General features: G+C 36.2%; 5 protein-coding genes across 6 annotated transcripts; 3 read left to right on the forward strand and 2 right to left on the reverse strand.

Moving 5' to 3' along the window:
• Window positions 1-385: 385 nt before the first annotated feature.
• On the forward strand, window positions 386-10,183 carry LOC306854543 (protein NLRC3-like). The gene is made up of 7 exons (XM_079392669.1): window positions 386-522; window positions 631-717; window positions 4,068-4,178; window positions 5,015-5,155; window positions 5,229-5,523; window positions 6,291-6,537; window positions 7,326-10,183. The coding sequence occupies exons 2-7, from the start codon at window positions 677-679 to the stop codon at window positions 8,909-8,911; spliced, it is 2,421 nt and encodes an 806-aa protein (XP_079248795.1). The 5' UTR covers window positions 386-522; window positions 631-676; the 3' UTR covers window positions 8,912-10,183.
• A 491-nt stretch (window positions 10,184-10,674) lies between these two features.
• Window positions 10,675-17,221, forward strand: chordc1a (cysteine and histidine-rich domain (CHORD) containing 1a). The gene is made up of 11 exons (XM_079392778.1): window positions 10,675-11,252; window positions 11,551-11,600; window positions 11,845-11,901; window positions 12,202-12,362; window positions 12,591-12,694; window positions 13,547-13,605; window positions 14,427-14,497; window positions 14,582-14,684; window positions 14,767-14,886; window positions 14,996-15,058; window positions 16,140-17,221. The coding sequence occupies exons 1-11, from the start codon at window positions 11,189-11,191 to the stop codon at window positions 16,308-16,310; spliced, it is 1,023 nt and encodes a 340-aa protein (XP_079248904.1). The 5' UTR covers window positions 10,675-11,188; the 3' UTR covers window positions 16,311-17,221.
• Window positions 17,222-20,549: 3,328 nt separating this feature from the next.
• Window positions 20,550-32,162, reverse strand: LOC306853965 (glutamate carboxypeptidase 2-like). The gene is made up of 19 exons (XM_079391692.1): window positions 31,970-32,162; window positions 31,163-31,265; window positions 30,194-30,380; window positions 29,021-29,122; window positions 28,260-28,385; window positions 27,975-28,161; window positions 27,390-27,483; window positions 26,696-26,791; window positions 25,003-25,088; window positions 24,791-24,910; window positions 24,632-24,714; window positions 23,665-23,728; window positions 23,427-23,494; window positions 23,262-23,350; window positions 23,060-23,150; window positions 22,683-22,947; window positions 22,236-22,317; window positions 22,003-22,095; window positions 20,550-20,981 (listed from the first exon to the last, which is right to left on the reverse strand). The coding sequence occupies exons 1-19, from the start codon at window positions 32,049-32,051 to the stop codon at window positions 20,789-20,791; spliced, it is 2,211 nt and encodes a 736-aa protein (XP_079247818.1). The 5' UTR covers window positions 32,052-32,162; the 3' UTR covers window positions 20,550-20,788.
• Window positions 32,163-43,201: 11,039 nt separating this feature from the next.
• LOC306853962 (NADPH oxidase 4-like) lies at window positions 43,202-60,824 on the forward strand. 2 transcript variants are annotated; one of them, XR_013782792.1, is made up of 19 exons: window positions 43,202-43,440; window positions 43,552-43,647; window positions 45,148-45,258; window positions 45,435-45,519; window positions 47,584-47,681; window positions 49,887-49,914; window positions 50,666-50,738; window positions 50,970-51,050; window positions 51,584-51,755; window positions 51,864-52,031; window positions 53,690-53,752; window positions 54,402-54,462; window positions 55,435-55,513; window positions 56,762-56,881; window positions 57,220-57,328; window positions 58,498-58,566; window positions 58,748-58,848; window positions 58,953-59,420; window positions 59,975-60,824. XR_013782792.1 is itself a non-coding variant. In XM_079391689.1 (18 exons), exons 1-18 carry the CDS (start codon window positions 43,384-43,386, stop codon window positions 59,071-59,073), a joined length of 1,692 nt encoding a protein of 563 aa, XP_079247815.1. In that variant the 5' UTR covers window positions 43,202-43,383; the 3' UTR covers window positions 59,074-60,788. The 2 variants fall into 2 exon arrangements, 1 of the variants encoding a protein (XP_079247815.1); XM_079391689.1 differs by having other exon boundaries at window positions 58,953-60,788.
• Window positions 60,617-67,586, reverse strand: LOC306853963 (tyrosinase-like). The gene is made up of 5 exons (XM_079391690.1): window positions 66,690-67,586; window positions 63,597-63,813; window positions 63,353-63,500; window positions 62,144-62,325; window positions 60,617-62,064 (listed from the first exon to the last, which is right to left on the reverse strand). Exons 1-5 carry the CDS (start codon window positions 67,527-67,529, stop codon window positions 61,832-61,834), a joined length of 1,620 nt encoding a protein of 539 aa, XP_079247816.1. The 5' UTR covers window positions 67,530-67,586; the 3' UTR covers window positions 60,617-61,831.
• Window positions 67,587-71,490: the final 3,904 nt, after the last annotated feature.

The following is a 71,490-nucleotide window of genomic DNA, read 5'->3' on the forward strand; positions in this document are numbered from 1 at the left end:
CTGGTTTTGTGCTCCATTTATTTATACCTTTAGCGTGCATTTTCATGCATACTTGTACATTGCAAACAATTTTATTTCCACAATAAGGTTGTTCACTCTATCATGCTGAAAAATCGCATTTATCAGAATCAGACTTAGCTTTATTGCCAGGTATGTTTGCACATACAGTAGCTCCACAGTGTGACAGGACACAGATAATAAAAAAAAATAATATACAAATATACAAAATAGATAATTCAGTAAACCAGAAATTATAACATTTTCTATTTATTTGCCAATCCTCGGATTAAAAAAACAACAACAAAAAAAAAACGTATTGCAGGAATAAGATGCTTTGCTATTTTGCCTCGTCTTTTCCCATTTGTTGCAGAAACCGAAAGTAAACATGACGTCACCGGAAGGAGACGCGTCACGCGGAAGTGCAGTCAGGCGGAGGCTTCAATGGAAGACGGTTTAGGCTTTTTTTGAAAGGACAAATTCATCCAACTTTTTTATCGCTAGAGCACTTCCTAAATGTTTTGGGTAAGTCTTTGTCGCTTTAATTCGCGCTTAAGTTACTGATACAGCTCAAGTATTTTCCAGGCCACGAATTTCCGATAAAAGCTAATCGATATTTTTTCTGTTTCTTAGGTAGCAGCAGGTGTAATTGGTTGATAAGGAGTTTATAACCATCATCATGAGTAATACCGGGGCCGATAGTGATTCTGAAGTGGGTCGGTAAGTGTTTTGACGGTTGGTTCTGGTTTAATCGGCCTGTTTTCCTCAGTTCGGTCAAACCGGTGTCGTGTAAAACTGTTCCAGTGGGAGGAGTTAACATGAATATTCATGAGTTCTCCTGTTGTGGGCGTGTCCTCCAAACAACGCGCAAATGAATGGAGCTGAAAATATTAATGCATGCTCCTCAAATCACTACGTGTTTAATGGATTATTTCGAAAAGATAATGAAGTATCAATGTTCAGCATTAAAGCATAAACTGCAACAGTGTCAAAACAATACATAGTTTGTGTAATAATATGATTAATATTTTGATTGATTACAGGAATACAGCAAAACAAACCATAAGTGAATAACTCATGCTAACCTAGGCTAATATAGTTTTTGTTTTTGACACGTTTAGCGTTTATACATTTAATTTGTGGGGCTTTAATTAATTTATTTGAATAGATTAGTCCTCAGTCATTGTGTGCAGTGTATAGCTACAACCATGCCTGAAACAAACCTTTACAAAAGTATCTGCAGCCTAATAAAATGTATATAAACTAGTCTGGTTTGAGTTTCCTGTGTCATTCATAAACCCTTGTTTATTTTGTATATAGCCAGTGTTTCTGTTACCTACATAAGCTACATGAGAAATTTTTCTTGTAGTTAAAATGCTAATATTGTAATCATTATAATTTGTAATTGTAATTGATTATATAATACAGTGCATAAACCTTAACGCATTATTCTGATGGCACAGTCTTCTTGGACATCAAGACACCTGTAGGTCAGCAGCTACTCCAGAATATTATTTTTAAATTTGGATAAGAACTTATACATATGTCATCATCAATAGTGTCATAATGTGGCCTTGATTTGCTTTTGTGATGTTTCCACATATATTCATCTTCATGTAAAGTCATTGTCTTGAGCTTAAGTCACAGGTAGCTGATCATTGTGTGAACTGAACATACACGGAGGCTGTTTCCATTGAGTTCCAAGGCCCTGTTTTAATAATTATCTCAGACACCGGACACTGACTTAATTTTGAAATGTTAACTTTAATCTCAAAAGATATAAATCTCAGGAGGAGACAGGAGAACAGATTGCATTTGGGTTTCATTGTTGTAAAATGTGATAAACACTTTTGAATAAGATTTTCAAATGTTAACATGATTCCTATGTATATCTGCACTATCATGTATGCTGCACTATCTGTACTTTCTTCTTGGAAGCTCCTGTCGCCAAGTTAAAATCCTTGTGTGTGTTAACATGGTAATAAAGCTCTTTGTGACTTCTGAGCACAACACTAGGATCATGCAATTGTGGATGTTTTCACACACCATTTTTAAACATATGACGTTAAAGAGATTGTTTTTCAGTGCAACATATGGTCAAAGAACAGACACGATGTATAATTATATATGATATTTATTATTATAATATTAGTAGTAGTTCTTTCTCAGTGTCTCTAAGCTGTTAAGTAATGCTCTATATTTGACTAAATACAATTAAGGAAAACATGACATGCTTTTGTAGGTCCATTTTAAAGGGACAAATCATTCAAAAAAAAAAAAATACTCATGTTTCAGTGTTGTATGACTAATTTTTCTGTAGAAGATACTTTGAAAAATGTGTCAGTGCTGTTTTGTTCACACTGTTTGAGTAAATGATGACAGAGTTTTCATTTCTGGGTGGACGTATACCTTTATATTATAATCTATTATAGGCTACCTGGAGATTGGTGATTCCCAAACAGGTGTATGTGGAAAGATTATTTATTTTTACTTAAAATAAAATTAATAATAGAAGAAAATATGTGACAGATAGAAGTAAATGTGCATTTACCTGTGTGACTTTAATGATAATTTACATTATATTATATGAGAAATTAATATTTGTAGTTTGGTGTTGATGATGATGGTGCTGTGGAGGCTGGGAAATACTGGCTATCAAAAATAAATAATAAAATGATGATGAAAGAAAGAAAGACACAGGATACTCCCACCAGACTAGCTTTTATACATTTTATTAGGCCACAGATACATTTGTAGAGGTTTGTTTCAGGCATTGTTGTTGCAGTACTAGTCACCAATGACAACTAGGTAGTCTAATCTATTAAAAAAATAAAAAATAAAGCCCCACAATTGAAATATATAAACGCTACACATAAAAAAGAAAACAACAGCAAAAACTATATTAGCCTAGGTTAGCATGAGTTATTCACTTATGGTTTGTTTTGCTGTATTCCTGTAATCAATCAAAATATTTATCATATTATTACACAAACTATGTATTGTTTTGACGCTGTTGCAGTTTATGCTTTAATGCTGAACATTGATACTTCATTATCTTTTCGAAATAATCCATTAAACACGTAGTGATTTGAGGAGCATGCACTAATCTGCACAGTTTTGTTTTATTTAACTGGTTTGCACTCTGTATCTATTCTGCCATGTGCCTTATGCCACTTTATTTATCTCCTTTTTTACTTTTCTACAATGTCCTCAGACTGATAAGCTCCTCTTGCACTATATATATATTCACTCTATACATATACACATATTACACATCACCAGGTTTAGTTTGAGACTCCAGCCAGAGCTAATCAAAGAAACTAAGAATGTCCTAAAATCATAATAATGAAAGACAAAACAACCAGTAGAAAGAATACAATAATTCAGGTTTGCATCTGAAAACACCATAAAACCAATGTAGAGATGTTCAAGGTCATCTCAGGACTAGTCGATTTACTACTAATATACTGTTTTTTGTTTCTGTGTTCCTGAAGAATATCATTCAACATCGTTCTCACGTTCTAGAATCATTTTGGTGCAGGTTTAGTTTGTATAATTACTTTTCAAACCAGTAAACGTACCTGTTCCTCTGTTTTTGGGAGCTGGAAATATGAGAAGATGCTCTTTCTCAGTTTATTATTGTGAGGAGACACATAATCTGACTGATCAAATATCAAGCCACTTTATCAAAAGACATTCTTTCTGTCAGCGAAATCATTTGTTTTTTCAGATTGAAATACAATATGCATTTAAAGGAGCAGAGTCTTTGCTGGTTTAGACATTTGATGACCTGCTCAGGTTGGTGCAAGCTTGCATGAACACTCGTGGTATGAATATAAAGATTTTGCTTAGATTTTTAAGCATATTATTATTATTCATCCAGTGGAGCATGTTGAGCTGTGCTCTTTGAATTTTGGCTTCAGTGTTACAGGTGTTGGTTAGCAATGCGAATACGTCTGTTTTTGAGTTTTGTGCAGGGACTGCTCGGACGAGTTTCCTTTTGTTGAAAGGTCTTCAAAGTTGACACATGCTTGTTTCCGATTTAATGTCGCTGTTAACGTTATTTTAAGGATCATGACGGACCGGCCGCCCAGCAGTTACGGATCCATGCATAGTGATGATCATGAAGATGAAGAAGATGATGAATTTGAAGAACCTCCGCTCAAACTTCCAGCAACAGGGTATGGTAATATACAACTACACACACAAAAAAGCATTGAAGTCGCACTCTATTAATAATAATGATAAATCTGTTTTATGGACCAGACTGGATATGACATGCTTGACAAATTGTCAAACATGACAAAACTACAAATTACTTGCATTAAGTGTGGACCTTTCCAATTTTTTAAACTTAGTACCTGAGAACTAATGTCGTCCCTTTTAATGCTTTTTTTTCTCTTCAAATTGATGGTTCTTTATTGTTTGATGTAAATAAATGATGTAAGAATTAATTTTAATGTCATTTCTTTTTGTTGTCTTTTATTCTTGCTGCATTTATTTAATCAAAAATATTATGGTAAATTTAAAAAATGTGAATTTAAAAACTTTCTATTTGAATATATTTTAAAATATAATTTATTCCTGTTATGCAGAGCTGATTTTTTTTTGCATCATCGCTCCAAACTTCAGTGTTGCATGAACCTTCAGAAATCATTCTTTTATATATATATATATATATATATATATATATATCAAAATATTAGAATGAGAGCTCAAAACGATCATAAAAATGCAATTAGCATTTGTTTTATTAATTATTATTCTATATTATATTAAAGATATATATATATATATATATATATATATATATATATATATAATAGAATAATTTTTAATAAAGCAAATGTTAATAGCATTTTTATGACAGTTAAAAACCTTCAAAAAAACATCACATTATTATTATTTTTTTTTAAGTTTTAATTGATTTCAGTGCACTTAATCAAATATTGTGGGCACAAAAGCAACTCACTTCATGGTTCATTTATGGATTTACATCACGCATGTGTATTTTCAGGGTCAGGCTTCACCGCTCAGATTCGCCAGAGACTGCGATTACTGAACATACGAACACAAACCAGTCCAGCGTATACATAGATGGACTGGTCCTGAGACCGCAGCCGTTCATGCACACAGCAGAATCTCATTCCCGGCACAGGTAACTACGTCCACAACACACACACATGCATCTTAATGTAATGAGGATATTTTTCACATTTCCTGTCATTCAGCATTAACAGAGAGCCGTCGAGCGTGGAGCCGTCTGAGCTTCAGAGTGACATAAGGACAGAAGCAGCGATGGATGAAGAGCTGAACGACAGAGACGCGGAGATAAATGAGAGAGACACGCAGGAGCAACAGAATGAAGGCGCTGCGATGGAGCAGGAGGAGCAGGTGGAGGATGATTTTGATGAAATTGTTGTAGGTTTCGAAGAGGCGAACGATCCTCCTCCTCCTCCTCCGGAAGGCGTCGGCCTACAGTTTCAACACACGCACTACTCCCTCACCCTGCGCCATGTGCTAAGGGTCAGTAGATGTTTTGTGTTCCTGTTGAGAGCTTTAGAGGAACCTTTGAGAAACTTGAAGCCTGACATGAAATAATAGTCAGAAAAATTGCATTTTTTCAAATCTTTAATGGCTCATGTAATATGATAGTGAGGATATGGAGCTTATAATTGAGGATGGAAAAAAGCTCAATTTTTTATTTTTTTTTTGTACATTTTTTTATTTTAGGCTGATGTTTATATGTACAAAATGTAAGATCTTATTGATTTACAAGCTACCAGAACAGTATAGCAGACTACTTATATTAATATCAGTTGTCACTCTATATTTCCCAATAATATGTATTATAAGATATTTAAATGTTTAGCTTTATGATTTAAGGATCTGTTTAGTTTCAAAACACACGATGCAATGCAATACAATGATGATTGAGAGATGAACAAACAAATGTTCCTCAAAAGCCTAAAGACCATATTTGATACGCATAATTCAACAAGATTTTACAAAGTTATGTATGGATAATCAAGTAAACCGATTCAGTAAGTGTTCATCTTGAAATATGAATAACAATATTAAAGTTATTAACGTTTATTTCATAAAAATCATGATTTCTCAGCAAAAAGACAAGCTGAAAGTGGACATTTGTACTGTTAAACTAAGACTTTTACTAGCTAATAAAAAGTCTAAACAATCAGATGATAGAAGGTATGTAGTAGATTGTGTTGTTTCTAAATAAACCTGTATTTGATACAGGATCCTTCATGTTTCTTTGTCTTTCTCTCATGCAGCAAATGGTGGGGTGTCTTTCCCAGCTCCATCCGGGAGAGATCGCCTATTTTAAGCGCTCTCTGAGTAATCACTGCAGATTCAGGAAGAACTACTCAAGGATTGCGGATCTTAATGACCCGCTGGATCTGGCCGATAAAATGATCGAGGTCTGTGAGCTGGGAGAAGCTCTGCATCTCACCGTACGAGCCATCCAAAATGTTGGAAAGGACAATCTGGCCGACTACCTAAAGAAGACCTGCAGAAGAGGTACAGCAGCTTCACACGTCACAAAAAAGCCATCTTTGGGAGGTGTATTTTGACACGCATTAAATAATTCGATTATTAATGATTAATAATGGGATAAATGATAAATGTGTGTTTTATAATAATTTTTTGTTTGTTTTACTTTTTAACTGTTTTTTTTAGAAGATATGTAGAAGATTTTCTCATATTTAAAATGTTTGAATCGTTATAAAAGCTTAGTTTCAGCAAAAATTAAATGGTTTCTAGTCTCTTTTGCTCATCTAGGCTGGAATAAAATATAATTTCTAGATGATGCAAAGCCTTCAGTCTTCAGTGTCACATGATCCTTCAGAAATCATTATAATATACTGATTTGCTCCTCAGGAAACATTTTTAATTATTGTCAATATAGAAAACAGTTGTGCTGCTTCATATTTTTGTGAAGATGTTATTTTGTGAATTTTCTTTGAATAGAAAGTTCAAAACGAGCATTTATTTAAAATGGAAATCTCTCTCAAAAGTGAAGGTAAAAGACATTTTCAATTAAATGCATCATTGCTAAATAAAAGTTAATTTCTTTGAACTTTAAACTTTTAAACGGTGTAAACGGTCCTTTGTAACTCACAATAATGACTAAACGCATCACATATGGAAAGAATAACATCCAACATTATGCGTTCCAAAAGTTAGCAAATATAGCAAAGTTCAGTTTAGTATAGAATGTGGTGTAAAATAAACCTGGTAATGTGTAAAAGAACTTCCTTTGTCTTTATATTCAGTCCCTGATTTTCTTTTGTTTTGTTTCTTTCCAGCCGTGTTACAGCATGACCTGAAAATAGCCCACGAACGCCGCTATTACTCTCTCTACGAAGGCCGATGCCGTCCAGGTCAGCAGCGCTACATTAGCGACGTCTACGTCGAGCCCGTAACAGTCATCAGAGGCAGCAGGGAGCCCATCAACCTCGAGAATGAGGTCCAACGCATACCGTATACGGTCCAGGAGACCCAAATCAGGGCCGCCGACATCTTTCGGCCCCTTCCTCACGAACAGAAACCCATCCGCACGGTCATGATGACGGGAATTCCCGCCTGCGGTCTAACGGTGGCCGTGAATAAGGTCATCATTGATTGGATAGAGAAAAAAAACAATCAGGATTTTCAATTTGTCTTCCCTTTGCCAGCAAAAGAGTTGCACCTTGGGAAAGATGGAAGTCAGAGCTTCCTAGAAATGCTCGGTAACTTTTTCGCAGAAGCCGATAACATTAAATTCATCGAGAAGCCCGATTGCTTGAGTCTCTTCATCATTGATGCTCTAGAACTTTGCAAACACAACCTGGACTTTAAAAACAACGAAGTTATCTCAAGCGCCAGGGTAAAAGCACCGTTAGACGCCCTTCTCACCAGCCTAATAAAAGGCACATTGCTTCCTAACGCTCGAGTTTGGATCACCAGCCATGTCACTGCCGCCCACCGAATTCCTCCACAGCTAATCGACAGGTATGTAGAGTTAAGAGGATTCACAGATGAAAAAAAGGAAGAGTATTTTACAAAGAGAACCCCTGATCCTGAGCTCGGTAGGAAGGTTTATAACCACATGAAACGCTCCAAAGCCCTTGAGATCATCTGCCACCTTCCTCTCTTCAGCTGGATGGTGGCGTTCATCTTCGAACGAGGGTTTCGAGATCCCGAGTACGGCAAACACCCTCCTGGCATCACGGCGTTTTATTCGCAGTTCATCGTCGTGCAGATGAACCGCTCGTTCGAGAAGTACCGCGGCTGCAGCGTTGAGGCACAAAAGTGGAGGGATGAAGATAAGATGTTTATTGAGATGATGGGGAAAATGTCATATAAGATGATACAAGAAGGTCGGGACTGGTTTACGGTGGAAGATTTGACCTCTGTCAACCTGACCTATGAAGATTTGTCCAAACGCGATGAATTAACCACTGAGGTCAAACGAAGGAACGAAGACATTCATACTTGGATCTTTAAGTTTGTTCACATTACCGTTCAAGAGTACATGGCCGCCATGTACGCATATGTGGCTTTTAGGAAACATGGGAAAAACGTGATCGAACCAAGCAAAATGTCTTGGTTCCAGGGTTCAAACAAGGATCGGCCTGTATTCGATCTGTACTGTCCCGCCATCGACCGCGCGCTGGTGTCTCCGAATGGTCATCTGGACATGTTCCTGCGGTTCCTGGTCGGATTGGTGACTCCAGGAACTGAGTATAACCTGCATGGATACCTGCTCAATCACTACCACCCCAAAGCCCAAGGCACGGAGGAAGTGGTCAAATACATCAACAAGAAAATGAGAGATAACATCCATGCTGACAGGAGAAGAAATCTGGAGTTGTGTCTGGTGGAGCTGGAGGAAGGCAAAGAGGGAAGATGAGAAGAAACAAAGCGGGACTGTGAAACACTAAACTAAACGCAGTGTCCCAGGAACGACTCTGTTAAAGGGATGGTTCACCCCGTCATTATTTACACTACTGGTCAAAAGTTTGGAATAATTTGGATTTTTAATGTTTTGAAAGAAGTCTCTTCCAAGGCTGCATTTATTTGATCAAAAACACAGTAATATTGTGAAATGTTATTTCTATTTAAAAAAGCAACATATGTTAAAATGTGATTTATCTGTGTGATGCACAGCTGTATTTTCAGCATCATTACTCCAGTCTTCAGTGTCACATGATCTTCAGAAATCATGCTGATTTACTGCTATTTTGATGAATAGAACATTTAAAAAAAACATTTATTTGATACAATCTTTTGTAACATTATAAATGTCTTTGCTGCCAGTTTTGATAAGTTTAATCTATCATTATATAGCATTAGAATAAATTCAGCTGCGCATCACAGTAATAAATTACATTTTAAAATATATTCAAATCGAAAACACTTTAAATTGTAATAAAATTTCATTTGTTTTTACTGCATTTTTGATTAAATAAATAGATGAGACTTTTTCAGAAACATAAAAAAAAATCTGAATGATACCAAAGTTTTGATCGGTAGTGTACGTCATTAACATCTTTGGTCACTGCAGCTTTTATGGATTGGGATTTTTAGATAAATCCACTGATTTGAGTAGTGTGTAAATGATCAATTCAAGTGAGTAAACTCTTATTTATTGGGTGAGCTGTTCCTTGAACTCTTTTTGGTGCTGTGAGCTGAGGACATCAGTTTGCTTGTTTGAGTCGATGTGTTTGCTTCAGGCATTCTTCAGCTAAAGAGAATAGCCAATTATAGCACTAATACATGTTAAAGTTCACACAATGTTTCAAAGGGACTGAAGACATGGATGTGCACTTTTCTCAACAACAATCACTGCTTTCCAGAATCACCAGAAAAAAATCTTGCAAACATTAAGCAAGTAACATGAATAACTAGACTATTATCCTGAGCAGCATGTTATGTTTTTATTAAATTTTTCTTTGATTTATATCAGGTTTTAGGAAATCACAAAAGATTGATTTTTTTGTTTGTTTTGTTTTTTTACTTGTCATATGCTTCAGATTTACAGTTCAGAAAGAAATCATGTATTTACACTGACAGTTGAGGGCTTTGAGGTCAAATAGTATTTAATTAGCTGTACTTTTGTTGTTGTTTTTTTTAAAGAGGAGTGTGTCTTTGACCAACGTTTCTAATAAAAGTGTCTCTTGTAGTGGTGGAGTCAGTGATGTTTCTTTCCATATAGAATTTATCAAAATAAATAAATAAATCTAGCATGTCATGTACCCCTAAATAAAATGTATATGCATTATTTATAGCATAATAGGCGTTTCTATATTTCTAAAAACACATGCTATGATTTGCAACTTTCATGCATTTTTAAAATGCAAAAAAAAGTGATTTTATTCTTTTTCTAGGCTTATTGCCTCGTGTAATTAAAAAATTAAATACATTTCAGGGGCCAAATATTGCCCCTTGATAAAAAAAAAAATCCGAATACAATAATGTTATTTATTCAAATATTTTATTATAAAAAACATAAATTAATAACAAAAATAACACCGTGCATTTGATAGAGCCCACACACTAAACGTTGGGTTTTCCGATCTTTTCCGATGTTGCACGAGTCCCTGCCGTGTGTTGCATCGGATGTTCCGAGCTAAAAATGGTTTATTTTACGGTTCTTCCTCCAGGAGGCGCTTTGAGGTCCTAATCTTCCATCTACACTCATTCATATCTCCGGCTGTTTTTTCTGTTTTGGAGACACTTGAAAGATACAAATCTTAACCATTTAAATATTTTAATTTCAATAATTGTTGCATGCGTCAGTAATGTAAATCCGCCTCAGTATTTTTTCATAAAATGATCCAGCCCTATCTATTAATCGTAAGTGATTGTGATTGGTCCACACTGTTATATGGTGAGAAAAGTAGCATGTATCACGTGACAACACCTATTTTAAAAGAGCTCCAAATAATAATTTGTATTACGCTGAATGATGACAAAGAAAAAGCTTTAACAGCCGTTACACTGAAAAATGCACAGTGAATTGTCAAAATAATTAATACACTCATAATTGATAACATTCTCGCTTGTTCCTGAGAGTTCGCGAATTTTCCCGAACGCCTCGCGCGAGTTTCCGGCGGCGCTTAACGTAGTGTAATATCATAAAAAGAGAGAGTTATTAAAGGTTGTGAATACTTGATTTGTGTCCGTGATGTCGGTGTTGTGTTATAATAAAGGCTGCGGGCAGCGGTTTGATCCAGAAAGCAATCCTGAAGGTGAGTGTTTGTCACGCGCCTCCATTCATGAACTTAACTCATCTTCTAAAGTCTGTTCATTCATATATATATATATCGCGCTATTTAATATTTACCTTCATACTGTTACATTCAATGAGCTTCCATGGCTTTGGTTTCCTGTCTGTGCTTAGTGGAGCCAAAAATGCACGTGGTGTTGTTAATGCATAAATATAAATGGTCATTGTTTATGGATTCATGCATGCATGCATGTTATTAACTGTGTATTTGTTTATAGTGTAGTGTTCATTAGTTTTAAATGTGAAATCATGTTTTGCAGATGCATGTACGTATCATCCAGGAGTTCCTGTGTTCCATGATGCTCTGAAGGTGAGGGTTTGAATATCATGGGTATAAAAATATTTATTCTTTCCATAATCGTGTTCATATTGGAGTGTAGCAGTAATAAAAATCAGTAATGTTATCTGACTGTTCCTTTGCACAGTTGCAAATAAAGTGCATATTTTGTACTATTTACTGGTACTTATTGGTGTCAGTGATGAGAAAATATTTTTATCCTTTAAAAGATATTCCAACAAATCCATCTTACTTTCTTTATCTCTTGTTTCTTCAGGGTTGGTCGTGTTGTAAGAGACGGACGACAGACTTCTCGGATTTTCTTAGTATTGCGGTAAGTGGCTCAGATCCTCGGAGGAAGACGTATCGTTGTCAGATTTCACTCATCTTTCATGTTTAGTAGAACATTTGATACTCAAATGCATGTGTCCTACTGGTTGCTTCAAACAGTCATTCTGTTTTGCATTTGTCTTCAAACAGCTCCTTTTGAAATATATCTAACCAGATATCAGAACCAAGTCAAATTCTTTCAGAATCTTTGTTTCAGAGATATTGCAGAATCCTAGTATGTTTATCTGTTCCGCATCTCATCCATGGAATACTTGTGCATGCTTTTTTTTTTTTTTTTTGTCAGGGCTGCACTAAAGGTCCTCATAACAGTGAGAAGCCGCTGGAGCCCGTGAAACCGGACGTGAAGGTCTCTGGAGTGAAGAAAGAGCTGGAGGATCTCAAACCCAGGTTTAATGAGTACGTCATCCAGGCACCCAAACCGCTGGAGTTCATACAGAGACCCAGGTAACTCCTCATCGTCATTATTACTTTAGCTGCTAATTCATCAAAAAAATCATCAGCTTCATTTTTAATGAACTTTGCAACACTGACTGAACCGAGCCGAATAATGACACTCATCTTCTGTCATCATTTTCATGATTTATGAATTATGCGACGTTTATTTTCTTGTTTAAGCAGTTTTGTCTCTGCACTATATTGTGCTATATAAATAAATGTGCTACTGTGTCGCAGCTCTGATGAGCCGCTGGTGGAGCTGCAGAGGAAAGTGGCTCCGTCTCTCAGTCAGGCGCTCGAGAAGCTCAGACTCACAGGGGCTGATCAACCTGAAGAAAAAGGTCAAATAAAGATTTTTTAGATTCTGATTTTATGTATTATAAAAGTGGTGCATGGAATAAATATGTTTATAATAAATTATATAAAGTGAATCCAGTTCTACATGGTTTTATTCTATTATTAAAAAACTAATTAATTATTATGGTTATTAAGATGTTATTACGTGTTTAGATCATGTACTAAGGTAGGTTTTGATGCTGATTTGTATAATAATATATGAGAGAGAGAGTGTAATTTTAGGCATCTTTATGTTCGTACGACATTAAGAAGCTTTTGTATTTCTGTATGTGGAGTGAAATTACGTCAAGCAATGCCCAGTTTAAAAAGCAGTATAAATGTATGGTTCTCAGAAGAATGTATATGGAGGAAGAACGGATCTGATTAGGTGTTCATACAGATTATTTAGTCATAGTTTTTATTTAGGCTCTGTTTGTATATATACTGTAAATATATGTAGGGAAGTCAAAAGAGTGTATTAAGACAAGGATGAGATGACAGAGTTATAAACTTTATTTGATGATTATTGTTATGGATTATTATTATCAACGCGGAGTGGAGAAGGGGTAGGATTAAATAAATTTATGCTGCTTCCTACTCCTTTTTGGACATAAGTTAAAATTATTTTGTATTGTATTTTTACTATATTTATTTACATGTTCGAAATAAATGTTTCAATTCAATATATATATATATATATAAATAATTAAATTATATAAAATATATTTAAAATAAACTTAAATATTAAATACATTTTAAATCTATATTGTTTATTTAACAAATATATTTTAAAATAAATTCTCATTGATCACATGACTGCATGCAAAACCTGAAATGGATGCATTTTTGATTTCCAGATGAGGAAGGAGCTGAGGTCAAAATTGGGACGACGTGTAAAAATGGAGGCTGCTTGAAGGTTAGAAGAACATTTGTTCTGTATTCATTGTGCACAAAATAATTTACAATAAGGTCTCATTAGCTAACATTAGATAATGCATTAACAAAGAGCAATACATTTGTTACAACTTTGTGTAATGTTAATTAATTACACACATTATTAATTAACATTAATTAGTTAATTACACACACATCTACAGATCTATATATGAGTTTATTTGCTTATTATGCAATCATGTTTTTATTGTTTTATTATGTTAGTATTTTTTAATAACTTTTTAATCTTATCAAAATAACCCAACTGCAGTTTGATTCAGATTAATAGGAATGCACAATGAAAAAACATGATTTCATATCTACATGTGACCCTGGACCACAAAACCAGTCATAAGGGTCAGTTTTTCGAAATTGAGATTTATGCATCATCTGAAAGCTGAATAAATTTGGTCGAGATACAATTATTTGAAAATCTGGAATCTGAGGATGCAAAAAAATCTAAATATTGAGAAAATCGCCTTTAAAGTTGTTCAAATGAAGTTCTTAGCAATGCATATTAATAATCAAAAATGAAGTTTTGATATATTTACGATAGGAAATTTACAAAATATCTTCATGGAACATGATCTTTACTCAATATCCTAATGATTTTTGGCATAAAAGACCCATACAATGTATTTTTGGCTATTGCTACAAATATCCCCCAGCGATGCAAGACTGGTTTTGTGCTCACATATATCTATATATGTATTTATATAACCAATGTGAGCAAGTGGAACCTTATTATAAACCCATTTTTATAATGAAATAAGCATGTTAATAATATGTGATCCTGATTATCAGACATACAACGGACCAAAGACTGATGAGGAGATGTGTTTATATCATCCTGGGGTGCCCATCTTCCATGAAGGGTGAGGAGCATTTACCGCTGAACAGGGGCTGTTTTTTCCTTTTTTGGTGTTTTTAATGAGCATGCATCTATATTTGCATTTCAGGATGAAGTACTGGACCTGCTGTAAAAGGAAGACGTCAGATTTTAACTCCTTCCTGTCTCAGCAGGGCTGTAATAAAGGATCACACCAGTGGAGGAAGGACATGGTGAGCTGCGGCCTCACACACACACACACACATCACGTGACGTACAGCGGTTCTCAGATGCATGATGTTTCTTTCCCTGCAGGGTAAGAAAGTGACTCCATGTAGATATGATTGGCACCAGACAGGAAGTCAGGTGACCATGTCCATCTATGCAAAGAACACGAACCCTGAGCTCTGTTCTGTGGAAGCGAACAGCACCTCGGTGAGCTAATTGTAGCAGACTGTTGTTTCTTGTGGCATTGTGTCGGGATATTGTTTATTATTTTTCTGTAATTGTGTTGTTTGATGAATGATGTGTAATGTATCTGCAGCTGAAAATGCATCTGAACTTTGAGGGAGATAAAGAATTTGAGCTGAAGATGAATCTGTGGGGCGTGAGTATCATTAACCATCTGCTGTTAAACCATATTATATCATAGTAGTGCATTTTTGAATAAATATTTGTAATGTTTTATTTTTTTCTGTTATTTTAAGTTTAGTTAAAGTTTTAGATGTTTGTTGTGTTTTTGTCATTTTTAGTAGTTTTTTAATGTCAATATAGCTTTTAGAAATAATTGTTTAGTTTTAGTTATTTCTGTGCATCAAGTTAAACTAAATGAAAATGAGTAATGTTGCTTTGGCAATTACCTGAAATATAATAAATGTAAGTTTTTATGTATTTTAATTCAGTTAATGTACCAAGTCACAAAAATGATTTCGTTTTTAGTTACCTACCACAATTTTTTTCTAGATAATGTCACTTTTGCTAATTAAATTATTTACAATTTTATTTCTCATGATCTTAAAAACCTTTGATCTAAAATCTTCTGCTTTAGTGCTTGAAATGATTCAGAACAGTGTTGTTATTGTGAACTATAACTATTAAACTTGCTTTTTTAAATTGAATAAATCTACAGTAAAATATGAAAAAAAGTGGAAAAAAATTATAAATGTTGCCTAGACTACTAACTGAAATAAAACAAGTTTTAATTAGTAAACTAAAACTGAAATTAATTTATCAAAAACTAATAATAAAAAAATATATATATGCTAAAATTAAAATGAAGAAATGAAAAGCCGATTTAAAATTGTATTCAAATTATAATAGTATATAAACACTGGTAGACAACAAATTGTTCCTATATAAGAATTTATTAGAAAATAAATTTTTTAATGAATTGTCGTGGATAGTGAAGAAAATATGAATGTTTTATACTCCCAGGTATTTATATTGAATTTGATTATATCACTATAGTATAAACATTTTTGGAAAATAGTCATAAAGAACAAAAATAAATAGGATGTACGCATGATTTATTGTGTGTATTGCAGCCATTAGATGGCGCTACAGCATAAATAAGGGAAAAGCACCTGTTTTTGTCCCTGTAACTGAGGCACCTGACAAAACATTAGCTTGAAACTCAAAGTTAATGTATTGTGCTAATGTTATGGATTTCTGATTGTGTCGGTTGATAGGTAATTGACATCAGTAAGAGTGTAGTGAACATGATGGCTGCTAAAGTGGAGGTAGTCATGAAGAAGGCGGAGCCTATGGCCTGGGCCCGGCTGGACCTGCCGCCTCCAAAGCCTGAACCGACCAATGAGAAGACAGAGAGTCAAGATGGACAGAAAGTGCTCGGACTCTGACAGACTGCAGTGGCCAATGATGAAACCTTCAGGTCTGTGCCACCGTACAGTCACCACACACTGCTTAACTAGGAAACGAAAAGAGATTATTTATTTAATTGGAGGTCATAAAAATCATAATGTGGATTCATGTCTGATGAGCACAACAGTAGACATTAATTTGATGTGAATGAAAAGCTGTGAGTGATGGAAGTACAATCCTACATTATTTTTAAGTTATCAGTGGTAAAAAAAATATAGTAAATTAGTTGTCTTTAACTGTTGAAGCTGATGACGTTTATTTTTATTTGACATCACAGCAGTCAACTTGTAATTGATTAATTGGTTTCACTCATCAGAAATAAAAAAAATTAAATATGGCGTTATATTTAATATGGCATCAAGTGTTTCTTAAACGTTTCCATTATTAACTGTCAGCATGGCAATAAAATGATTTGGTCAAGCAATTCTGGCTTTTCTACTGTAAAGTCAGATATATTTTGTGTTTTTTACTTGAAGTACCATCATTATTAGTTGAGAATTTGGTTTAGACTTGTTTTCTCTGTCTGTAATGTGGTTAATTCCTCTAATATGTGAGTGCCGTCAGCATTTACACAAGCAGATATAATTCATTTTGTTGGCTTTTTCCATTCCACGTCTGATGATTCACAGCCTTCTGAATTCTCATCATTTCCTGTCATGCACTTTCACCTACAATTTCGTTCCTGTCGGGGGCTGGAAAGTTTCGTCTGTGTTGTCCTGAATGTAGAGACGAGAAAGTAATCCAACCATAAACACATGCTGCGTAGACTTACTCAGGTTTGGTTCAAATTCAACTAGAAAAAGCGCAGTAAAATCATGGAAAACTGTGTATTTGCATCTGAATTTATCTCGTGTTACTGTAAACATTAAATTGTTGTACTTTACTCTCAAATTTGTCTTTCTGTCTGATCATTCAATTTAATTTCAGGTAATTTTTTACTTAATCTTTCCAAAGCATGCAAATGCTTTTTACTTAATCTTTCAAAAATGCAAATGACAGCAGGGCCGTGCACAGACCTTTTGAGCGGCATGTGCTGAAACTGAAAAAGCCCTGAAACAGCAGTTATACAGGGTTTCAGGGCTTCTTTAAAACTATTACAACAGCAATCTTCTGTGAACCATGCGCTTGATTACCATGTGCATCCGCGGATGACCCTCTCTACACATAAAGTTCAATAAAAAAAGAAGAAAGTTTTTTCTTAGCTATTCTGTTTGGTTTTATAAGCTGATTTGCATTATTTGGTTAACATGTATGTATGTCATTGAGAAGAGGGGAAGGTAAAGCAATGAGTATTTTTGAAATATAATTATGTCCAACACAATTCCAGTCAAAATAGGCGATTATAAGAAACTATAGCAGATCCTACATGCATCCACATAACCTGGCAAAAACGTGATACTGTTGGGGACCAGGGATGTTGGTCTCTTCAGGTCTATTCACTACACTTCTCCTAAAATAAGCCAGCAGTGAAAAAATTTGTAACATATTGTGAAAAGTTTGAACTGTGCCAGAGCTCTCCCCTCCTAATCCTATCTGCATGGTACAATATAAAGATTTCACAGTGATTTTAATCTGTAATGTTTTTATTACTACAACATTACTGTAGTAAAACCATGTTTTAACAAATTTTTAAATGACAAAATGGTTTTGCAAACAATTCGGTCAAATGCAACAATTTGTGCAAGATTTCCAAGTGACGTATATTGCTTTCATAATTGATCTTTTTTCTATCTGCTTGTTTCACATATGAAGTCAAATGGTCACAATTTTGATTTTTTTAAATGAAATATAACACTATTATTTGTGTAAAATGTGCCTAGGGTTGTAACATTGCAGTCATTCATAGGTTGTGTACTAAATTAAAGCAATTAATGCCATCCCTGCAGTTTGTCCACTGCAAATCTCTTTGGATGAAAGACATCTGTTTAAAGGAATAGTTCAGTTTGCCCTCGGGCCGTTCTAGATGTAGATGAGTTTGTTCATGGTAACATTTGGAGAAATGAGGTGTTAAATCACTCATTCAGCAATGTATCCTGTGCAGTGAATGGGTGCCGTCAGAATGAGAGTCCAAACAGCTGATAAAAATATCACAATAATCCACAGTTAATGTCTTGAGAAGACAAAAATTACCTGTTGTAAATGTTGATTTGTGCAGATTTCACTCCTGATTCAGACCAGATGATTTTCTCAATGGAGGAAGCAATATTATGGATCATGGACTCATATTTTAGCTGGAAGTAGCTTTTGGCTTCTCCAGATGTTAACTGATGGACTGGAGTGGTGTGGATTATTGTGATGTTTTTATCAGCTGTTTGGACTCTCATTCTGACGGCACCCATTCACTGCAGAGCATCCATTGCTGAGACACTGATGCAGAGACACATTTCTCCAAATCTGATGAAGAAACGAACTCTACATCTCGGTTGGCCTGAAAGTGAGTAAATTTTCAGCAAAATTTTAATTTTGGGTGAACCATTCCTTTAATATTTGACCATTTATCTGCGTTCTTCTAAGAGTCAGATCTGCATGGGAAGTCCCTTGTAGATGAAGCACTGACATATTAACAGTTTTGCTGACATGTTGGTTCCCACTCTTTCATGAACACCAGATTCAAGGACTTTTTTAAGCACCATTTATTTTATATCAAATTCACACCCCAGCATATGTAGTGTCATGAAAGACCTTACAGCACTAAACATTTCACTTACACTTAACATGTACATTAAACATTTCTGAGTAATAATGTTTTGAATATGTAGGTTTCATAAATTAAGACTGTTTTGAGCAGTCGTGTTCAAAAGAATTCAATGAAATCCATTGAAGTCAATACTGTTAATATTCTAAAATATTGATCAAATATGCATCAAACTGGTTTTTGCTGTAGTTCGTGTACAAGATTTAAATTTGAAAGAATTTTGCAAAAAAAAAAGTGGTTAAATGTTGTAATAACACGGTAAAATCTGTTAACATTAAAAATCAGCGCATTCTCTCAAGAGACGTTACTCATTAATAATTAAACTCAAGTCAAAATTATTTTGTAAATCCCATTTTTTCATTTTTGACCAAGAGGAATGCAGGTTCTCAAACATGCAGCTGCTCAAAACTTCAATATTTAAAAAAAAATATATGTCATGAACATTTTAAACCTTGCACGTGCAAATCTGCAAAAAAAGAAAACTTTTAAACTGTAAATGCTTTTCACTAAGCTGCTTTTCTTATTTTTTTAGTTCTACATTTTCTCCTTAGCTACATGTCGCAGTACGTTTTAGGAGTTCATTTTTAGTCCATCTCCTATCCTGAAAAGTCTGTCTTGCAGAGAATGACTAAAAATGAGCTCCTAATACTTACTGCCAGATTCTGGAAGATAAATTCTTCAAAAAGTGGTACAAGAGGATGTGGTGCTGGTCCTTCATGAGCCACTCTCTCTATTATCTGTCTATAAAGCCTATAAAAAATAGTCTTCATGTATTTCACAACACTTCAGCATGTTATTCTTGTTAAGTGAGGGTCATTTTTTAAAGATTTGTTTACCCAAGGAAAGTCTCTGAGAACCTGACACCTTGTAATTCTGGAGACTCCAGGAAGGTTGCAGTTCTGGAAAATGGTGGCGTTGGAGACTAAATGGTTCCCGATGGTTTCACACCTAATTCTGAATTATTTTGCCGTTAACATGGGTCTTTTCTTCTCCACCTGTTTTTGTCTGACCCTACTATGAGCATTTCGCTGACCAACGGTCATGCCTTAACTTTACAATTTCTGTATAGCATTAGTTTTGAACATTTCTCATGGGGATTTAATCATTTTTGACTTTTCAGTTAAGTCTCTTTTTTTGGCTCATTTCATCTGTGAAAGAAAAGCTGCCTAATACTTCTGCACACCTGAATGTAAGGAGTTTTTCACTTCCAGCCTTCATGGACAATTATATATCACTTATAAATGATTAAATACAAAATTAATATTATTTACTAAGATTGATGCGGTTTGGAATTGTTAAAATGTGCTTGGAAAAAAAATATGATCAGAATAGCCTTTCAATGTGCCTAATAATTAGGCTGGAAAGATGTGCTCACTTTTCACAGATTATATACAATATTATAATGTGTGGGGGAGCGGGGCGGTAATGGTCAGAAACTCAGCGGGAGCGGGCGTAAGAAAACTGTCCCGTGCAGGGCTCTAGGCTGCGCATCAACACACACGCTAAGTTTTTTTTTTTTTTTCGCGCTACTCCATCTCCACCCCAATCATTAGTCTTTGACAGCACATATAGGACAAATTTAGAAACAAAATTTATTTCAAATTTAATTCAAGCACTTTCAAGGACCCAAGTTTGTTTTCAAGAACTTTCCAAGCCTTGAATCCATATGTCTGAAATTCAAGTGCTTTCAAGAAGCGTGGGAACCCTGTGTAGTCCTGTATCCACAGCATGTTTTGAAAACCAGAAGTAAAAGAAGGCCGTCTAGCTGACGACAGGCTTTAGCGTCTCAGCAGCTGCGTTGACAGTGAAGGCGGCGATGCTGATTTGGAGTTTGACCTCGTTCCAGGACTTCAGCGGGTCCACTGCGTTCTCTATGTCAAACAAAGCGTCATAAATCCCTGGGAAAGACTCACCCGCATATTTATTGTGACTGCTGGGTGCAAATATGATATGCCTGGAAGAGATGAGAGAAAAACAGACATGTAATCAGACAGAGGTAATACTTAAACAGATCTCAAAACAGCCAAGTGGTAATTATTGTCATAATGGAAGTACTGGTAATGTAAATTTGGGATTTAACAGGAGCAGACCAGACCTAGAAGTGTTCTTTTGAGCTCTAATACTGCAAAACATGTGGTTTATGCAAGCGCAGTTTCTCACTTAAACAAACCACTAATCTCAAGCATTAAACTTGAGTGCGTAACTCATCTGTGAAAAGCAATTCGTCATACAGCTTTCCTGTAGCTCAAATAGTAGAGCATGGCGCTAGCAACACCAAGATCATGGGTTCGATTCCCAGGGAAAGCAAGAGCTGATAAAATGTAAAAACTGTAACTTGAATGCAATGTAAGATAAAAGCGTCTGCTAAATGCATAAATGTATTTTTCCCTGACAAATGTTACAATTAGTAAACAAAATACCATAGATAAGCAGTATTGTTCAAAAGTTTGGGGTCAGTAAATAAAGAAATTAATACTTCATTCATCAAAGATGCACCAAAAATAATATAAATATAAAATATTACAAAATATTTCCATTTCAAATAAATGCTGAGTGCTGAGTGTGAATCCTGAAAAATAATATGTATCATGGTTTCCACAAAAATATGAAGCAGCACAACTATTTTCAACATTGATAATAATAATAAGAAGAAATGTTATTTGTTTTCATTTTAATTAAAATTTTTGTTAAATGTTTTGAATTTTGTTACTTTTTTATATTTTTTAATGTCTATATAGTTTTTATTATTTTAGTAAATCAAGTAAATACTAAATAAAAATAAATCACTATATAAAAATGAAAATCGATGCTTTGGCAACTCACTGAAATAAGTTAAATTTAAAAAAAAATAATATATATTTTTTTATATTTATTATTCGTTTTATTTTTAGTAACATTTCTAGTCCTAAAAATCCTTGTCAAGTGGTCATTAATGATTCTCTGAACTCCACAATGTCATGACAGATTGTGTTTACCTGTAAAATGGTCTCCCAGGCAATCCCAGCGGATCAGTGAAAGCTCTCTCTAAATACATCAGCTGATCATTAACCATCCGCACGGCCAGAGCACTGACAGACAGATGCAGATAAGACAACAGGTGTAAGAAACAATGAGCACATGTCATCAGCTAAAAGCCACCAGACTCTAGCAGCACTATATAAAACCATTCCAAAATTGTTTGAAAACCTAGTCATTTTGTCATTTGTACTTGGAGGTGTCGAGCTGATCAAGACGCTGATGAAAGTCTCGTGCCGCAACGGTGAAGTTCTCGACTGCAGAGAAGAGAGAATCTAGAACATAAACCATAAAGAAAGATGCTGACTGACAGGAACAAAATACATCAAGAGCTTTGCATCTGAATGGAAAACAGTCGCAGATTACAATCTCATGAGAAGAAATGAGCTGCGTCCCAGTTCTCATACTTTTACCCTACACTCTTCAAAATAAAGGTTCTTAATTAGAACCTTTAAAATCCATGGAATCTTTTCAATGGACAAATGGTCCTTCATACTGGAAAAAGGTCATTTAGAATGTTCAAAAAACATGGTGTTCTTTGGGAAACCTGAAATGTTTCACTTTTGAAACCTATATTTTAAAGAGTGTATGGCACACTATTTTTATGTGAACATGCTACATGGCTGGATAGTGTGAGTACCGAAAGAGACGCTGTACTGCTCCATGGCAGCAGGATGCTTCAGTGCCAGCTGGTGAATGCTGCTGGCGTATTTGGTGAGAGACATGGCGTATTCCACACAGTCCAGAGGTAAGATCAGAGAATCGGCCAAACTGAAGATCAGTCCTCCCCGAACACGGGCCACGGCCTCCAGCCGGCGGAAGCTGGGGTCGTAGAACCGCTCCACGATCTCGTAGGTCTCATACACGCTGTGGTACACGGGGTAACTGCTGTAGCGTTCGGTTTTCTGGAGAAACAGGGTGGAAAATGGTTGTAAGCTAAGTTTAAATGCTAAATGTGTAACTAATGTTTATGCATAGATGCAGGTCTAAAACAGCGTAGCACACAAATACTCTCACTCGGTTTTTGGTGTATCTCGCTCTTCCAGATGCAATGCCCAATCTGATGAAATACGCTTCAAAATCACTGCCAGAGCCCAGTTTACTGATCCTACAGAGAAAACACACACACGTTTGCTTAGAAAAGGCATGCATCTCTAATCAGTCAGATGTTCTTATAGATGATTATGATCGTCATCATCCTGAAGCTGCTCTTTATTACCATGGTGCATCTCTTTCTGTGGAGTTGTCTCGTTTGTGCCAGCTCTGATATAAAGTCATGCCCTCCTCTCCCTCCTCTGGACTCGAAACCTTCAGAAACACACTATTAACATCACTTGCATTTAGATAGATAGATAGAACAATAGATAGATAAACTGAATCTCACCTTCTTGGTGATGTCATAAACCAGAGTGTGTAGGGAGGGAGTGCAGTCGACTCTCAGTGTGTACATACCTGCACACACACACACATGCACACACACACACACACAAACGCACACACATACACACACACACTATCAGAATAAGAGACTTGAATTCTTGCAGATGAGATCAGCACTGCTTTTACAGCACAGAGACACTCATAATGAAGTGTGTGTGTGTGTGTGTGTGTGTGTCACTGACCCTCAATAGCAGAGTCTGCATTGATGTAAGCCACGGCTCGCTCCTGCAGGACTCTGGCGTGATCCTACAAACACACACGAGAGTAACAACACACTGAGGTACTGATTACAGATACACAATCATTTATTCCTTCATTCAGTCATTCCTTTATTTAATGATTCACTGATTCTTTTCATTGAATTCTTTCTTTTTTAAATGAAACTGTTCACTCATTTTTGTGGTTAATTTGTTTGTTTATTTATTGGTCATTAATTTGTTCATTCAGTCAAGCATTTACTCATTTGTTCATTATTGTATTCTTTCAGTCATTCATTCATGCATTTTTTAAAATTCATTCAATCAATGATTTATTTCTTCATTCATGCATTTTTATTTAATTCAATTAATGACTCATACATTCATTCATCCATTTTTTCATTAATTTAATCAATAATTACATTGATATAGACTAAATACTTCTAAGGAACTCACGTGGTTTGTTTACTTATGTGCCATTAATTTGCTCATTCAGTCATGCACTTATTCACATGTTCATTGACGCATTCAAGTGTTTTTAATTCATTTTTCATGCATTTTTTAATTCATTCAGCTTTATTCCTTCATTGCTGCATTTATATTTAATTTAATGAATCATTCATCCATTCAAGCATTTTTTTCACTAATTCAATCAATGATTCATTCATTCATGCATTCAGTGGTTCATTCTGTTCATTCAAAGATTAATTGATTCTTTTGTTCAATGAAGAGTTCATTTTTGCATTCAACTGTTCATTTATTCATTTTCTTCATTTATCTGTAATTTGTTCATTCAGTCAAGCATTCATTCATTTGTTCAATCACTGATTCATTCCTTCCTTTGATCATTTTCTGTGCACTCATTCAATCAATAGTTAATTAATTGATTCATTAATGCAGTCAAACATTTATTTGATTGTATTTATTTCTTCTTTCATTCATTCATTCGTACCTCTGCCCATTCTGTGGATCCCAGCAGACCAAACTCTTCTGCGTCCCAACTGGCAAAGATCAGCGTTCTCCTCGGCCTCCAACCTAAAACACACAGAGAATGATCATTTTGCTTAAAAACAAAGTGTTACTGTTACGCATTAATCTAGATGACACACACCTTTCTTCATGAGTTTCCCAGCCGCTCTCACGTTCTCGTGCACCACAGCAGCTCCTGACACGGGATCAATCCCTCCAAACACCCAAGCGTCACGATGGCCGCCCAGAATCACGTACCTGTCTGAACACACAAATCAGAACAAAATAAACCTTCACAAACAGAGTAACACAACTCTAAAAACTACACTAAACACTAAGAAAACCAGATGTCACCTGGCTCCACCGCTCCTCTGATCCAGCCAATCACGTTGTAGATACGCGTCACCTGATTGTTGGTATGGATGTTCATACGCACTTTACTAAAATTTCAAAGACAAAATCCAATCAATATTTTCTAGTCTTTTACTTTACACTGCATGCATGCATTGATGGATAAAAGCATCTGCCAAATGCATTAATGTAACTACAGCCTTCATTTACAGCCTGCTAAATTGTGTGTGTGTGTGTGTGTGTGTGTGTGTGTGTGTGTGTGTGTGTGTGTGTGCGTGTGTGTGTGTGCGTGTGTGTGTGTGCAGGTATGTACACACTGAGAGTCGACTGCACTCTCTCCCTACACACTCTGGTTTATGACATCACCAAGAAGGTGAGATTCGGTTTATCTATCTATTGTTCTATCTATCTATCTAAATGCAAGTGATGTTAATAGTGTGCGTGTGTGTGTGTGTGTGTGATGGGCATCCCAAACACAAGGCCTTTGTATCAAACTGGCCGACCTCCAGAGTTCATTACAGAACAACAACAGAGCCACAGAAGTGTGTGAAGCTGCGTGAATCTGTGTGTGTGTGTGCTGTGGGAAACAAATGTGTGTCGTCTCTCTTTGAGAACGCTGAGTGCACAAACCTCCCAGTCCTGCTGACATCATGCATAAAAATGAGTTAACCATTACCAGAAGTGCACAAATATGCGTAAGCTGATTATGTATAGTGTAAAGTTGAAGTAACGCTTCATAACAGCAGGATCACAGGTTTTGGGGTTAAAGGTCAGGATTGGACAATGTGCAGATTCAGGTTTTGACTAATTAACTGTCTGACTGAACATGAAATAACTGTTTACATCTTTAATAAATGCCCATGGTATGATTCATCTGAGCACATCATTCGTAATCTTACATAGAAGTGTAATAACCTTTTGTAATCATATCCAACATTTCATGATGCAGTCTAGTAATTTTACCACTAATTATTCTCTTTTACTTAGAAATCTGTCATATTAGAAGCATTGTTAATACTATTTCATGCTGTCTTAAGGCAAGACACCACAGGGGAACAGATCAAGATTTTGACTAATAGACATCACCATATTCATATACACCATATTTCTAAAATGTAAATATGCTAATGAGACCGTATATAATTTAATATGCATTTGTATTTGAATCGGTTTCCAGAATAGAATTCCGAACACTGGATGAAGTCAGGTTCGAAAATCTTGTAATTTCCTTTTTTTTTTTTTTTTTTTTTTTTTTTTTTTTTACAAAGGATTTCTCTTCATGTAATATTTCTGTCTCAGCCTTTACAGATATGTATTGCATTTTAAATCTACAGACACAAATACATTTACATTTACGCATTTAGCAGACGCTTTTATCCAAAGCGACTTACATTGCATTCAAGTTACAGTTTTTACATTTGATCAGCTCTTGCTTTCCCTGGGAATCGAACCCATGACCCTGGCGTTGCTAGCGCCATGCTCTACTATTTGAGCTACAGGAAAGCAAATAGACAAAGTTCGTTAAAATAAACACTTAAATGTGTATTTTGGATGTTTTCTTTCATCTAGTCTGAAAGAAGACTTGTTATGGAAGCAGAATTGACCAGTGCATGCCTGCAGTGTCTTGCCTTAAAAGATAAAATAGAGGTTTTATTGTGGATTTGCAGAAGTGTCTGTCAGGAAGGAAGTCTCATACTTCTGATTAAAACCGCCCATGAATCCCGGTCCGATTCTGTACGAGACGTTCAGAGCACCTTTCCAGTTATCCGGCGGAAGAGGTCCTCCCATATGCCTACAGGAAGAGACATTATATAATTGTACAGTGGTGGCCAAAATTATTAGATGTTTCTTCATATCATTCCAGACAGACTGGATGATGATCAGATCAGATCTCTGTGTGGATCTCTGGCTGTTCTCAGACAAAAATCTCACTGGATTATTATGGCAAAATGAATGTTTGGAAATGTAAACTGATATGTTCTCCTGACACACTACAGCAAAAGATAGAAATAACTGACTCAAAACCATTTTTAGCTGCTGTGTTTTAATAATTGTATCTGTATAATTGTATAATAACTGGATAATCATATTTATTTCAGGTGAACTAAGAAAGAGATTGTAGATGATACTGCAATTTTACATTGAAATTAAATATTTTTTTATAATTTAAAAAAATTATTTTGAATAATAATGCATTCATCACATACTGATTATTTTAAATTAAAAATATATTTTGTGTTTCTTTTTAATATTAAATACATGATATATATATTTTAATATATAAAGAAATATACTATTGCAATAATACAAAAAACAATAATAATAATATTTATGTCTTATTTTTTATTTGTTTGAGTTGACTCAAATGTTTTTAGCCGTGGCCGACTCACTGCAGCAGGTGAACCGCATCATGATATCCGATGGGATGCACTGGAATCTTGGGAAGCCCCACTGCATCCTCCAGACTCAATCTGTAGGTGTATTCTACAAGACATTGACGAATCACGGTGATCAAGAGAGTAATTTCACTGAGAATCTCATTTCATTAAATTGCACTTGCTCACCAATGGGTGCCATCAGAATGAAATTCTAAACATCACAATAATCCAGTCCAAACTGTTCATAATATATAATAACGCTTCCTTCAGTGAAAAAGTCCATCTCCTGTTGTCCTCTCAAATTAAAATCCACAAACATATTTGTTTTGTCTTGTAAATAGTGCTTGATTTGTGCAGATTTCTCCCCTGATTCAGACAAGATTGCTTTTTCACTGAAGGAAGCAATATTATGGATAGAGGACTCATATTTTAGCCTGAAGCAACGATTTAAGTTAACAACGTCTTAATTGATGGACTGGAGTGATGTGGATTATTGTGATGTTTTTCAACAAGGAAATTCTGAATTGAATCATTTTCTACATTAATCATAAAATCAGTTGAGAATCACTGAGATCTCTCTGAGGCACAAACACAGACCTTTGGCCGGGTATCCGGGTGTGAGCGGGTCTCCCGCCCCGTTCAGATTCAGCACGTTTCCTCTCTGAGCGCCTCCTCCTGGCAGGTTCCAGCCGTCGGGATACGGCTCCACGCCGTCCGCACAGTAATCCGCAGGGTCCGAGAACAGCACGATCCCTTTAGCTCCCGCTAACATCGCGTTCTTCACCTGCAAACTAGTTCACTCAAATGTCGTTCCGAGCCCACAGTATTTTCTTTCATATGTGAAACATACTCAACTTGTTAAACATCACGTCCAAACCTCACCTTGTTCCCACGGAAGATCTTGCCGTATCTAGCGATGACGATTTTTCCTGAACAGTTTATTCCCAACTCTCTCTCCAGCTTAAAGAAATCCTCCGTCCGACCGTAATTAACATAAACCAGCTCATCCTACAGATCACAAACAGCAGGTTCATTTTACTTCTGGAAAGTTAAAAGTTCGATACTGTTCAAAAGTTTATGTTTTAAAAACTAGCTCACTAAGGCTGCATTCATTTGATCACAAATACAGTAAAACAGTAAATATTATTATCATTTAAAATAGCTGTTTTCTATGCGAATATAATGTCAAATGTAATTTATTCCTGCGATCAAAGCTGAAATTTAGCATCATTACTCCAGATTGCAGTGTATTATGATCCTTCAGAAATCATTCGGATTAATATCAACATTGAAAACAGTTGTGCTGCTTCATATTTTTGTGTAAATGTGATACATTTTATTTTTAAGGATTGCTTGAGGAATAGAAAAGTCAAAAGAACAGCATTTATTTGAACTAGAAATATGTTGTAACCTTATGTCTTTACTGTCACTTTTGTTCAATTTAATACATCCTTGCTGAATAAAAGTCTTAATTTCTTTGAAACAGACCCCAAACTTTTGAATAGCAGTATAAGTTATTAATTTGATGTAACATTATAAAGACAACCAATCAAGGCCAATATGACCAGGATTATGCATTGAGACTGTAAACAGTCAGTTTTGATTTGATGTTGATTGTCTGTATTTGCCTATTCAAGCATCACCTCTGGTTGTCCTTTCGCAGAGAAAGCACTATAAGGAGGGACGATATCGGTAACATCTTCATAACCTTCAGGGACCGGCTCAGCCAGAGAGGTGTTAAAGATCTGAGAGAGGGAAAGTGACATGTCGACCTCTGTTATTTATTAGATTATGCACCATAATCACTATAAAACATCCACAGATACAGTCATGGACTTTAACCTGTTACCATGACAACCAAGCTGGAGTCCTTACACTGTAAAAAATCTAATTAACCAAATGTTGGAAGGGCAAAATGTTTTAAGTTGAGCTAATTTTATTGCTTGGCCTTTGTTGAGAGGACATATTATATTAAGTCTACACAAATATATTTGAAAAACATTGAATGAATGGTTATTTTCAAATCCAGTCAACAATTAGCTATGCTAATATTGACTTAACTAATAAAGACACGTGCACGTGCACTATAAAACTTCAGTAAAGGTTGAGCCAACTAAAAAAATAACAATTCGAAGTCAGAAATTGACTGAACGTAAAATTTCTGTGGAACTAGTTACTAAATAATAATTAGTTGAAACCGTTTGAAATTTGTTTACAGTGTACTCGCAGCCTCACTGGTGACAAGATAAATGGCCTTAATATCACACACAGACACACACCAAATCTTCTAATATCATGAGAGACAGGTTCAGTTTTGAACTCACTTCATGATCTAGAACTAGTTTTGGCTGTTTAAGGGTCTGGAGTTGCTTTGGGGATTAAAAAAAGTCACATTAAACGTTCTTCAGATCATTGCTTTGGTTTCTTGAAAGCACATACATTTCATAAAATGGCTAAAAGTTCATTCTCCTATGGCATCATCAGACCTTTATTGTTCTAAACATTCTATTTAAACAAATTTAAATAAAATGGAATTTCATTCTAAAAGAGTGCAGATGTGTCTAGTCAGAAGAAGTGCATGTGGGCTTTCACAACTAAGTGCACTTAATAGCATAAGGAAACTTTCAGTATGCAAACTACTGGTTGACTGATAAGGGTTTTGCAATGTCTGTTGCAACATCTAAGGAAAAGTCTTTTATATCTACACAATTGCTCAAACTAAAATATAATTTATAATCTATTGCTTGATCCTGAAAGTGTATGTCCAAGAAGAAGGACTGTTTGTGTGTGTTTGGGTTCTGGTTGAGAGTATGTACCTCATTGCCCAGGTGGTCCACTATGGAGATGTAATTGGGGTTAGTTTTATTTGGGTATGACAGCAGCACGTCGTACGGCACTAGCTCCACTGAGTCCAGCCCAAACTCCATCCACTCGGCCCCGATCTGCTTTGCCAGATCCAGATTCTGCTGCGATCCGGCCAGGTGGGGCAGCCTTGTGAACTTCCTGTTTAGGTGACAATGAATTACGATCTTAAAATCTAGGTTAGCAGGCTGTATGTTTTAGAGTGGCATGCACAGAAGATATGCACTAAAAAGATTAATTCACCCAAAAATGAAAATGATCTGAAAATGCACTCAACCCCAGGCCATCCAAGAAATAGATGGAACTGTTTCTTCATCAAAAGAGATTTGGCATTAAATTGCACTTGCTCAGCAATGGATCCTCTGCAGTGAATGGGTGCCGTTAGAATAAGAGTCCAAACAGCTGATAAAAACAATACAACTCCAGTCCAAACTGTTCATAATCCATAACAACGCTTCCAACAGTGAAAATGTCCATCTCCTGTAGTTGTCCTCTCACATCAAAATCCACCAACGTATTGGTTTAGGACTGTTTTGGCTTGTAAATGGTGCTTGATTTGTGGATATTTCTCCCCTGATTCAGACGAGATGACTCGTCTGATGAAAGCAATATTATGGATAGAGGACTTGTAATTTTAGCCTGAAGAAATGATTTGAAGTTACAAATGTCCTATTTGATGGACTGGAGTGATGTGGATTACTCGTGGATTTTTGTGATGTTTTATCAGCTGTTTTGGACTCATTTTGACGCGTGAAGGACATTCTGAATTTAATCATTTTCAACAATCATAAAATAATCATAAATAATCACTAACATTCTCCTTTCTCTCATTTTTGGGTGAACTATTCCTTTAATGATATTATTCAATAACATCAGGGCTAGTTTATTTGGGGCATGTGGACAGACAGGCATCATTTTCCCACCTGAGATGGTGTTTAATATTCTCTGCCTGCATCTCATCCAGAAAGTTTTGCAGGAAGCTTTTTGATGCATGTCCATGATTGACAGTAGGTCGAGCGAACCAACCTGAGAGCAGCAGTTATGAGAAACAGACACCTGTTACACCAAACCATGTCTGAAAAAATATTAGTGATTAATCTGCATAAGAAGAAGTAATAGTGAATTCTGAATTCAGGGTTCCCACGCTTTCCATTCACAAATTAATTTTCATGACTTTGTCCATGCAAGTTTGGTTCAAAAATTTTAATAGTCATTTTTATAGATTTTTAACAACAACAAAAACACATTTTCTACAATATTTTAGAGCCAAAAATAAATAGAAAAAAAACTGCATTGATAAAAATTTTTTTTTTTTTTTTCATTACTGGTCTCTTATTCAACACTGTGTACATTTATATCCCAAATAAATGCATAAAGTCCTTTAAACACCCGTTTTTACATAAAGATGTATTGTTTAAGTGAATGGGGTCTCAGTATAGTCACACCTGTCCCGGAGGCATTCAAGAACTGTGGAATGCAGCGCACGAGATCTGGACAGGTGAGACCAACAGGTATCAAACACCTGAGTGTGTTTATTTTGACCATAAGCAATGAAAAGCAAAAACAAGAGTTAATGTTGAATCTGAAGGGTCTTAGTATTTAACAACTTTAACAAATGTATCAACTATCCCCTGTTAAAATAATGCGCAGTGGTCAGTCTAAAACAACTGCATTAATCACGACAGGCATTGCAGATAATTATAAACACTTATAAAAGTAGAAAAACTCACCAATAATAAAGCCAATAAAGAAGAACGCCGTGATAACCGTTACCCGGCAGATCCAGCTGATTATTTTATCCTCAGATCCCATCTGATTAAGCGCCTCACATGAACGCGTTGGAAGTTTGCGAGCTAATACCAAGAGAGAGAAGTGTCTGGCTGCAGACTTGTTCTCAGTACGTGCGCTTCCGCGAGTGACGTCACGTGCAGTCTTTTATTTTTTATTTTGTTCTATTTATTGATATATATATTTTTTTTAATCTTGCAATCGCCGCTTGCACTCCAATGGAGACGAGACGCTGTGGTGGTTAAACGATTAAAACTAATTTAGTACAATAACGAACAGGGTCCTGGAAGTGATCTGTATAGGAGAAAAAGACAAGACCAGCAAATCTGTGGCTACAGAACAGCAGAATATGAACGCAGTGCGCAAAGCTTCTCGTTAAGTGTTACACTTAATTTGGGAGAGTGGGAGAAAGGTTGCTACACTTTTTGCATTTCCTTTAGTTCTCCAGAGACTGTTTGCATTAGAAAGCCAGCATTTTAATACAATAAAGCAACATCAGTAGGCTACTCACCCACATTGCTTTAACACGTGCACATATGATTAGGCCTATATACACACAATTTATACTTGAATAAGTTGCATTCATTAAAATGTAATTAAAACCATTCTTAAATATCATTTTGCAGTTTCTTTATTTTATTTGTGCATAGACATGGTCTTTAATAAGTTAAATTGGCTGTATAAAAACAAAGAATGGTAAATGGAAGGAAAAAAAAATTCAAGTAACATGTAACAACCTTGTCTTGGTTAAATGTTACAATACATTTGAACTACAAAATATTAATTTAATTAGAATCAAGACACTAAAATGTAATAATAGCCTACTTATGTTAACATCTTTGAAAGGTTTCTGAACTAAAGCCAGTTGCATGCACTTAGTCACTGTCTTAAGAACTAGTTTGACCAACTAGCAGTTATCCAAGTGTATCAGTGTTGTGTGGAAAGGGACAGCATGTGCTGCAACAACATGTTGCAACTGTCCCTACCCTTGACGGACTGCGGTCAAGCCAGCCGCCGTCTGAAAATACACGGATGTTTGAAAGGGAAATGTTTTTTTGTTTGAAAGGGAAATGCACTTACTGGGTGCTGGAAGCGGTCAAAATGGATGTAAAGAAGCGGTCATAACGGCGTTTCCTTTGTACGTTTGCTGATATTTTCAATAGATTGCTGTTCATGGTGACCCAAAATATGTCTGCATTAAACGTGATTCAACCCTAAACAGACCATAAAGCGACATCAGAATATGTATTTATTGCTATTTTATAATTTTATATCATTACATAATAAAATTTCAGGATTTTTTAATGACTTGAACATTAGATTAATGTTTCTGAATACATTATTTTTTGTACATTAACATTTGTATTGTACATTTATTAAAATAAATAATTTATCAATGTTACTATATATAGGCCATACACTGTAAAAATAAAAATAAATAAATAAATTTTGAGCCAACTTAAAATTATAAAGCAACCACAGCTTCAGCAGATTTTTGAGTTCTCTTTTTTTTACAGTGTGTGTGTGTGTGTGTGTGTACACCTTTCAACTGATACTTGTTTACAGTGACTATTACTGTATTAATTTTCAAGTTAAATCTACTGTACAATTTTTGTACAAGTTAATAGCAAATCACAAGTACCAGCGAAATTAGCCATCAACCTGTCCATACATAACATACATACAATATAACAACGGGGTAGACAGGACAGGAAGACAGGGAATTGAGGAAGAAATACGGCATAACATGAGGAAGGGGGGGGGGAAATAACCCCCAAACTATGCTCCCTAGGGAGTACAGTGTGAGAACAGGAAAAACACCCCAGCAACAAAAGCACAAAATCTGTACAACATAGACACACAACTTGCAACAGGGGAGATTTGCAACTTGCAACTGCTCCGGCAAGCAGCCATCCAGTCCAGCAGCCATTTCTTGGCGCCGGTCACAGACCCGCTTGTCAGACTGGCGGTACAAAGCGGCGAAGGCGATGGATCGTGGGTGGGGAGGTGAGTGCATATCTGTATATATGTGCGTATGAGTGTATGTATGTGTGTAAGAGTTCGTGCATTTTGTAGGCCTGGAGAGCCTCCCCCGCTGGCATTCAAAATAAGTTGTCTCAGTCCGCAGATTGTGATAGCGACACAGCATGTTGCCATGGATACAGCCTTGATCAGGACCCAGACAGAGTCAACAATCACCAGGTGACTGTGGAAGGGGGGGGGAGGAACGCGAGAGCGTCACACACTGCAGTGCTCTTCCCGGGGTTGTTTTCCAACAACAGCCTTGTCCGAGGTCAATGTTGGATGAGGGAAGCAGAAAGAAGATAAGATTGCGATTGTTTGGTCTTGGGGTGAGTAGCCGCATTCCGATTTTCACGGCTACTCTCTTTGTCCATTCTGGTCTCCAAATCCATCAATTTTCCTTTTGCAAAGCAGTGAGCCTCTCCGTAATATTATCCATATTGCGGTTAATAGTCTCAGTCTCAGTGCTGACTGCTCTGCCCACTGCTTCAATCATGACGGGCAGCCTTGTGAGGCTTTTGATGGCTGTTCCCGTTTCCCGAATTCTTCGATAACCCAGGGCAAAGCCTAATCCAATCAGCAGAAGTCCTGTTATCGTGGTTCCGAATAGGTAGATATCTTCTTCAATGTCCTCCACAGAAAGAGCCGCCAGACACACGACCCGCCACCTTTCCCATGCATCCATCGTGTAGCCAGCTGCGAACGTTCCGGCAGGACAGCCAGGTTCCCCGAACCCAATGGTGTCAATTGCGTTGGGAGACCAGTTGATCAAATCCATGATTTTTCATCATTTCGTTTGGAGAGCAGTGCAGAGAGAGTCTCTCAAGTATTAGACAGTAGACGAGACGAGACGAGAGAGCAAAGCAGGGAGGGTAAGGGTAGGAGAGGAAAGAAAAATACGTCCGCCTTCGTTGAGAGCCAAAGTAGAAGAAAGCTTTCATTAATAGGTTTGCTCATTCTTCCAATTGATTCATGTTAACAGTGACCCTGACTATTATTGTAATCATTTTCTAATATTTTTACTGTATAGTTTTGGAGAAAATTAAAGGCAATTTCACCCCAAGCATCTGTGTATCCTTGCACTTTTACATCATGTCCCATTTGCAAACACTATAAATTTGTCCTTTATACGTTTGTTCGTTCTTTCAGTTAATCCTGTTCACAGTCACCCTGAATATTACTGTATGAATTTTCAAGTCTTTTTACTGTATGTTTTTGGAGAAAATTAATGACAAAATCACTCCAAAGAACAAAGTGCATTCTAGCAGTTGCACCATTACCCATTTCACAGTCACCCTGAATATTACTGTATGAATTTTCAAGTAATTTTACTGTATAGTTTTGGAGAAAATGAATGGCAAATTCACCCCAAGCATCTTGTGTATCTTTGCACTTTTAAATCAAATCCCATTTTCAAACACTCGTAAACATCTTTCCTTTCATAGGTTTTGTCATGAATCTGGTCTTTGAACTTCCGTTAACTCACCACCAGAGGCCACTCGCTCACCACATGGACTCTTGTACCACACTATCTGTTGCACGTCACCTCAGACTACAATTCCCATCATCCATTGCACTGACAACACACACAGCTGAGTGCACTGATCACACACCCTACATAAACCATGGACTTCCTCTTCCTCTCGGCTGAGTATTGTATTGCGTTTATCAATCACCTAGTGTTAGCTGCCTTACCGAGCCATTCTGTGTTTTTCTGTTTAGTTCCAGAATTGTTCTGCATTTATAACTCTCCTAGTTTTAGCTGCGATACTGAACCCACTTTGTTGTCATAGTCTTGCCTTGTGTGTTTTTCTAGTGTTTTGATTCTTGCCCGTGTTTCCTGGATTTACCCTTTTCCTTGCCATTTGGATTCTGTTTGCACCTCTCTTGGACTACTGCTCGTATACTTGGATTATCTCTCTGCCTTGCCCTGTTGGATATTGTTCGTCGATCGTCGACTCTCGCTAGCCCTAGGGTTGCTCTGTGTCTTGCCCGTACCATACCTGTTTGCCTTGGTTTGATCCTGCCTGTTTATTGACTATGTTTATAAATAAAAGCTTGCACTTGGATCTGCATGTCTCACGTCTTGTTCGCCCCATTACAGGTTTGCTCATTATTTCAATTGATTCCTGTTCACAGAGATCCTGACTATTACTGTATTCATTTTCAAATATTTTTACTGTATAGTTTTGGAGAAAATTAATGGCAAATTCACCGCAAGCATCCAAGTGCATAAGTACTTTTACATCGCATCTAATTTTCAAACACTCATATAAATCTTTGCTTTATAGGTTTGCTCGTTCTTTCAATTGATTCCCGTTCACAGTTACTCTGACTATTACTGTATTAATTTTCAAACTGTACGGTTTTGGAGAAAATTAATGGCAAATTCACCCCAAGTGTAAAGTCCATTCTAGCACTTATATCATGTCCCATTTTCTAACACTCATATTTTTTTTTCCTTTATTGGTTTGCTCATTCTTCCAGTCGATTCCTGTTCAGAGTGAACCAAACCATTACTGTATCAATGTTCAACTGATTTTACTGTATAGTTTTGAAGAAAAGTAAAGAAAATCAGTCCAAAAATCAGTGCATTCTAATAATTTCCTAATTCAAACACTCATAATAATCTTTCCTTTAAAGGTTTGCTTGTTATTTCAATTGAGTCCTGTTCACAGTTACCCTGACTATTATTGTATTCATTTTTAAGTCATTTTACTGAATAGTAAATAGAAAATTAATAGCAAATTCACTCCAAAATGAGTGTATTCTAGCAGTTGCACCATTACTCATTTTCAAACACTCATGAAAATGTTTCCTTTATAGGTTTGCTCCTTCTTCCAATTGATTCGTGTTCAGAGAGAACCTAACTATTACTGTATTAATTTTCAACTGATTTTACTATATAGTTTTGAAGAAAAGTAAAGAAAATCACTCAAAAATCAGTGCATTCTAATAATTTACAGTTTCAAACACACATAAAATCTTTCCTTTATAGGTTTGCTCATTCTTTCAGTTGATTCCTGTTCACAGTCACCCTAAATATTACTGTATTCAGTTTCAAATCATTGTACTCTACAGTTTTGGCGAAAATTAAAGGCAAATTCCCTCCAGAAATCAAAGTGCATTCTAGCATATGGACAATTTCCCATTTTCAAACACTGATAAAAAATGTTTTTTATTGGTTTGCTCCTTCTTTGAACTGATTCCTATTCACAGTGACCCTGACTATTTTTATATAAATTTTCATGTCATTTTACTGTATAGTTTCTGGTAAAAATTAAAGGCAAACTCGCTCCAAAATAGTTTTTGGAGTGCATTCTTGCATTTTCAAACACATTTTTCATTTATAAAGGCATTATTATGCAAACACACCATGCTTATTACCATATAAAATTGACGTGACATCTGAGGCTGAGACTACACTGTAAAAAAAAATCTGTCAAATTCACGGTAAAATACTGACAGCTGTGGTTGCCAGAATTCTACCGTATAAAATATACAGTAGCATCGTTTTAGGTTTTAACTTAAATTTACAGTTAAATGCCGTAATTTATTTAACTGATATAATCCTAATATACCAACTTATTAAAGTACTGAAATCTCTTTTTGTTCTTTTGAGATACACTGATAATCACCAAATGCAGGTGATGATAAGGAAGTCACATGACGGGCCAAAGCCCATCACAAGCAACTTTTAAACAATAGCATTTACAGAAGGTGCAGATGCAGTGTCATTCATACAAGCACTAAACACCATCATGGTGAGACTCCTTAAAATGAAATATGCTATAAACATTAATTTAACAACATTAGATGTAACATACAACCCTAATAAACATAACTGATAAGAAAAAACTAAGAAGAAACATAGTTATTTCAAAGAAAAAACGTCAAATTCAAACAGAATTTGAAATGGAACGCAGGGAATTCTGGGAACATCAGTTTACGGTTTTTCCCTGTAAATTTTACAGGAAGTTTCCGTTAACCATGTAACAGGTTTTTACCGTAGCATTTTCACAGTTTTTTACCGTTAAATCACGATCATTTTTACAGTGTAGGGTTTACTTAGAAGCCCCAGTCATCTCTGCGTTTAAGAGAAAATGCCAATGACAATTGGCTAGTGGAGTTTATATGCTGAGCCACTCCCCGTACACACGGATATATAAAGCGACAGCGTCCACTCATTAAAATGTTTTCTTCCCAGCTGAGTGGTTGTATGAAAGCTGATATACTCCACAAAGCCATTCATCTGCTGTGTGATATAAAAATATTTTCGAACAGCGGTGTCCCTTTCAATGATTCCCCTGGGAGCTTCAAATGAAAAGAGCAGTTTTTCTAAAAGAGCAAATCACGGACTGTCCGTGTCTTTTTAAAGATGCCGTTCCATCCGTGTCCTCTTGGTTTTCTGTTCTCTGTCGATGGCCATAATCGCTTTCCTCAGTGTCTGGGCATTCAGAACGATGAAGCTTCATTCGTAGATGGTTCATGCCTCTATTGTGAGCGTATGACCATGGCAACATTGCGATTATGTCTCTCCTTACTTAAAAAGAAAAGAGCAGACCCCTCTGCCACTACCCATCCCGGTTTCTCTGCCACGAGCAAAGGACCGCCAGCTAGTGCTAGTGCGATTTCTGTTGAGACATTCAGATGGTAGAGTCAGAATTTGGCGTAAACAGAATGAGAACATGGATCCATCATGCCTTGTTACCACTGTGCAGGCTGCTGGTGGTGGTGTAATGGTGTGGGGGATGTTTTCTTGGCACACTTTAGGCCCCTTAGTGCCAATTGGGCATCGTTTAAATGCCACGGCCTACCTGAGCATTGTTTCTGACCATGTCCGTCCCTTTATGACCACCATGTACCCATCCTCTGATGGCTACTTCCAGCAGGATAATGCACCATGTCACAAAGCTCGAATCATTTCAAATTGGTTTCTTGAACATGACAATGAGTTCACTGTACTAAAATGGCCCCCACAGTCACCAGATCTCAACCCAATAGAGCATCTTTGGGATGTGGTGGAACGGGAGCTTCGTGCCCTGGATGTGCATCCCACAAATCTCCATCAACTGCAAGATGCTATCCTATCAATATGGGCCAACATTTCTAAAGAATGCTTTCAGCACCTTGTTGAATCAATGCCACGTAGAATTAAGGCAGTTCTGAAGGCGAAAGGGGGTCAAACACAGTATTAGTATGGTGTTCCTAATAATCCTTTAGGTGAGTGTACGTGGACCGCACTCAAAGCTTCAGAAGCTCTGAGTAGCTCCTTGTGTGTAACGGAGGTCAGCAGAAAGGGAAGGCTGTCTCCAAGCAGAGGTTGGTCCACTGGATAGTGGATGCCTTTCTTCTCCCTTTCTTCTCTCAGAGATGATTGGGGCTCCCAAGTAAATCCCTAAAATGAAATCCCTGAAAATGAAAATTGGCGAGTGAATTTTGCATGCTGAGCCACTCCTCGTGCATATGGGTATATAAGGTGACAGCGTGCATCCACTCATTCATGTTTTACGCTGAGGAGCCGAGAACGTGTCCCGGCATCAGCGATTGGTTCAAAATTGTGGCATAGGGACATAACGTCTCTGTTCCCTCCATCAGAGAACAAGGGTTACGTATGAAACCGAGACTTTTCAGTTTCATATGGTAATAAGCATGGTAAGTTTGAAGAATAATACCTTAAAACATTTTAAACTTTGTTTTTGAAAATGCAAGAGTGCTCTCCATTTTTGGAGAGAGTTTGCCTTTAATTTAATCAGAAACTATACAGTAAAACGACTAGTAAATTAATACAGTAATAGTCAGGATCGCTGTGAAGAGGAATCAATTGAAAGAATGAGCAAACCTATAAAGGAATTATTTTTATGTGTGTTTCAATATGGGTAATAGTGCAAGTGCTACAATACACTTTGATTTTTGGAGTTAATTTGCCATTAATTTTCTCCAAAACTATACAGTAAAAATATTTTAAAATTAATACAGTAATAGTCAGGGTCACTGTGAACAGGAATCATCTGAAAGAAAGAGCAAACCTAAAGGAAATATTTTTATGAGTGTTTGAAAATGGGACATGGTGTAAAAGTGCTTATGCACTTAGATGCTTGGAGTGATTTGCCATTAATTTGTACACACATTGTACAGTAGATTTAACTTGAAAATTAATACAGTAATAGTCACTGTAAACAAGTTGAAAGGTGTACACACACACACACACACACACACACATAGCCTATATATAGTAACATTGATAAATTATGTATATTAACAAATGTACAATACAAATGTTAATGTACAAAAAATAATGTATTCAGAAACATTAATCCAATGTTCAAGTCATTAAAAAAATCCTGAAATTGTATTATGTAATGATATAAAATTATAAAATAGCAATAAAAACATATTCTGATGTCGTTTTATGGTTTTTTAAGGGTTAAATTACGTTTAATGTAGACATATTTTGGGTCACAGTGAAATTATTAGACACGCAAAAAAAAAATAAAAAGTGCGGTAGGCTTGACCGCAGTCTTGAAGGCCGTGATAAAACTTGGTATAATAGCTTGACACAATATCTTTGACACATGCTAGCTATGCCTATTATAAGCTAAGAAAACGCAGATATAAATCATGTTCTTACAATGCTTCACGCAAACAACTTAGACAATATGACAAAAAAAATACTTTTTTACCATGAAAATTATTTTTGGTAAAAGGAATGGTTACATGTGCCTAATTTCATCCAGAAAGGATGGGGGGCTGATTTAGCATGTGCAGTATTAATATCATTACTGTAGCTCATTCCTGATTGAAGAAATAAGCCATGTTGCAGCCACAGATACATTTGTAGAAGTTTGTTTCCGGTATTGTTGTAACTACACATTGCAGTACTAGTCGCCAATGACAACTAGGTAGGCTAATCTATAAAAAAAAAAAAATGCATTAATTAAAGCCCCAAAAATGAAATATATAAAAGCAACACATTAAAAAGGACAACAACAACAGCAAAATTATATTAGCCTAGGTTAGCATACGTTATTCACTTATTGTTTGTTTTGATGTGCTCCTGTAATCAATCAGGCAGCTTATAGATGATTTATCATATTATTACACAAACTATGCATTATTTTGACACTGTTGCAGTTAATGCTTTAATGCTGAACATTGATACTTCATTACCTTTTCAAAGTAATCCATTAAACACGTAGCGATTTGAGGAGCATGCACTAATATTTTCAGTTCGTTTGTGCATTGTTTCAAGGACACGCCAACTATAGGGGAACTAATGACTATTTGTAAACTGTGGGGGTTATTGTTCTAGTTTCTTAGGTTTATTGTGGTTTATTGTGGTTGGCGTAACAGGATGAGCAAAGTTGGCACACCACACAGCTCCAAACGTAGAAAAATATTTTTGTTCTTACCACAAATGCCCAGCCTAAAAAAAGCAGCTCTTTATCATCAGACTGGGTTTGGCTCGAAATGTTACCTGTGGTGAGAACATGAATATTTTTTCTACTTTTGGAGCTGTGGTGTGCCAAATTTGCTCTTCCTGTTTGAAATTGGTTTGTGGTTGATCTTCCACAATGAGTCTTTGGCCTGTTGGATGTAATGTTTATTGGTATAATAATACATAACTGGATGCCAGAAATGAAAATAGGCCTAACATTTCGACGCTGGCAATAGATGGCGCCGTCGGTCCATGTTTCATTCATTTTAGGCTATTCGATGCAACCTAGAAACAAGTTATTGGGTCAGTAACCACTAAAGTTAAATAGAATTGATAAAAAAGAAGTGGTGAAAAGATGTAACGATAGCAACCCTAACACAGTTGCGTTCTTTTGCAAGATTAAACTGATACCGCTGTCAATCTTTTTCTTTACAAAACAAAAGTAAATAAAAGACTTAGGCCTAATTGTTGTTGTTGTTGTTTTTCTAACTGCACAAGGGGCATTTGACCCTCAACACAAGTTGAAAAGAAAGAAGAATTCCCTGCTTCTAAAGTATTTCATTTCTGTTTCCTTGTATTAGCCTATCATTATTTAAGTAGGCTAGATAAATATAATAAAATTAACTAGATAAAAAGGTTTATCAAGACTAACTTTAATGTTAGATTGAGAAAGCCTGAAGTTTAAAGTAGTTTAGATAGAGAGATAGATAGATAGATAGATAGATAGATAGATAGATAGATAGATAGATAGATAGATAGATAGATAGATGGATAGATGGATAGATAGACAGACAGATATATAGATAAATTAATAGATAGATAGATAGATAGATAGATAGATAGATAGATAGATAGATAGATAGATAGATAGATAGATAGATAGATAGATAGATAGATGGATAGATGGATAGATGGATAGACGGATAGATAGATAGATAGATAGATAGATAGACAGACAGACAGACAGACAGACAGACAGATAGATAGACAGATAGACAGATAGACAGATAGACAGATAGATAGATAGATAGATAGATAGATAGATAGATAGATAGATAGATAGATAGATAGATAGATAGATAGATAGATGGATGGATGGATGGACAGACAGATAGTTAGATCAATTAATAGATAGATAGATAGACAGACAGACAGACAGACAGATAGATAGATAGATAGATAGATAGATAGATAGATAGATAGATAGATAGATAGATAGATAGATAGATAGATAGATAGATAGATAGATAGATAGATAGATAGATGGATGGATGGATGGACAGACAGATAGTTAGATCAATTAATAGATAGATAGATAGACAGACAGACAGACAGACAGATAGATAGATAGATGTCGAATGTATTTATTTTACTTTTTTCCCCTTAAAAGTTCGTAAACGTCGTGTATTTGGTCTTTAAATGAGGTTTAGTGTTTGTTGTTATTATTAGAAGTAGCTGAAAATGGTGGTGGTGATGGCGCAGTGGATAAGACACATGCCTTTGGTGTGAGAGACCCGGGTTCGAATCCACTGTGAGACACCAATGTGTCCCTGAGCAAGACACTTAACCCCTAGTTGCTCCAGAGGCGTGCGACCTCTGACATAGCAATTGTAAGTCGCTTTGGATAAAAGCGTCAGCTAAATGAATAAATGTAAAATCTTCTTTCTGTTTTATTATCCAGGATTCACTCGACAGTATGGGTTTCAAACCGGGCGGGCGTTTGGTGGGAGGCGCGTGAGCGGCGTGACGGGGAACATGAGCGGCACGCGAAAGCCCCGGAGAAGCCGGAGGGATGACCGTCACGGAGAGTCCAGCGGCTGCACCGGTGATGTTTGACGGTGGTTTGCACTCCGAGGTTTAGCGTCCCGGTGCGAAAAGACCGCGCGCGAGACAATCATGAGCGTCGCGCTGAAGAGCTGGAGGGCCAATGAAGGACCCAAACACTTGATCGTGGTGAGATGAGAGATTTACTCACTATACTGTTGTCACAGTGTCAGTATGGGCGCGTGCATTGAGTTAGAGATGCTGTCAGCTGGATTGTTGTGTTTTTATTGTTCTGGGCAGATGGTTTGGGTTGCAGTCAATGTCTTCCTGTTCTGGAGAACATTCATGTTGTACTTCAGCGGAGCGCAGTATTATTATCTACACAAGATACTGGGGGTAAGTTTTAAGTTGATGTGTCAAGTTTGGGGTGTGTGAGTTTTACAGGCATGTGCGTCTGGAGAAGACAAAGTGTGTATAATTTAGTTTATTTTGCGTATTTTGAGTTTGAAAGGTTTGTTTTAGATTTTAACGTGTGTTTGTGTGTAGCCATTGAGATATGAGTTTGACAGGTGTGTGTTTACATTTGACATGAGATGTGTGTGTTTGTGGGTGTCCTGGTAAACACTACGTTATGGGGACACATAGATGGCAATATCTGAAATCCTTGTCCTTGTGGGGACATTTTTTGGCCCCCATGAGGAAACAAGCTTATAAATCATACAGAATGAATTTTTTTTTTGAAAATCTAAAAATGCAGAAAGTTTTCTGTGAGGGGTAGGTTTAGGTCTAGGGTGATAGAAAATGCGGGTTACATTTATATATTAAAAAAACATTACGCCTATGGAATGTCCCCTTAAAACATGGAAACCCAAAATGTGTGTGTTTGTGTGTACAGATGGTGTTGTGTGTTTGTGTGTTGCTGTGAGATGGACAGGATGTCCACAACACTCCAGTATGAATCAGGGTAATTGTTGTCACAGGTTATTGTTTAATGTCCTGGAAAGATGCTGCACAGAGGAACACAACTTTCCAAAAACAAACCACACTTGTGTTAGCTAAGACTTTTACACATTTATGCCAGAATTGGACAATTGCAGCAGTCTTTCTCTCTCTGTGTGTGTGTGTGTGTGTGTGTGTGTGTGTGTGTGAGAGAGAGAGCTGTAATCCCTCATATGTAGCAGGGCTGTTGTGTTTCTGTATAGAGCTGAACAGGCGTGTAGCAACTCGTTCACCTCTGTACAGGAAATAATGATCAAACGCCACTGCAACACACACATACCAACACCCACATATACTAGAGTTTTTCTGCTTGATTTCAGGTTTAATTCTTTAGAAAAAAAAAAAAAAACTTACTTTAGATTAATATATATTGTAAAAATGATGAATATTTATTTGAAATATATTTTTAGGTAATATTATAATTATTTTCTGAGGCTGTAGTACAGTTACAACATGATTGAAGTACTATTTAACACGGTATAAATTTGTTTTAAAATAGGAACGTACAGTGGCTGAGAGAGCTCAAATCAAGAAACACCTGCAAATTACGAAAACCTCTTCAACAGTTGGAAAACACGCGTGCAGAAAATATTTACAATGCGCCAAAATACAGAGACGCGCTGAAAATACTCCCAACACAAACAGAAACATGCACAGACTACATTGGAAATGTTTAAGTGAACTGAAACAAGTGTCTGTGCTACTTGCAGCACGTTTTTGTATGTGGTTGTGTTGTGAGTATTTGCAGCACATGTCCTTTCAAACTGATGTTTTCTTAATTTGCTGGTGCTTTTTTCTGTTTGCATGTGTTTTAAGGTGCAGCGTGTTGAGTCAGGGTCCTTGGCATTAAAGAGTTGGAAAACTCTTGTTCTAACCCCTGTGTATGTGTTTCTTCAGCTGGGCCTCTGCATCAGTCGAGCATCGGCCTCTGTTCTAAACTTAAACTGCAGTCTGGTGCTGCTGCCGATGTGCCGATCGCTGCTTACCTTCATCCGAGGATCTCAGCGGGTGAGACAGACATCACGTGCACTTTTGAGAAATTCTCATATTTATGCATTCATGTCAAGTCTATGCAGTCACATAAATGCACATTTATTACGTGCTGTTTCAGATGCTGTTTTAAACATGTTGCTGCCATGCTGAATGAGGGTTGTTTTGACTCTGACTCTTTCTCTGTCTGTCAGGTGACGGGTAGACATGTTCGGCGGCTGCTGGATAAGAGTAAGACGTTTCATGTGGCGTGTGGAGTAACTATATGCATCTTCTCAGGTGAGAAACTGATCTGTGACAACAGAAACACTCGATACTGACCATAGTTTGTGTTGTTTCTGCATGGTCTGGTCAGCTTATTCTACCTACATAGCAGGAAGACTGACATAAGTGACCAGTTTGCTTGTTCTACATGATGTTGATAAATGTGAATTTGAAAGCTGTGACAGCAGAAAATGTCAAGTTAGATTTATTTCTTTATACAATACAGATTGTTTCAAAGCATCTTCACAGTAATAAACAGGAAAATCAATGATGCAGACTTCTTCAAATAACCAGAACAGAACAGCTATGCTTCAAAATAACTAGTTTGCTTACGATAAAGTGTTTTGAGAAAAATATTTAATTCCATGAACCTACAAACTTTGTCAAACGCAGCAAATTCGTCCTCAGAAGTGTTATTGTAGCAGCTTGGAAAATGTTTTGAGCGTGATTTTTGGTTTGCAAGGCCAAACAATAAGATGCAGCTTGTCATTTTGAGGAAGATTGTACTATCGTTGGTACATTTATGCATCAGACAGTAGATGAACAGAACAAACAGACTCCAGAACAATGAGTGAGACCACGCAGACAGATAGCAGATTACACCCACTTCATGGGAGAGGAAGGACAGATTACTTGGGTTGAGTCACTAGCCTGCCTGAAAGCACTCTTTTTGTGTTTATGCATATATGTCGAAGGGTTAATATAGTAAACTAAAACAATAATAAAAAAACGTTTTCATTGCTGGAAATAAAATAAAAGTTAACTTGAATAAAATAAAAATATAAAAAACTTTAACTTTCTGTTAAAAGAAACATTTCTCATTTGAATGTAGTTTAAATTAATGTACTAAGATAACTAAAATAAAAATACTAATAATAAAACAATTACTTAAGACAAAAACAAACAACAAAATGACTAAAGCTTTAGCTAAAATTAAACACAAATAATCAAGTGAAATTAATAATAATAAAAAAATAACCCTTGTGCTGTGCTGAAAATCCATAATTTGGTGTTCCCACTCAAAATGACCATCCTTTTAAAAACATTTTACTTAAAAATGTCTTGTTATGCTGTATTATAACTAAATCTTCGATTCAGTCTTATTTTCATCAACTTGTTTTTTTCCCCAATTAGCACATTTGATCTTGTGCATCTCAAGTTTTGAGTGGAAAAACATTATCTGTGGATAATTTTTGCAATGGTGCATATGCTGCACCAGAATTCTCATAGTATATGCTGAGGTGCATAAGCTCAGATCAATGAGGCCTATGATCAATCAGTACTTAAAAGAAATATAAAACCTATGCTAATTGAGAGGAAACAAGTTGATAAAAAGATAAAATCCAATATTTGGTAGTAATATATCATAATGAGAGATTTACAAGCAATTTGTGTAGGCACAGTGATTTCTGACCGGGAACACCACAAGTGTAACCATGTGGGAAAAAAAGGCATAAAAGTACAAACATTATCCAAGTTTTTCAGGAAGTTGTTACACCCTGTGCGAGCAAAGGCGTTAAGTTTCAGTGCAGTGCAATAACATTAACTAGCATTTTCGGGAAAAGAAAATCCTCTCTGGGTCAAACACTCAAATAAAATAAATAAAAATATATAATTATATATAAAATCTATAACATCATCTCAATTATATTAAAATAACTTTGGTATGTTGCTGTCTGAGAGTCTGACCTGGTGAATAAGTTCGTCTAGTGTTGCAGTGACAGGCTAGACAGTTTTGCCAGTCGACAGGTGTGTGTTTCTGTGTGTGTGTGTGTGAACAGGAATATCTCGAGGGAATCCCAGCTGGTTTTATCTTGTGTCTGAGACCCCCCCCCCCCCCCCCCCCCCATTTCCTGTTTCAGTGCATTGTGGTCTTGTTCTAATTACAGAGCTCTGAGGCATCCTGTTACCATGACAACTGCAACACAAGCTACAACACACACACACACACACACACAAAGAGACATATTGCTGAATAGACATATTGTCTTCCACACATACTTTACGTATGCTGTCATTATGTGTGTGTTTTGTCTGAGTTGATGATGTTTATGTGTTTGTCTGTGTTTATGTCTGCAGTGGTTCATGTGAGCGCTCACCTCGTGAACATGGTCAGTTTCTCTGTGAGATATTCTGAGGATTTCCCAGCGCTCAATGTCGCTCAGTACAGAGGACAGGTAACACAGATATTTACATGAATTTTCTGCGTTTGGAATAATATAATTTTTTATGTTTTTGCAAGGGCATGGATTTGATTTTGTCATTAGTGGGTACATAATGGCAGACAACAGACATTTCATTGTTTGATCAGTCGCTGGATATTGGTAGGGACATGTCATAGCGTCTCTACTAAATTCTACACCCTTGAAAATCATAACAAACAATGTCTGACTAGAAACTTATCTCTCCTTAAAGGGGTCATCGGATGCAAAATTCACTTTACAAGTTGTTTGAACATAAATGTGTGTTGGAAGTGTGTGTACACATCCATCCTATAATGATAAAAATCAACCCAGTGTTTTTTTTTTTAATCCCTATTTTAAAATCTTTCTCAAATCAGGCTGTTCTGAGAGTCCTGTCAGAATGACATAGTTCTGTATAGGCCCCTCCCACTATAGTTGATTGACAAGACCGTCTTACCTTAGCCCCGCCCTGAGTGAGCTGTGAGCTGTCCGACTCCGGTGCAGGGAAGACAAGATATCTCTGATTAAGCGATTAAAGTGCTTTGTTGTTGGATGTAATAATGAATAAAGCAGTCATCATGTACTCCTGACATGATGTTTGATGTTTTCTACTGTTTAATAAAAAAAAAATAAAAAAAAATTAGAAAAAAGATTTGCAATACGCACTCAGGAGTCCCGATCTGAATGAAATGATTCACGATGCATGCTCCAAAATCACGATCTAAATAAAATGATTCACGATCCATGCTCAGAAGTGCCGATCTGAATAATGATTTGAGAACCATCATTTCGGATCGGGACATCAGAGATAGTGTAAAAAAACATCTCCTTTACCCTGTCAAACTCAGCTGTTTTCAGCACGCTGTTCTAGTTCATGTTTCTTTAAATCCTAGTGAGCTCTGCTGACTCCGCCCCTCTCTTCCGTGGAGTGACGAGAAGACCGTAGATATGTGTAGATCCCTATTCGACCGCCATCTTGCATTCAATCAATTTGCAAAATGATTCACCAACCAGCTCTGAAGTTCTGATCTGAATCAAATGACCTGCACCTAAGTCCCGATCTTAATCAAATGATTCTCTATACCTATATATCCGATTGGAGCTCTTCTAAACTGTGAATGATTTTGTGGCGCAGTGGTTTAACTGATTCAGCGTTTCGAAAAGTATACGTTTCACCCACTATACGTGCTTTTTAAAATCATTACAAGCAATGTCCAAATCTGAAAATGAATGGCTTTTGATCTGGTTTTTGCTTGTGAATTGCTTAAACTGAATGATTGAAGTAACACATTTTAATCAATTGGAGCAGTTCCAGCATAAATGACTCATTCAATTGATTCGGTTTGTCTGTTCCTCCGCTTTTCGTGTGTTCAGCCATGTTTACATGACACAGTCAGTACTACTGGCTTAGCTCACTAGTTTTATGACATTAACTGAAATAAGGGAAAAATTATGCATATTTCCATTCCAAAGAAAACATCTAACACAAATCTACGAACATATTCTGTGAAGTAAGTGGTTTTCTGCTAACTAGTGAAAACACTCCATTAATAAGACAAGCTGCACCTCAAAATACATGTTAGATGGAAACATTGTCCATTATGATCCAGTTTGGATCTTAATTCACTATATGTGCCCCTTAGTCCACAAAACCAGTCTTAAGTGCCATTTTTTCGAAATTGAGATGCATGCATCACCTGGAAGCTGAATAAATAAGCTTTCCATTGATGTATGGTTTGTTAGGAGAGGACAATATTTGGCCGAGATACAACTATTTGACAATCTGGAATCCAAATATTGACAAAATCACCTTTAAAGTTGTCCTTAGCAATGCATATTACTAATCAAAAATTAAGTTTTGATATGTTTACAGTAGGAAATTTACAAAATATCTTCATGGAACATGATCTTTACTTAATATCCTAATGAGTTTTGGCATAAAAGAAAAATTTATAATTTTGACCCAAACAATGTATTTTTGGCTACTGCTGCAAATATCCCCCAGCGACTTAAGACTGGTTTTGTGGTCCAAATTTTTTTTTTATCATTACTCCAGTCTTCAGTGTCACATAATCCTTCAGAAATCATTCTAATATGCTGACATGCTGCTCAAGAAACATTTCTAATTATTATCAATATTGGAAACAGTTGTGCTGTGCAATATTTAAAACTGTGGTAATAATGATTTCATCTCTTTAGGATCCTAGAGTTCTCATCATAAGCACAGGTGACTCACATTTCTAAATCTCCCTTCTTTACATCAGTGTGTTGTTTAATATAGTGAAACTGAAATTATTGCATTTAATGTAGGATGATTAATTGAAAAGCCTGTGAACATGGTCTTCTAACTTTGTAAAATTTGTCTCATTTTTTGTTTTTAAGAGACATTGTTAGCTAGTGTGTTTAAATATCTATTTAACTGAATTAAATTAATATTTCAAGTTATTTCTTACAACTTAAAAAAAATGATTAATATTTTGAATTACTTAAAATTTTCATTTTAATTGTTGTAATATATACTTTTGCCATTTTTATTATTAATAATATTTTTTAATATTATTACTTTGATTTAATTTATTTGGTGTTTAGGTTTGTTTTAGGTTTAAGTGTTATTTAGTATTATTTAAATGCTATAATAGTTTTTATTAATATTTTTTAGTTTGTTTTCTGTAATTTTTTAATTTTTTTTGGTTAATTTTTTTTAGCAATTTTGCTATGTGTGTGTTATTTATTTTAGTTTTTTAATATATTTTAATATATATATTACTATTTGGATTTCATTTATCTTTCAGTTTAGTTCAGTTCAAATTTATTTTATTTATTTACAGCTGATAATTATAGTACTTCAACAAAAATTTAGTTGCCAAGGCAATTTAATTTAAGTTTTATTTACTAAATATTTATATTTTTTTTATTTCAGCTTTATTTAATTTGTTAGTATGTAATATACATCATAACCTTGAGATTTTGTTTCTTAGTTCCTGGAGTTACTGGTGTTCTGTTGGTGCTGGTGTTGTTTCTGATGTTTACGGCGTCGTCTTATTGTATTAGGTGAGAACATATAACCCTTTAACTGTTGACCTTCCTGTGACCCTAGTCTCCTCTCCCTAGACTTTACACACATGCACACACACTTGACTGTAATTACCGAGACTATTACCTGGAGGGGTTCTTCCCCTCTGATTGATCCGGGGCCGATGGGCTTCTCCTATAATTGCTACATGTTCTTTCATCTCGTTCTCTTTTTTTTTGTTTGAGTGCAATTGTGTGTGTTTTTCCCAGAGTCTCAAGCTACGAGATTTTCTGGTACACTCACAACCTCTTCATCGTGTTCTACATTATTCTGATGGTCCACGTCGCGGGGTGAGTTTATCAGTGTATTTCCCTCACACGCATACAAACAAGTGAAGAAACTGAAAATATTGTCATTAAATTTGAACAGAAAAAAAATTAATTAAATAGTGTGTGAAATTAGAATTGATGTGTCCCCTAATCATTAAATATGAAAATAGTATGAAGGAGCTGCACTGATGGCATGCTATTTCAAGACTTGATGCATACTTTTTGTACTGTTATTACCCACAATCCCTTACTTTATGGAAGAAAAGTTTGAGTTTTTTTATATCCTAAATTTGCAAATGTCAAACATAAAATATTAAGCAAAAATTAGTGTGATTGTTTTATTTTTTTGTGAACAAAAATTGTGAATAAACAGGGGTTCTGCAGGTCTTAAAATGAAAGTTCAGAGCACAAATTCTTGAATTGAATTTTCAATGTAATGACTTTTCTTTAGTTGATCTTAAAAGGTTTTACATTTACCATTATAAAAGTAGAAGTGTGCAAATTAGGACCTCTATACCTTTATGCTTTATGTGATAAGCCTCTCTGTTTAATAGGGGAGCTTTAAAGTATCAGGCAAACGTGGAGGCCCACCCACCCGGCTGTACACACGACAATCTCAGTTCATGGACCAATCACAAAGCAGCAGGAGAGAAGGGGGCGGAGTTTTCAGGTGCACCACAAACAGTTTGTCAAGAAGAGGCTCGTTTTCAACCCCATTTTCCTCAGGTCTGTCTGCCTGAATATGATTCAGTAATTGATTCTTTCAAGTTGTTGTTTTTATAGTTTTGTATGTACATCTATATGTATATGATTATCAGTCGTTGTGTGTTGTAGACGTGGTTGTGGGTCTCAGCTCCTCTCTGCCTGTACTGTGCCGAGCGGTTGTATCGTTTCATAAGAAGCAGCGCTGCTCCTGTTACCGTAGTTTCTGTCGTTAGTCATCCATGTGATGTGGTAGAGTTGCGCATGCTCAAGAGCGGCTTTAAGCCCCGCCCTGGACAGGTGAGCCCCGCCTCCGCACGGTTACATTACAGTTGGTTTATTTGACAAGTTTGTTTAAAGTTCAATCTGCAACACTCCTCTTCAAATGTTTGGGGTCTGTAAGATTTAAAAAAAACAAAATTAATACTTTTATTCAACAAGGATGCATTAAATTGATCAAAAGTGAAAAGTAAAGACATTTATAATGTTACAAAATATTTATATTTCAAATAAATGCTGTTCTTTTGAACTTTCTGTTCATCAAAGAAAAAAATTACATATATCAGAGTCTCTACAAAACTGTTTTCAACAGATAATAGATAATAAACAGAAATGTTTCTTGAGCAGCAAATCATCATATGTGACCCTGGAGCACAGAAGCAGTCATAAGTAACACAGGTATATTTGTAGCAATAGCCAACAACACATTGTATGGCTCAAAATGATTGATTTTTCTTTTATGCCAAAAATCATTAGGATATTAAGTAAAGATCATGTTCCATGAAGATAGTTTGTAAATTTCCTACCATAAATATATCAAAACTTAATTTTTAATTAGTAATATGCATTGCCAAGAACTTCGTTTGGACAACTTTAAAGTCATGTATAAATGAGTTTATACATGAATGAATGAATGATGCATTTATATAGCGCTTTATTGTGTATTGCTGTACACCCAAAGCGCTTTACAATCATGTGGGGGGTCTCTCCTCAACCACCACCAGTGTGCAGCATCCACTTGGATGATGCGACGGCAGCCACAGGACAACGGCGCCAGTGCGCTCACCACACACCAGCTACAGGTGGAGAGGAGAGAGAGTGATAGAGCCAATCAAGTGTATAGGGATTATTAGGAGGCCATGATAGACAAGGGCCAGTAGAGGGAATTTGGCCAGGACACCGGGGTTACATCCCTACTCTTTACGAGAAGTGCCATGGGATTTTTAATGACCACAGAGAGTCAGGACCTCGGTTTAACGTCTCATCCGAAAGACGGTGCTTTTTGACAGTATAGTGTCCCCGTCACTATACCGGGGCGTTAGGACCCACACAGACCGCAGGGTGAGCACCCCCTGCTGGCCTCACTAACACCTCTTCCAACAGCAACCTAGTTTTCACCAGAGGTCTCCCATCCAGGTACTGACCAGGCTCAGCCCTGCTTAGCTTCAGTGGGCAACCGGTCTTGGGCTGCAGGGTGATATGGCTGTGGCGTATCTCGTGTACATGTACATGTATCTCGAGCAAACATTGTCCTATCATAACAAACCATACATCAATGGAAAGCTTATTTATTCAGCTTTCAGGTGATGTATAAATCTCATTTTCAAAAAAATTGACCTTATGACTGGTTTTGTGGTCCAGTCACCTATTAGGATGATTTCTGAAGGATAATGTGACACTGAAGACTGGAGTAATGATGCTGAAAATTCAGCTTTGATCAGAGGAATAAATTATATTTTACAATATATTCACATAGAAAACAATGATTTTAAATAGTAATAATATTTCACTTTTATACAGTTTTTATGGTATTTTTTATAAAAAAAAAAAAAACAGCTTCAGTAAGCAGAATAGACTTTTTTCAAAAACAAAAAAAATGCAAATGTTAGTATATATTTTATGTAAAAATGCATATTTAATGTCATGTCTAAAATGTGTTTTTGTGATGTTTTCTGTAGTACATCCTGCTGAACTGCCCGAGTGTGTCGTCATTTGAAAACCATCCCTTTACTCTTACCACAGTGAGTCCGTTTGTGTGTATTACTGCATTCAAGTCATGATGGTACTCATGAGATAAAAGCACATAACACCACTGCTATGTCATAATTACCAGCGGGAAACTCAGTTTATTTAGGCGCCAATTTGGGTGCGTCAATGAAAGAATCATGGCTAATTGATATTGCTCATAATCACATTTTAATTGCACTTTGACATGTTTTTATCCAAAGTGACTAGCAAATTATGGATACAAAAACAATTACGGATGTTATTATTATGACTCATTTTGAATGCACATCATATCATAGTCATGATTTCCAAATGCACAAGCAGGACCTGAAAGCAGCATATGAACATGTACATTCTTCATAAACAGTGCTGAAGGCATTTTCAATGATGTAATGCTGTTGAAGATTGTTATAGGATCAAATTGCAACATTCCATGATGGTCTATGTAAATTTTTCCATTAAAAAGCATTTTAGCAATAAACTTCTCCACATTTATATACTTAAAACGTTAGCATTCTCTGCCAAGTAAAACTTTTTTACCCAGTCATACACTCTGCTTGGAGTCTTTCTGCCAGGCAGGGGTCTGTTTCCTTTAATGCATGACTGTACCTGATCCTCACACTCAATCCCTGCTCTCTGTGTGTGTTTGACTGTGTTCCTCAGTGTCCAACAGGGAGGAATGAAACATTTGGTATTCATCTCAGAGTACTGGGAGACTGGACCTGTGAGTACACACACATACACACACACGCATAATAAATAAAAGATGTTGTGATCTATATTATCTAGTTCAAAGGTTTCTGTCAGAATGTGTGAAGTTTGGATTAAAACACACTCTTACACACACACACATTTTTGTTGGCTCAGTCCTGTGTCAAGACGCTTTCCATTATGTCATGCTTTACAGATTCTAGTTCCTGGAAGAGAAACACACTTAACAAAAGAAATACCACATACCAGTGCAAATACACATGGGGGATAAAACAGGCAAACAAATCCCACCAATTTACAGTAAAGGACTTGTCCATAACTAGAGACCACAATGAGACCGTAAACATGGCAGCGCACTAACATCCACCTACAAAACACAACAGTGTCTTAAAAACCACCCAGAACTAATTAAAAACTACTTAGCAACGCTTTAACAAATCCTTAGAAACTTCATACTGTTGCATATGGAAGCCTGTTTCTGCCACTAAATGAAAAATAAAAAAAGGTAAAAGGTAACTTTTTTTATCTCACAAATTTTTTCGCCATTTCGAGTTATAGGTCAGAATTGCATGATATAAAGTTGCAATTACGTGTTATAAAGTCAGAAATGCGAGTTATAAACTCACAATTGCATGCAAAAAGTGAGAATTCTAAGATGTAAACTCGCAGTTGCAAGACAAAAGTAAGTAATGTGAGATACAATTCTCACTTTACTCTTGCAATTGTGAGTTTGTATCTTGCATTTCTTACTTTATTTCTCGTAATTGTGTTTACATCTTACAAACTCACAATTGCAAGAAAAAAGTCAGAATTGTGAGATTATAAAGTCACAATTACCTTTTCTATTTTTCTAACATGCTAAAATCATTTAAAATGCCTTTGCAACCACATAGCAATGTGCTAACAATCACCCAGAACACCACATTTTCCAAAAAATATAGTTTTTATTTGTGCATGTATTGTTGATTTTCTTTTGTCTCCTCAGCGAGATTTTCTCAGCAGCTGCTTCAAAAGTCAAACAGCTCTGAGATCGTTCCCATGATGCAACAGAGGAGATACCCCACGTAAGTCTGCTGTGCTGTGGGAACAGTGTCAACGGCGTTAATGAAGGTCATGATCCCTCAGTAGACTAAGAGGTGGAATGTCACAACCCTCTGTTTGCGTCATTTCCTGGGAAGACAGAACGGTTTTCCAGCGTTGTGTGGGCGGGGTGTCGGGTGACAGGCTTTAACAAGCCTTGCTGTCCAGTCCGAACGAATGACATTTCCTCACAAAGAAATGTTTTTACAGTGGATCAGTGTGTGAACAGTGGGAAATAACTGCACATCCTCATCCTGTGTGTCTTGTTTATTTGTATGCATTTCTTTTCTGCTGTCGTGTGCAAGTTTGTGTTTGCTTGCTTCCTTATGTCTCGTTTTATCAGTGGAAAACGGACAGTGGCTGTTGCAGCGAATAGAATTTTCCGATCGGTGAAGTGGTTGTCAGATCTGTTTGTAATAGCATACTACTTAGTATACATACTGAAATATTAGTATGTGCATAATATGCTAAATTTCTCCATGTAGTACCCAAATGACCTGCTACATTTAACAAGATGTGCAACTATAGCACAGTGCACAGAATACAGTATCCCATAATGCAATGCAGAAATATTTTTTGCTTGCAATTTGATTGGCCCACAAAGACAATTTACATAAAAGAATTTAGAATGCAAAACAACGATATATCATTTCACATGCTTCAAAAAATAGTATATACCCAGGTAACAGGGAACATTCTGGCAAGGTTCTCTCTAAGTTATGAACTAGCATTAATATAACATTTTTGTTAACGTTATTTGGTCTTTAATAATGTTCTCAAAACATTTATACATTGTTCATGGAATGTTATTTCTGATACGTTTGTATTAAATGTTGCTACTTGTTTTGGAATGTACAGAGTATTCAAAAGTAACTTTCCCATAATGTTTGCAAAATGATCAAATGGAATGTTCCCTTAACATTTGTATAACCAAGAAAAAAAAACTGCATGTTTTGAATTTTCCAAATATTATGTTTTCATAGCTTAATGGGAAAGTTAGCAAAATACTCTTAGAACATATTTTTGTAAGCTCAGTACAGTGCAGTATGCAGGAATCGGTATGCTAATATTTGGAATGGAATTCTAATTCATTGCAGTAGGTAAGTATTTCACACACAGTGCACAGTTTGCCTACTGCAGAAATAGCTTGAGTAGTATGGAAATGTATTATTCTGTCCACATGCATCTTCTCTAATCTCATTGGTTCTTCTTGCTTTCGTGTCCCGCCCCAGAGTGCACGTGGATGGTCCGTTTGGCAGCTCGTCAGAGGAGGTGTTTAATTACGAGGTCAGCCTGTGTGTGGCGGGAGGGATCGGAGTCACGCCGTTCGCTTGTGTTCTACAAGCACTATTGTGAGTGAGGCAACCTGTCATTCACTTTACTGTAACATTAGATCATTCTTAAACTCTCTGGCCTGTGTTCTAAATGGAACACTCGTGTGCTGCAAACTACACAGTACACACTGTATACTGAATACTGCATTTCTTTAGTTCAGTTGGTGGTCGTAGGTTTGATTCCAGTAATAGATCATCCCGGAATCTATTTGTACAGAAAATACTATGCACTTTATGCTAAAAATAAGAAAAGTATGCATTATATTCATACAAACCTCTCCAAAGTTTTTAACATATGCATATACAAACAGTGTAAATCTACAGCAAAGTGTCTGAAAGTGTTGTGTGTGTTGCAGTGATGATTGGCGTCAGTATAAGTTGAGGAGGCTGTATTTCGTTTGGGTTTGCAGGGACCTTCAGTCTTTCTATTGGTTTGCTGATCTACTGTGTGGCCTTCACGAGAGGGTAAAACACACACACACACACACCTGCATTCGTATCATTATGGGTTCATTCCATAGGCCTAATGGATTTTATTCTGTACAAACTGTATTTTCTATCCCCTTACCCAAACCCTACCTCTAAAGCTACCCCTCACACAAAACTACAGACATTTTTAGATTCTCAAAACACTTAATTCGGTATGATTTAAAAACTCGTTTCCTCATGGGGACCAAAAAAGGTTGAAATTTTCTGGTGGGGGCATTTGGTCACCATAACACAGTGAATACCTACACACACAGTGGCTCTGAAAACATACACTTAACCCTTAAACTCACTCTTAACCCTGTAAATCCTGAAATATGAAATAATAGTCCAAAAAACACTTTGAGTATCATATTTTATAAATCAGGGTTTTTATTCAGAGGCCCAAACTGAAAAAAATATGCAATTTAGTGTAGATGCTGATATTTATATGACCAAAAATTAAGATGAAATTCTGATGCTTGTAATGCAAATCTGTGAGATCTTTATAATATTATAGCAGATACTTCCAAAAAAAGATGTAAATAGCTCTATATTTCCAATCATATGTGTAAGCAAGATGATATTTAAATGCTTAGTTTGATGATCGAAACAGTACAGTAATGATTGAGCGATGAACAAACAAACATTCCTCAAAAGCCTGATGATCATATTTGAGACTTACTTTTGAACATGATTTTTCTAAAAAATGTTGTCTGGATAATCAAGTAAAGCTAAGTTTCTTCATTTCAGTAAGTGTTTATCTTGAAATATTACTAACAATATAAAAGTTGTTCATATATTTACTTTAAAAAAAATCAATAAAGATTTCACAGCAAAAAGCAATTGAAGCACGAGCTGAAGGTGGATGTTTGTATAATTATACTAAAAGAGCCTTGATTAAAAAAAGTGTGTGCAACAGGTTTTTCAGCAAATAATTGATCATGTTGATCATTTAGAGGCCTTTTGTGTATCAAATAAAATACAGAAGGCTTTATCGGATTAAAAATGCATGATGTCATAGAAAAGTAATATATACAAAATATAAACACATTATGCAGTATGCATGACATTTACTAAAGGCTATAGCCCCACCTGTTGGCTGATGTTATACGGATCTTAATGTGTAATGTGAAAAATCCTCTTGAACTATATTTTTCTCTCTGTAGCTGTGGCGGGACAATCGTCCAGATTATCTGAATGTTCAGCTCTACCTCAGTAACACTCAGCGACTGCAGGTGTGTGTTTATATCTCATTTTATTACTGCTTATTTAATATTAAGTTATAACTTGAGTTTTGTAGATGCAATTGTTCTTTTGTTCACAGAAAATGTAAACATCTAGTTCATTATTTTGCAATACAATATGCATATATCAGTTGTCATACTGAAGTCATTTCTTTCATTATGTGTTTTGAAGAGCATCGGTGAGGAACGTTACCGTTTCTTGAGCTCCAGGCTTCGGATTGGTCGGCCAAAATGGAAGCTCCTTTTCCAGGAAATAGGGAGAGCCAATCAGCTGTGAGTATGATGAATGCTTCCATTATTAGCTGAAATAATGTAGTTATGTGGGCCATTTTAATGATTGCAGTAATCAAAAATGACGATGTGTGTTTGTCCTGCAGTAAAAGAGTGGGGGTTTTCTGCTGTGGACCCAAAGGGATCTCTAAAGCGTTACACACTCTGTGCAATTCAAACCCACACACAGGAACCGCATTTGAGTACAACGAAGAGTCCTTCAGCTGAGGGACGCAAGCAAACCCATCGTTTCATGCCAAATAAAAAGCTCTCTGTCACTGAGGAATGAAGATAAGAGATAACAAATGTAGATGAAGATGTCTGGAATTCATGCACCACATCCTCGTCTAAAAATGAATCCTCGGACAAAGAGACGGAGAGCCGGTAAACAGTGTAATGAGATGGAAAACTTGCACAATTACGTTTTTATTCAGGGTATATTTGTGATTCTGCATGTAGAGTTTGTCTATATGAACCTGCACAACCCTTGATAGACCCTTAAAGGAATAGTTCGCCCAAAAATGACAATTTGCTGTCAGGCCATCCAAGATGTATTTCTTCATCAGATTTGAAGAGCATTACATCACTTGCTCAGCAATGGATGCTCTGCAGTGAATGGGTGCCGTCAGAATGAGAGTCCAAACAGCTGATAAAAACATCACAATAATACACACCACTCCAGTCCATCAGCCAAAAGCGGCTTGTTTATAAGAAATAAATCCACCAAAACACTTTGAACTTCAAACTGTCGCTTCTGGCCAAAATATAAATCAATAATCTATAACAACGCTTCCTCCAGTGAAAAAGTCCATCTCTTGTTGTCGTCTCATATCAAAATCATACTTGTTTTTAGCTGTTTTGGCTTGTAAGCAGTGCTTGATCTGTTCAGATTTCTCTCCTGATTCAGACCAGATTATATTTTCACTGGAGAAAGTAATGTTATGATCATGTTTAGTCATATTTTAGCTAGTAAAAATGTGTTAATGATGGATTTATTTATTATAAACGCACCTTTTCACTTCTCAAGATGTTAACTGATGGACTGGAGTGGTGTGGATTATTATGATGTTTTTATCAGCTGACTCTCATTCTGACGGCACCCATTCACTGCAGAGGATACACTGCTGAGCAAGTGATGCAATGCTACATTTATCCAAATCTGATGAAGAAACAAACTCATCTACATCTTGGATGGCCTGAAGGTGAGTAAATTTACATTTTTGTTTGAAGTATTCCTATAAATAAGCCACTGGTTAAATAGCACTAGTTCATTTTTTTTTTATTCATTTTCATTCACGAATTGGGGGGAAGTCGTGGCCTAATGGTTAGAGAGTCGGACTCGTAATCCAAAGGTTGTGGGTTCGAGTCTCAGGCCGGCAGGGATTGTAGGTGGGGGGAGTGAATGTCCAGCGCTCTCTCCACCCTCAATACCACGACTGAGGTGCCCTTGAGCAAGACACCGAACCCCCAACTGCTCCCCGGGCGCCGCAGCATAAATGGCTGCCCACTGCACTGTGTGTGTTCAGGGTGTGTGTGTGTTCACTGCTGTGTGTGTTCACGGTGTGTGTGTGTTCACTGCTGTGTGTGTGCACTTTGGATGGGTTAAATGCAGAGCACGAATTCTGAGTATGGGTCACCATACTTGGCCGTATGTCACTTCACTCACTCACTTTAGCCAAAAAATGAAAATTCTGATGTCATTTACTCACCCTCATGTCATTTCACATATTGTCTTGGTTATTAATAGTATGTTTTGGCTCATTTAATGAACACTTTTCATTCTTTTCAAATATTTATTTCTTTTGTGTTCTGTACAGCACAACAGTACTTGTATTATTGTTCATATATTATTAGGACAGAAACTTGTGCCGTAAGTGAACTGTATCACCAGTGCCAAAGATTTCATTTAATCACTGATTTATCATATAAATCTTTTTAATATTACTTTGTATGTGTATTATATATAAACACACAGTGACAATACAAGCACCATGAATATCACTGGTTTGACTAGAGACCTTAGTTGTGTTCAGAATACGCTTACTGCACAGTGTATATTGTGCACTATTGATTAGCATATGAAACAATAAGCATTTCAAACATTAGTATGCAACACTGATGTCATAGGACATCACTGTGTTGCATTTTTGAGTGGCTTGGAAATTTTGAGTGGACATTTTAAATCCAATTATTTAAAAAAAGAATTTGAAAACCTAACTTTATTCAGATTGCTTAAGGCAACTGGTCGGTGAAATTGCTTATTCCCACTGGAACTGGAAAACCAATCAAGCACATTGCGTTATGGAATGCAGTATTTTAATCAATATATTTTGGTTGTGTATTGCATATTTTGACTAATATTTACAAAACAGTTCAAATATTTGGAGTTGGTAAGAGTCTCTTCTGCTCACCAAGGCTGCATTTATTTGATCAAAAATACAGTAAAATCAGTAATATTGTGAAATATTACAATTTCAAATAAATGTTTTCTATTGTAAAAATGTAACTTATTCCTGTGATCAAATGAGTATTTTCAGCATCATTACTCCAGTCTTCAGTGTCACATGATCTTTCAGAAATCATTCTGCTGCTCAAAAGACATTTCTGATTATCAATGTTGAAAACAGTTGTGCTGCTTAATATTTTGTGGAAACGGTGATAGATTTTATCTTCAAGACTCTGATGAATAGAAAGTTCAGCATTTATTTGAAATAGAATGATATTACAAATGTCTTTACTGTCACTTTTGATCAATTTAATGCATCCTTGCTGAATAAACTCTTATTGACCCCAAACATTTGAACAGTAGTGTATGTAGTACACATTATGCATACTGAAGCAAGATTCTGAACGCAGCCCTTGTTGCATGACTCCGGTTTAGAGGCGAGACCTTGTCTCGTTTGTCACATGACCTGGGTTAACTGGCTATTGTCTCTTTTTCCCATCAGTACAGCGTATCCGTCCTCGCTGACGCGTGTCTGTAGGGTCACAGTGTAGTCTGATATGAAGTCGATCCCTCTTCTTCACTGCTGTTCAGCAGCGGCTGTCTCTCCCCATATGACTTTCTCCTCTTCGGCCGTCTGCGAAACGCCACGGCGATAATAGCTGCAATAATTCCCGCCACAGCCGCCCCAAGGATCCCTGCGGCCAGCAGCCAGCCCCAGATCTGCCGAGCTTGCTCTAGATACGGCGTAAGAAACTCCTGCACAAACCGCTGACCTGACAGAGAGAAAAGTGATTGAGAACAGAGAGAGACTGAAGGTGCAAGAAAGTGTCTGAATGTATGCAAATGACTCACTTGGGTCCTGTAAATATGCATATTCATAACCCAGAGCTTTAGTCGAGAGGAAATAATCTCCATTTCTGTAGAGAGGGATGAAGGGGACCATGTAATAGCCGTCGTTGTGTCCGATCGGGGCGTTGGCGGTCGGGTAGTGTGTGCGGGCAGGCTGGTGTCTCCTCAGCCATTGCTCAAAGATGCTGAAACAAACGCAGAGTTGCAATGAGAAAGTCAATGGGAATGAGGTTAATCATGTTTGGATTCATGTTTCAGTCAAACCTTATCAGCTATTGTTGTGTTTTGCATTCAAATATGCTTTTTTAGGGTGTTCTGGCCAGTTGCTAGAGGTTTTCTTACTGGCTCAAGTCAAAAAAGCCAAATTTCTTGAGGTTTTTGCTGATTATGGGTTTAATTTGTGTGAAACAATTAAAATGTGCATTAAACAAAAATGCAAAACTGCGTTAAATTCAACCAGACAAAGTTTAGAAGCTAAAGTTGACATAAAAAATGTTTTGTTGTCTGTCTCACATTAAAATGTAAAATTAAAATGCACTGAACTTAACTTTGGGGTTTCCCAAACTGGGGTTCGCGAAACCCCTGCGTGTTTGTAAGTAGATGAGCTAATAATTAAATCTTTAAAATATAAAATTAAAATAAGTGATCTTAAAATAAAATAATCAAAATAAAACTGCTAAAAAATAGATATATGAAAAAATATGTATAGATTTTTATTTTTTATTAATGCAAACCCCTGCAGATTTGTGAGTTTATGAAAATTTTTTTTTTTTAAATCTTAATGTAAATTTAAAATTAATAAAACTATTAAAAAAGTACAAGTATATATGTATAATTTGAACAACTCGGACATGAAAAGGTAACTAATATATATATATATTAGTGACCTGCATGCCATTTGAGCATTAACTGACATTATAGACCCAGGCAAAATTAGTTTAAAAATATAGTAAAGTTAATATAGTATAGTAAAAAAAAATAGGTACATTATTGAAGTAGTAAATTAAAACCAAGGGAGCACTTCAAGTAAATATTTTAGGTCAAATGTGTTTGGTTGACAAATAGTTTGGGAACCCCTGTATTAATGTATGTAATAGTTACATAATATTGCATAATTTGAGGTGTCATTCATGACTTTTGCACAGTTTTATGGGCGAGTTATGCATCAAAATGCTTAGGGTTAGTAGAGTGCTATGTGTGCATGCATTTCACCTGTCGATAAAGACATGATGTAGAAGGAAGATGGGGTCGTTGGCAGATCCCTGCACTGAGGACATGGATCCGTTCATGAAGACGTGTAAGGAGTTGTGCATCAAGCTCTGACCTGTTACTGCCAGCCCTGTCTCAGGACTCGCAAATCCTGAGGAAAAGGTGAGCCGTCTTCATTGTTTAGAGCCTGAGGTGTTAAAGAAGTGTAAATTCTGTGTTTCTCACTCCAAATGTGCCATTGCTTTACCTTCCAGAGCATTCCTGAAGCTCATGTTGGCGCGTCTGTCCATCGGGCCCGTCTCGTAGTCTGTTAGGCTCAGCACTGACTCCACGTCTGCAGAGGTGGGCAGCCGTGGGACACGGTTTCGGTCGTGGTTTCCTGGATTACGCAGTAACGGTCCTTCTGGAGACCCGTCACACAAAACCTCACGCTGGTTGTAGTCTTCAGGTTGTGAACAGATCACCTGCACAGGTACAACAGAAGCTTATTAACACCAGCAGACAGTCCAATATAATAAAACAAAACTGATCTAATCAATAAGGGTGCAATATGTGAATCAGCCTGTCAAGAAAACTAATCAAAAGAAATAAACTGATAATCATACCTTACTTTTCAAAAGTTTGGGGTCAGTGAAGTTTTTTTTTTTTTTTTTTTTACTTTTTTTTCCATTTATTTGGAATAAATTCATACTCTTTTTCCGCAAGGATGCATTAAATTGATCAAAAGTGTCAGTAAAAACATTTATAATGTTACAAAAGATTTCTATTTCAAATAAACCTGAATCCTGAAAAATAAAATGCATCACATTTTCTACAAAAATATTGAGCAGCACAACTGTTTTCAACATTGATAATAATCAGAAATGTTTCTTGAGCAGCAAATCAGTATATTAGAATAATTTCTGAAGATCATGTGACACTGAAGACTGGAGTAATAATGCTGAAAATTCAGCTTTTTACTGTTTTTACTATAATTTTAATCAAATAAATCCAGCCTTGGTGAGCATATCTATATTAACACATCTTACCAGCCCCACACTTTTGAATGTTTTATTTTTATTATTTAATTTATTATTTATTTAATATTTTTTCTAATAATACATAATTAAAATAAAAAATTTTATTAAATAAAAATATCTGAGATAAAATAAAACCTATTATTAGGACTATTAAGTTATTTCATTGTGACATTATTTTCTTGATAGCAATTAAGATACCACCAGACAGTTTTGAAAAACTGAGAAAAAGAAATCACCATATTCTCAAAACAAGGCGTTATGAAGGTGTTTTTGAAAACCTGTGCAGTTTTTTCATGGATAAAGCCTATCTGTCTCTAATGACTAATACAGCTCATTTCTCGTATGCTAATTGGATGCTATTTCACCTCCTTGCTGGTCTTAAGAGATCTTAAGAACACCTACACCAGCAGCAGATGATGAGGAGAGAGAGAGAGAGAGAGAGAGAGAGATGGAGCAAAAGACAATGACAAATCAAAACTCAGTTTTAGCCTTTCTGAAGAAAATCTGAGTGGCATTTGCCTGTGCAAAACTCATCAGCACGATACTAGGGATTGTGGGTTGCCAGATCATTGCAAAGCAGTTTCTAAGGTGTTCAGAGGTTCTTGGTGGATAAGGTCGAAAGTTCTTGTGATAATCTGGTTTGTAGATAGTTTAGTCTCTCCTTAAGTGTATCAGATATTTTCAAAGCATATTATTTAAAGCTAGGAGTTTAACATATTTGTATACATGTAATACAACTTTTTCCAAACCAGGGTTGTTGTAGTTAACTAATACAATAAAAAAGAGAAAACATTACTCAAAATCCCAAAATCTGAAAAAGGTTCATTCTAATAAAAACAAAATAAAAAATTTAAACGTATTTTATTTAATCTAGTTTCCAATTAAATATTTGATCATTTTCATTTAGTTTAACTTGATATACTAAAATAACTAAAAATGAAATAAAAAACTCAAACTATTAAGAAAAATTATACTGTTTTCTCAAATTACTAAAACAACACTGAGCCAAAGTCTGTCTGTACCGTGGTTCAGTGAAGCTGCTCTGGTTAATTCTCTTGTGGCTCTTGTCGGGGGTCTGTGCTGAAGTTAAGGGGGTTTTAGGGGCCAGACACACTCGTGACCCTCTACAGCCCAACTTCACATCAGGCGTTAGCGCTGTGCTCGAGGCCATGTCACACAATCACGCCTTTATAAACACATCGTCACACGCTGCGCTCTCAGAGGAATGTGTGATCATCATCGTCTCTCTACATGGATCAGTTAAACTGACATTTGACACGTTATAGGACCAAATCCCAGTCACATGGCTACAACAAATACAGCAGAGTCGCACGGCCACACTGGGAATTTACTGCCTCCGAGGTTAGATCCCATAGAAAATGTGGAGATTAACAGAAAAAAAAGTTTATACAGAATGTAGCTTAAATGCATAATAAATTAAGAAAGACAATTGTTTGATATCCTGTATTCAAAAGATTTGACTTATTTAACATTTATTTATTTTAAACTGACATATACAGCTATCACAATGCTTTTGAAGGTTCTCCAAAAATCAAACCAATTTTTAAAATGTAAAAGATTTTCTTTCATTAATTTATTCATTAATGTATCAATTTTTTTTCTCTTCAGTAGTCAATAATTTCTTTAACATAGCAATTATAATTCCCATGGTACAATTTTAGTTTTAATTTTAATTACTAGAAGGATCATTTGAACAAAAACATCATTTATACTTGAAAAATTAAGTAATGAAAATATAATCTGAATGCCTTTACTTAACTGAAAATTGTTCTGTAGAACTATAATAAAATCATGAATTCAAATAAAATAAACATTAACTGAAATAATATTTTTTAAAAATACATTTTATTTCAGCTAGTTGCTAAGGAAACGATTCTAATTTTAGTTTACAGTAAAATAGCTAAAGCAAATTAAACTAAAAAGGTTTTACTTTTTTCACACTTAAATCCTGAATTATTATTATTATTATTAACAACGACAACAACAACAATAATAATATACAAATAATATTACAGGCTATCTATCTTGATTGCATAATTTACCCTTATCTAAATTTAAACTATGCTATACTAGTTTCATTGTGTTCACTGCAAAAATCTGATGATATTGGGATTTTAGTTTGGTTTTGTGTGTCTACAAGAGAAAACAAGCATTAAAATGGACTTTTGACTTTGTCATAAAATTGCATTTCCTGAAATGCAAGTTTAAATGAAAAGAGCAAACATTACTCGAGGGATAAATGACTAAACCACACTGTATTATTGGCATTTAAAATGCATTTCTAATGTTTTCACGTTTACCTTCCAGGAGGAGAACACCGAGGACGGGCTGATCAGGTTGGGGTTGAGAGGGCTGCGCGCCCCCATCAGCTCATCCGTGCACACCTGACAGTCCTGCGCGTCGCGCCAGTCCCAGTACGGGATGGTGAAGTTAAAGTCACCGGTCAGCTTCCGGATCTCGTGCTCCCAGAAGAGCAGGTAAACGCGATGCCAGGGCAGAAATGCAGCCGATTCGTGGGCAAAGTCAATGTCGGCCCACACGTTCCCGGGACCCCCGAGCAGCGCGTCACGGGACACGTAATAGTGCATCCAGACGAACAGGTCATATACGCTGATGTTGGCGAACAGGGGCGTCGAGCCGTTGTTCATCTGCGCATACGTGTCCGTTGCGATCACATAATCGGGGCTGATGGTAGTTTTGGCGAGATTGAGGTACGAGATAAACCTTTGCCTTTCAGACACGGATAATTGGAAGATGTTTCTGCGCACAGATTCCCGTCGTTCCCCGCAGTTGGCGCCGAAGTAACCGAACTTGCACTCGCCGCAGTCGAAGCCCATGTAGTTTCCGGCGCACTGGCAGGTTTGGTTGTAGAACACCAGAGGCCAGCGCTCACGGTCGTCCAGGCCTGAATGTGGGTACTGCGGCCCGTCAGGAAGATCGGAGACTGTGATGTCCTGGCAGAAGCCTCGACCCGACAGGGAGCCGCACACCGAACCATCGCCCGGCCAGACCGGACAGCAGCGCTTGCTCTGCAGGACGTCCGGTGTGGTGCACGGCCGAGGAAACTGCTGGAGAGATAGACTCCAGAACTGAATGAAGAACAGAAGCAGAGGGAGAGACATGACGAGAGCCAGACGCATTAGACATGGAAGAATTAGGAGAACTACAGCTCACTTTCTCTTTACACACTGCTCTGTGTCCCTCCTTTACACACACACACACCCTCGTATCACATGCTAGGGATGAAACCGGTGACCCCCGCTCGCGTTCGGTCTCGGGACTCTGAGGAATGCTTGTGCTCGAGCAGAGCGTGAGATCATTTCATTTACAGTTTGGGAAGGAGCTCCTTTCATTTCGAAATCAGGCATTTTAACCCAATAACCAGCAAAGTCAACACAGCTAATGAGGGTTTACAGATGCAACTTTGTTTTGCAGCCTGCTGGTGTATAATAGAGTTGAGAATTGTGGTCAGTTCAATACATTTGCTTGTTTTATGCATTATAACCCTTAAACACAAGCAAGTTTGAATGCATATTTGATTTATCTTTTTCTCATATTTGATTTTGGAGTCAGAAAGATTTTCTGAAAGATGCCTTTTAAGCTGAATTTATTTGATAAAAAAAACATGAAATATTATTACTATTTCAAATAAGTGATTTCTATTTGAATATATTATTTGCTGTATTTTCAGCATCATTACTCCAGTCTTCAGTGTCACATGATCCTTCAGAAATCATTCTAATATACTGATTTGGTGCTCAAGAAACATTTCTGATTATTATCAGTTTTGAAAAGAGTCTGCTTTGTATTTTTGTGGAAACCAGCTTCTAAAAAAGGGCAGCATTTATTTGAAATAGAAAGCTTTTGTGGCGTTCTAAATGTCTTTACTGTCACTTCTCATCAATTTAATGCATCCTTGATGAATAACAGTATTAATTTCTTTGAAACAGAAACAGACCGCAAACTTTTGAACAGTAATGTATTGGTGGCAACAACAATGAAAAGTTGCCAGTTTTTTTTTTTGTTTACTGATTCTCTTTTTTTGTCTGTTCCATAGTCCTGCAAATGTGTCAGATCACATTTAGTCCTTTATGCCAAAGCATATGTATTTGATGATAATTCGGTGATATGGAATGATTACCATATTAATGTACCTTGTTTTGAAGTTTTTGGATTTTATTCGACACTTTTATGAGCAACTTGAATTTGAATTCATTTTACTCTAATAATGCACTTCTGAAAAGTTTCCAAAAGCATTTTTTTTACAGAGAATAATATCTCTAAGAGTTTATTAATGGCTTATTTGCATTGAACCTCAAACTACTTCAAGAATATCAAAATATGATGCTATCATGGCATATCATCCAAACTAGCATGGTTGTTATTAATGATGTGTATTCAGCTCTATATGTGTGTCATATGTTTTATCATGCGCCGTTAGTGCTCTTAGCTTTCTCAAATCATAAGCCCGTCACATGTTAGCATAGTGAGCACGAGGTCCAGATAATCCAGGAATGGCATGAACGTCACAGGATTACTACAGCCGTGGGGTTTCTTTCTCTCTGCCGTCAGGGGTCATTTGCACAATCAAACGGTTTGTGCATTTCATTCATAATGCAAAGAGTGGCCCATAAAAGTATTTAGCTACTTTGAAATGTCAGAATGCAGTTGCATTTGAGAAAATAACCAAATTGCCCCTCAGTTTGAAGTAAGATAGCATGAATGCACATTTCGAACAAATTCAGGCCGAAACGAAGTACGTTTTGAGCAAAGTTCGTTTTGGCTCCTAAACACCTTTAAAGGTTTAGAGAAAGCATTTAATTTCTAGAAAGAAATTCCAACGAAGCTTGCATCGATGAGCCAGAGTTATGCAAAAAGCGACGTAGAGAAACGTCAGATGCAAGTTTTCCAAAGCCATGAAAAGAATGAAAGGAAAGAGTAAAGATATTAATTATATTAATCTATACCTCGCCTCCTGCAGCGCGGTGGTGTTGGTATGTTTGAAAACAGTATACTGTACACTATACTTTTTTCTTTAGGGTTAATATTCAGATTCAGTGAAAAATCATTATTTTTATTTTTTTTGGAAAGCTGTGGATTATTTAACATGATAAATACAATTAGATTTATATGCAAATCCGTTTCCGCCACTGAATTAAAAACTAAAAAAGGTAATTGTGATTGATTTATTTTTTTCTCTCAGAATTGCGAGATAAACAACTCACAATTCTGAGAACATATTAGTCTTTTTTTCCCCCTTCAAAATTGGACTTCATATCTCACAATTCTGAGAAAAAAAGTCAGAATTGTGACGTTTTTTTTCCTTTTTTTTATTCGGTGGCAGAAACCATAGATTTATTAACGTAGTTATTTGTGCCAATTAGATATACTATAGCCTAAGAAGTTGAAACTGCTCATTGTGTAAATGCCTAAAAAGTTATTTTTATCATGCTTAATATTCGTGAATACTGGTTTGAGATTCAGTGAAAAAGCTATGGTTTTGGTTTATGTTAGCATCATAAATACAGCCATATGTATCTGAAAGAGCAGAATCTAAATATAACAGTTATTAATGTCAGTTAGATACACAGTATCTAACTAATACTTCAGAAGCACTGAATTTGATTTGAATACCTCGAGTGGTCTACAGGCGGCAGTGTGAGTTGATCATTTGTCAGTCAGCAGTGATGAACGCCATGAAACTCAGTGAATGGAGTCGATGCTCTGCTCGCTTCAGTCATTTCTTCTCCTCTGCTCCTCTATAGGCTCATCTCTCAGAGCTTCCCACTGCCATCTGTGGATGTTCCTGTGTTTGACCTCTGGATGGATGAGATCAGTTCATTTGGTTAAATGCAACACAGGTGGGTTAAATTCTACATGGTGGAAATCACAGGTTATGAAAGGCTTTAAATAAAGGGGCTAGTTGTCACAGTTGTTATACTGTTTATACATTACCATTTTTGAAAGAAATTAATACTTTTATCCAGCAAGGATGTATTAAATTGATCAAAAGTGTCAGCAAAGACATTTTTAATGTACCAAATGGTTTGTTTCAAATAAATGCTGTTCTTTTGAACTTTCTATTTATCAGAGAATCCTGAAAAAAAGTATCAAGGTTTCCACAAAAATATTGGGCAGCACATCTGTTTTCAACATTAATAATCATAAATGTTTCTTGAGCAGTAAAATCAGTATATTAGGATGATTTCTGAAGATCATGTGACACTGAAGACTGGAGTAATGATGCTGAAAATACAGCTCTGATCACAGGAATAAATTACATTTTACATTATATTCAAATAGAAAACATCATCTTTAGATCGAATAATTTAATAATTTCAAATAATATTTTACAATATTTAGTTTTTACTGTACCATTATCTCAAATAAATATAAATGCAGCTCTGTTGAGCATGAGACTTTCAAAAACATATACAACTGTATCAATAAGAAAGAATTTTACAGAATTTTGCCAATTTTGTAGTTTATATTTTATATATTACTAAACTACTAAAAAGTTAAAAATAGAAACATTTCAATGAAATCAGAAAATATATTTAAAAAACTTTATTCAAAATATTAATATTATTGTTATTTTACCATTATTAATATTGATCATAAATGATACTAAAATAACACTGGTAATATTCTAGCTTTAATTAGAAGTTGAAATTGCAAATGCCTAAAAAACTACACGGAAAACTGTACAGTTCTTTCCCTGAAAGCTGGAAATATATGATAAAAACTCAGTGTTTTGACAGAACGTTTCTCTCATGTCCTTTTAACCATTATCAGCTTTTCAGACGCAGGAATCTTTATATATCATCTGTTTCTATGGCAACAGAGATTGTCAATGTCATTTTGAGACACCATCAAATAATTGATTTACTGTCATTTTTATGGGTTTTGTCATATTTGTAGAATGATAATCTCTCTCAGCACACGCCGCCCACTCACAACATCAACGCTGGCCTTCAGTCCACAAGCACACGAGGTTCAGTCTGTTCCTACTTCTGTGATCTGACAGATTTACAAGCGACACAGGATAGACAACAGTAACAGATGCAGGGAATTGATTTTATCCATCATTGATTGGATTGT

The sequence above is a fragment of the Barbus barbus genome, assembly GCF_936440315.1.
Source record: "Barbus barbus genome assembly, chromosome: 34".
NCBI lineage: Eukaryota > Metazoa > Chordata > Actinopteri > Cypriniformes > Cyprinidae > Barbus > Barbus barbus.

What these genes read in the sequence shown, in the direction of transcription:
- LOC306853965 (XM_079391692.1), bottom strand. Translation starts at nt 32,051, where the DNA reads ATGGGATCTGAGGATAAAATAATCAGCTGGATCTGCCGGGTAACGGTT. An exon ending in TGGACCACCTGGGCAATGAG is followed by an intron (nt 29,123 to 30,193) that starts GTACATACTCTC and finishes TCCCTCTCTCAG; the next exon opens with ATCTTTAACACCTCTCTGGC. An exon ending in TGGGAAACTCATGAAGAAAG is followed by an intron (nt 24,715 to 24,790) that starts GTGTGTGTCATC and finishes TGTGTGTTTTAG; the next exon opens with GTTGGAGGCCGAGGAGAACG.
- LOC306854543 (XM_079392669.1), top strand. Translation starts at nt 677, where the DNA reads ATGAGTAATACCGGGGCCGATAGTGATTCTGAAGTGGGTCG. An exon ending in GAATCTCATTCCCGGCACAG is followed by an intron (nt 5,156 to 5,228) that starts GTAACTACGTCC and finishes CCTGTCATTCAG; the next exon opens with CATTAACAGAGAGCCGTCGA. An exon ending in CCCTGCGCCATGTGCTAAGG is followed by an intron (nt 5,524 to 6,290) that starts GTCAGTAGATGT and finishes TCTCTCATGCAG; the next exon opens with CAAATGGTGGGGTGTCTTTC.
- LOC306853963 (XM_079391690.1), bottom strand. Translation starts at nt 67,529, where the DNA reads ATGCGTCTGGCTCTCGTCATGTCTCTCCCTCTGCTTCTGTTCTTCATT. An exon ending in CATCATGTCTTTATCGACAG is followed by an intron (nt 62,326 to 63,352) that starts GTGAAATGCATG and finishes CGTTTGTTTCAG; the next exon opens with CATCTTTGAGCAATGGCTGA. An exon ending in TGCATATTTACAGGACCCAA is followed by an intron (nt 62,065 to 62,143) that starts GTGAGTCATTTG and finishes TCTCTCTGTCAG; the next exon opens with GTCAGCGGTTTGTGCAGGAG.
- chordc1a (XM_079392778.1), top strand. Translation starts at nt 11,189, where the DNA reads ATGTCGGTGTTGTGTTATAATAAAGGCTGCGGGCAGCGGTTTGATCCA. An exon ending in AAAATGGAGGCTGCTTGAAG is followed by an intron (nt 13,606 to 14,426) that starts GTTAGAAGAACA and finishes CCTGATTATCAG; the next exon opens with ACATACAACGGACCAAAGAC. An exon ending in TGGAAGCGAACAGCACCTCG is followed by an intron (nt 14,887 to 14,995) that starts GTGAGCTAATTG and finishes ATGTATCTGCAG; the next exon opens with CTGAAAATGCATCTGAACTT.
- LOC306853962 (XM_079391689.1), top strand. Translation starts at nt 43,384, where the DNA reads ATGAGCGTCGCGCTGAAGAGCTGGAGGGCCAATGAAGGACCCAAACAC. An exon ending in AGTTCTCATCATAAGCACAG is followed by an intron (nt 49,915 to 50,665) that starts GTGACTCACATT and finishes TTTGTTTCTTAG; the next exon opens with TTCCTGGAGTTACTGGTGTT. An exon ending in TTAAGCCCCGCCCTGGACAG is followed by an intron (nt 52,032 to 53,689) that starts GTGAGCCCCGCC and finishes TGTTTTCTGTAG; the next exon opens with TACATCCTGCTGAACTGCCC.